The sequence below is a fragment of the Megascapheus bottae genome, unplaced genomic scaffold, assembly GCF_031878675.1.
Source record: "Megascapheus bottae isolate mThoBot1 unplaced genomic scaffold, mThoBot2.hap1 H_1, whole genome shotgun sequence".
NCBI lineage: Eukaryota > Metazoa > Chordata > Mammalia > Rodentia > Geomyidae > Megascapheus > Megascapheus bottae.
Window position 1 is genome coordinate 1,846,359 of NW_028327858.1, and position 71,200 is coordinate 1,917,558.

The 71,200-nt window shown below is 44.8% G+C and overlaps 2 protein-coding genes across 3 annotated transcripts; both read left to right on the forward strand.

The window, feature by feature from the left end:
* The first annotated feature begins 13,336 nt into the window (after positions 1 to 13,336).
* On the forward strand, positions 13,337 to 27,192 carry LOC150038984 (cyclic AMP-dependent transcription factor ATF-3). Its single transcript, XM_090328170.1, has 4 exons — positions 13,337 to 13,463; positions 20,835 to 21,078; positions 25,579 to 25,686; positions 26,738 to 27,192. The coding sequence occupies exons 2-4, from the start codon at positions 20,839 to 20,841 to the stop codon at positions 26,933 to 26,935; spliced, it is 546 nt and encodes a 181-aa protein (XP_090184296.1). The 5' UTR covers positions 13,337 to 13,463; positions 20,835 to 20,838; the 3' UTR covers positions 26,936 to 27,192.
* A 5,490-nt stretch (positions 27,193 to 32,682) lies between these two features.
* On the forward strand, positions 32,683 to 49,517 carry LOC150038985 (Golgi-associated RAB2 interactor protein 4-like). 2 transcript variants are annotated; one of them, XM_090328099.1, is made up of 3 exons: positions 32,683 to 33,942; positions 35,577 to 35,642; positions 49,343 to 49,517. In XM_090328099.1, exons 1-2 carry the CDS (start codon positions 33,067 to 33,069, stop codon positions 35,607 to 35,609), a joined length of 909 nt encoding a protein of 302 aa, XP_090184225.1. In that variant the 5' UTR covers positions 32,683 to 33,066; the 3' UTR covers positions 35,610 to 35,642; positions 49,343 to 49,517. The 2 variants fall into 2 exon arrangements, with proteins under 2 accessions (XP_090184225.1, XP_090184224.1); XM_090328098.1 differs by lacking the exons at positions 35,577 to 35,642; positions 49,343 to 49,517 and having other exon boundaries at positions 32,683 to 34,906.
* The last annotated feature ends 21,683 nt before the right edge of the window (positions 49,518 to 71,200 follow it).

The following is a 71,200-nucleotide window of genomic DNA, read 5'->3' on the forward strand; positions in this document are numbered from 1 at the left end:
GTTTATGTCCAGTGTTAAACACATCTATAATACCAGTGTTCAGGAGACTGAAGCAGGAAGCTCATGAGTTCTGGGATAGTCTAGGCTAGACTGATTTAAAGAAAAATCCAACATCAAAATATCAAAGAAAAGATAACACTATTAAGAGAAAACAAACCTCCCTGCTCAGTCACTCCCATCAGCCCTGATTTCTGCTCTCAAAGCAATGACTTTCAGTTCCTGCAGTTGTTCCTTCTCCATGTTTATAAATAATGTGAATATATTGCTGATTTTCTTGTTTTTTTAAATTTTGTTTGCTTCTACAATTTGGATCTTGTTCTCGTAACAAAATAAGATTATCCATGTAATCCTTTCGAGATCAAAGTGATGCTACATTTCAGTCACCTTCATTCACTCTTGGGCAATAGCCCCCCAACTTTTTTTTTTTGGTTGGTCATGGGACTTGAATTCTGAACTCTGAGCCTGGGTGTTGTCCTTGAGCTTTTCAGCTCAAGGCTACCACCCTACCCCTTGAGCCATAGGCCACTTCTGGTTTTCTGGTGTTTAATTGGAGATAAGAGTCTCACAGACTTGAGTGCCCTGGACTGGCTTTCAACCATGATCCTCAGATCTCAGCCTCCTGAGTAGTTAGGATTACAGGTATGAGCCACCAAGCCCAACAACCCCCACTCTTTTTTGAAATATGAGAAATATATTATGTAAGCCCTGTGAGATGGCTCACATCTATAATCTCAGCTACTCAGGGGGCTAAGATCTGAGGTTCGCAGTTCGAAGCCAGCTTGAGCACTAAAGTCCATGAGACTCATCTCCATTTAACCACTAGAAAGCTAAAAGTGGCGCTATAATGTCCAGGCCCAGAGTTCAAGCCCCATAATCAATCAACAAAAACAACATCATCAACAACAAAAACTGACCATTTTTCCAGGATTTCAGAGTTGGAAACTGAAGATGTGTTTATTTTATGCCCTCATAAATTAGCAGAGATCTAGAATTAGCAGGTTCACAGTCAGTCTACTTTATATAAACTTGAATTGTGGGGATGGAAAACGCAAGGAGCAAGGAGGAAGAAGACCAAGCAGAGACCAGAAGGCATGAGAGGCTCAGATGAGTGTGTCAGGAAAGAAGAGGAGAGCTTGAGTCCACCGGGAAACAGCGCAAGTCAGGATGCGAGGCTCTGGATCCGCCATCCCAAAGAAATAAAATGTGAGCCTCATATGTATAATATTTAGATGTGAGCCTCATATGTATATTTAGTGTTCTAGCACTTACCTCTTGCACTTCTGCTAGCAAGTATCAGAAAAACCAGTTCAAAATGGCTTCAGGGAGGGAGGAGAGTGGATCTGTGGACTCTCATAACTGAAAACACTTTGGGAAATATGGTTGCCAGCCCAGCCCTGTTCCAAACCTCTCATCTCTCTGCATTTTTTTCCCTCAAGCTACATGAGGCAATCTAGGCTTGCAGTTCCTCATGTTCAAATCCAGCAGGAAAATGTGTGAGCCCCAGACCAGAGTTGCCAGCAGTGTCCAACTCTGTGTGGAAACCAAGCTTCCTTCTGGGTCATTCACAGTGACCCCTGCCGTGACTTACACTGAGCCAATACCCAGAGATGGGAAATTGAGGAAAATTGGGAAGCCATTACTTCAATAGGAGTAAATAAGTAAAAAGCCATCGTATCAGCTAAGAATGACAGGAACACAGGGGAGCTGTGAGCTGTTTGAAATTCTCAAAACTATTTATTTTGTCATGAGCCCTGCCAAAACCATAGCTAATCCTGAACCAGACTTACTTTACATTACCTACAGGAAGAAGTGACTTTGGAATTAGAATTTGTAAGATAAAAGAAAAAAAAACACAAGAAAATGATTGGGTGTTGGGTTGGAGAAAGAAGAAAGTGCAGGACTGAGAGTTTGGCCTAGTGCTAAGAGTGCTTGCCTGGCATGCACGAAGACCTAGGTTCGATTCCTTGGCAGCATATACATAAAACAACCCAGTAGTGGTGCTGTGGCTTAAGTGGTAGAGCACTGGACCTTCAGAAAGCCCAAGTGCTTAGGCTCTGAGTTCAAGCCCCTGGACTGGCAAAAACAAAAACAAAAACATAAAAAGCAAACAACAAGTGCAAGCAGAGAAGATAGCATGGGAAAAAGCATGGGATGAGGAAGATTTAATGAGAAGCAGAAGCCAGGAGCTCCCCAGGTAGTTGTAGCTCAAAGTAATTTGTAGGGTGTAGTTACCCCCTGAGCAGAAAGGGCAGGGCTAGAGAAAGTCAATAAATATTTCTTGAAGGAATGAATAAATACACACCAAAAGGATTATAACCAAGTTAGGAAACGAGTCTATTTTTAAATCTAGATTATTCCCAACAACCATTATAAAATAACCACTTGATTTCCTTCCTCTCCACCCCACTTTTGTACTTCAGACTAAGGCTAATTCCTCACTGGGTAATATTAGCAATCAGTGATCCTTATCACCAACAAGTTAGCAAAGTTAGCATTCCACCTCTGTGATTTCACCATCCAAATATTTACGAATCAGTGTGATGTTTCTAAGAAAGTGTTTTCTCATTGTTTACTTCACCACAATAATAGGGTGCTTTAATTACAATGATGACGTCCTAAAACCTAAATAGAGCAGGGCTCAATCGTGTGGGAGTTCTTGCTTTGGTGATAAACTAGGAACACAGGCTGGTGACTCAGGTGGAACATTTGTTTCATTTTCATTTTGTGTTTCCTTTGCTTCTACATGCCAGAGCATGTCATGAAACAGAAGTGTGCCACAGGGAAGGTGAAAGTTAACTAAGGTTTGTATGTGGGAAAGAAAGCACAGGATCCTTTTTTAACCAGTCTCTCCATTTTCAAGTTTAACATAAAAGGGCAAAGTGGGGTAGGATGGTGGCCTTGAGCTGAAGAACTCAGGGACAGCACCCAGGTCCAGAGTTCAAGCCCCACAATTAACCCCCCCCCCAAAAAAAAGGGCAAAGTGAAGGAAATGGCAATTTCCCTCTAACACCATGACTAATAATCATCAATACTTTGTCTTCAAATTCTATGAAAGAATCCTGATGAGACAACTCTGGGTTTTCTAAATTGATACTCTCTTTGAATTGCCACTTCAGCCTTATTTTGGCTTAAACATAAAAGGAGAAATTAATGCCTGCTAAGTGCCAGGTGTAGATCTGCTTGTTCATTCTTGTAATCCTAGAGTCTGGAACAATGCTTGGTATGTAGCAGGTACTCCCATCATTCCTGGATGCATTTATTCTTCCCAGCAATTCTGTGTGGCTATGGTAATGTTTCAGATGAGGAAACAAAGCATTGGAAATTGAAAGAGATGATACGTTCAGGGTGGTATGTTTAACATAGACATACCATGGACCAGCCCTAGTGACTTTTATGTGACCAGGTATGTGTTTCTTGTCATTCTCTTGTTCTATAGGGAATGATGATAAGAGAAAATAGCTTCTTTTAAAAGAATTTTTTTTTTCTGGTTGTGGGACTTGAGCTCTGGGCCTGAGCTCTGGCCCTGAACTCTTCAGCTCAAGGCTACTGCCCTACCCCTTGAGCCACAGTGCCACTTAGGGTATTCTGGTGGTGAATTGGAGATAAGAGTCTCGTGTTCATGCCTGGGCTGGCTTTGAACTGTAATCCTCAGATCTTAGCCTCCTGAGTAGCTAGGGTTACAAGCATGAGCCATTGTATCCAGCTAGAAAATGGCTTTTTAAAGCAAAGCATCATATGTCATGCTACTCTTCATCATTAGCACTGACTATACATACTAAGCTTAAAATTGTAGAATTGAAGCAGTATAAAAAGTTTCAGAATTTATAAGTAACAGAAGCTATTTTATAATAATCGGTTATATTCCAAGTATTGAGCTCTTCTCAAAACATATATATATATATATATATGCCACTTTAATTTCATCATCCCTAAGAGCATTGTGTTCTGTGGAAATGTGTATTGAGTGAAGGGTTTGTGAAGGTAAGGATGTCATCGCCTTTCAGTTCACTGGCCTGTGATTGCCTCACCTGCCCAGTGTACCTCATCCACCTAACCCACAGTCCATCAATCTTCCTGAAAAACGTCTACTTGTGTACATCTACCACTGAAAGGCCCTATGACACCTTGCCCCGCCCCCCACTCCATCTCTGGGGACATAGTCTAATTGATAATCAAAACCTTCAAAGCCTACGATGGTCTCTTCCTTCCAACTACACACACACCCTTCCCCAGCTCCACCTCCTTCCCTGGCACAGTGCCCCACAACTGTGTTGCCATTCTCTACATGTACTCCATGTTTTCACAACTTCATACTTTCATTCAGTGACCACAGATTGGTTGTAGGTTTTGCACATGACAGGAACTATACAATGAAGTGAGAGTAAACACCGAGGCAAACGGGGAAAAGCATCTGACTTCTTAGAACGCATGGTCTTTGTATACACCTCTGTCTACATCTGGCCTACCAACCTGCCTCCTCTGTCTAGAAAAATGCTCAGCTCAAAAGTCATGCCCAAAAGCCTTTGCTGGCTCTCCTGGACACTACCTTTCTGTCCCATTTTAGCCACATTACATGGGGATGTCACCATCTGTTGTCAAGTCTGTCTCCCCATGAGACAAGAGTGTCTGGAAAGCTGGGATGTTTGGTCACAAAGCCAGCATATAGTAGATGTCTGGTAAAATGTTTATGAACTACTGTGTTCTGCTAGCAACAGAACCACTAGTTACAAATCCTGCCTACATAAGGGGTAGGGATGGGGAAGAATCATTGCAATGAGACTTTTCTTTTTCCCATGTTGGATAACAGTTTTTCAAATTATTACTTTCCCCAGTGAAACTGCAACTTTCATTGGTAAAAAGGATTTTGCAAAACCAACAACTTTATATAGTACAACAAAATACCTTAATAAAACAAAAAATGTTTATGAGCTAAATGGATGCTATATGTTGAAGTTGTGTGTGTTTGTGTGTGTGTGTGTGTGTGTGTTAAAAGACCTTTTATTTTTATTTTGCCAGTTCAGGGCCTGAACTCAAGGCCTGGGCACTGTCTTGAGCTTTTCCACTCAAGTACAGCCACAGCTCTACTTCCATCCTTTTAGTGGTTAATTGGAGATAAGAGTCTCATGGACTTTCCTGCATATGTGGACTTTGAATCATGATTCTTAGATCTGAGCCTCCTGAGTAACTGGGAGAAGCATCAGCCACAGGTTCTGGCCTAAAGATGTCTTAAATCCTCCTGGCCAAGGAGTGTGCCCCTGCTGTCCTTGTAAGGTATTTTGGTATGCTGCCCAGAGCAATATCTGGCAATTGGATATGCTCTGATGAACTGTTGGAGAGGTAAAAACTCACCGGAATGACTCACACCATACTCAGCCACTCCAGTTTCAAGTAAAAGTTCATCATCAGATGATTTCAGTTCATTGTATTTTGGGAAACAGAATAAAAGTCTAAAAAGCCTTACTCAGTTTACTCAGTCAATAGCGGGGCTTATGTTTGTGGTTAAAGCAAATTAGGGAATAATGGCAAATTTGGCAGAGGAGCCAATTTCACAGAAGGAACAGGAATCTGGAATTTGCCAAAAGCATGAGTCTTCTGGGACTTCAGGAGTAAGAGTTTTCTTGTAAGGTCAGTTCCAGAAGGATCCTTCCATCTACCAAGACGTGGTAAGACACAGGTACCTATTTCAACAAGAGTGACAACGTGTTAGAAAAAGAAGCCTCAGTGAGTCTCTTCCAGATCGGAAGGATAATCTAGCCCAATGAAAGTTTCACAGAAGTCAGATCTGTGTTTGAATCAATTGCTTATTTAGCAATGTTCTTAACCTTTCTGGGTGTTTATTTCCTCATCTGTAAAACTAGGAAAATCCACAAGAGGTGTCTGAGGGTGAAATAAGACCCTCAGCACTGTGCCTGGCATGTTGCAAGTCCTTCGTAAATAGTAATTACTAAATGGGACATGGCCACATATTGATTTTTTAAAAATTGTTTTCAAATCAGTAAATCAACATGAGAGATGCAAATTTCCACTAAAGTCTAGACATTTATGTTATTTCAAGAGTCTGTGTGACTAATATATGAAGAAGAGGAAAAAGAAAATGGTTTTTCTCCTGTGGAGATGCTTTCAAGGTACAGTGGTAAAATAAATATTATTGTTCTCAGCTGGGCCATGGTGGCTCATGCTTGTAATCCTAGCTACTCAGGAGGATGAGATCTGAGGATTTTGTTTCAAAGCCAGCCCAGGCAGGAAAGTTCATGAGACTCTCTTCTCCAATTAACCACCAAAAAGCTGGAAGTGGAGCTGTGGCTCAAGTGGTAAAACACTAACCTTAAGCAAAAAAGCTCAGGGACAGCACCCAGGTCCTGAGTTCAAGCCCTATGACTAGCAAAAACCAAAACCAAACAAACATAAGCCCCAGCTTTTCTTCACCCAAGTCTTGGCAAACTGAGCATCTCCCCTGGCATAGGATAAAAAGGGCTCAATAATCCAATGGCTGCTAAGGGCCTTTTAGGCATGAGAATGGAAGATTCAGAGACTTGAAGAGTGGCTTTCCTTCTCTGAGTTCAGTTTCCTTATCCATCAAATGAGGACACTTAAGTGCATTAGAATTCTCCCCCCACCATGTTTTCCCATGAGTGCTTGCCAAGAGTAATTAGAATTATGTGTAAATATCCTCACCTAGAACCAGAATGCCTGGGCTTGTTCCTGCACTGCTTCTCACTAGGTAAATAATTTCTCCTAAATTATTTACCCTTAGTGCCTCGGTTTTCTTGTCTGTAAAATGTATATGCTTGCAGCAATTACCTCCAAGGGTCCTAAGGAGGATTAAACTCAATAAGTGCATGTAAAGGACTTTGCTCATTACCTGTACCCAGTGGGTGCTAATAATGGCACTTTCTTATATTGTCTTGCACTTAATGGAAGACAAGAATTACTCTCCTCAGGGTCCTTGAAGTACAATTTTCAATGGTTCATGGGAAGATCAGCATGTATTTTATATATTCTCTCTTCCCTTAAAAATCTTTGTGTAGCAGGCATTGGTGGCTACTCAGGGAGGCTGAGATCTGAGAATTGCAGTTCAAAGCCAGCCCAGGCATGAAACTCTGTGAGACTCTTATCTCCAGTTAACCATTAGAAAACCAAAGTGCCCCTGTGGCTCAAGTGGTAGAGCTATAGCTTTGAGCTGAAGAGTTCAGGTATAGTGCCCAGGCCCAGAGTTCAAGCCCAATGACCAAAAAAAAATCTTTGTGTAACTTAAATTCACACTTAACATATATCTACTTGTTTAATATCAAACAATATATTGAACACTTATATTTAAGGCAGATGCATAAGCAAGATCTGTGTTTATTTTGTGGCTCTGGTACACACAGTAACACATCCCCTCACCCATTGGCATGCCTAATTCCAGCTTGGAAAAGATGGAAGTACACTGGTTCTAGGATTCTTTTGACTCTTATCTTAGAATTCTTGGTACAGACTGTGATGGCTACCTACCTGGAGGCACTGAAATGGCATAGACATGCCAGAGCTGGGACCTATCAGAACCAGAGTGCGCTTCTTGCCCAAAGGCCCAAGCAGAAATATCCCCCAGTGTTCCAGTCTACAAACTGGATTTCCTGTTCCACAGTGGACAAACAGGAAATAAATCAAGTAGGAAAATAGAAAAGGGAAAGCAAGCACTGATGGCTTTATGCCTGTAATCCTGGCTACTCAGGAGGCTAAGATCTGATTGCAGTTTGAAACCAGCAGGAAAGTCTGTGAGACATAGAGACAGGGGAGAGATATAAGGAATAGCCAAGAACACCTGCAGGGATTTTGTTTTGTTTTGTTTTGTTTTTTGGTTTTGGAGGAGGATAGAGTGGATATTAACAAAAACAGGAAGATTCACAGATAGTCAAAACCTCTGGGAGTCCTTCCATCCTCCACTATACCCTGTGTAACACTTGAAGACAGAAATCAAGACCTCTAACTCCATTTAAGCAATCTGACCAGTATGTGATACCTTTCTTCCATAGAAAAACATTTAAATTTGCATAGCACCCTAACAAAAATATTGGCAGCACCTTATTACTAAAAGTAGGGAACCAACTGAGTTGCAAACTATGGTAGTAAGAGTTAGAGTGGTAGTTAGCTCTGGGAGGCAGAGAGGCAGGATTGGGCGTGCATGAGTTTCTGATTACTGCAGGGCATAGTCTACTTTTTAACCTGGGTGGTAGGTTTACACTGTATGTTTTATAATTTGTAAAATATATAATGTGCTATATGCTACATAATATATATTCTATGCGGTCATTCATATGTATACTGTATCTTACAATATAATGAATATATTATTGAGAGGGAAATTGTGGTAATGAGCACATCAGTCATAAGCAGAAGAGCTATTTTAAAGTTATATGCAATCTAAAGTTGTAACTATATATTTAACCAAATGCATGAGAAAAAATGTCCAGAAGGAAATGTCAAAATGTTAGTTGTGTTGAAATGATAGTATTTTTCTTCTTGCCTGTTTCCCTGGTTTTCAAAATGATAAAACATAATTATAAAAAAAAGTTCTCCCCAAAGGGCACAGGATCTCTCTATACAGTCCTCAGGTTGTCCTCGGATTTGTAATCCTCAGATCAGCTTCCCAAATGTTGGCTGTTACATGCATGAACCACTGTGCCCAGCCAAGAATCTTTAAAAGTGCGATTAAAAAATATATATTTTCAAATCACTTGCACATCTATTATTTCATTTGAGGGGGAATTCATGTGAAGTAATTCTTTTTTGTAAACTGGAAAACCGAAACAGTATGCCTATGTCACTAAGTCACTCAATTGGCTAGAGGTCACACATCTCCTGAGTCTTATTAGTACCCTGGCTTCCAGGACATCATCACAGTTCTTGGTCTTCAGGATCTGCTCTCAGTTAAGATTTCCATTTAAGGAAATTGTTGCTATCTAGATTTGACTCTGTGGTTCAAGTTGGGTGTCTATGGCCCTTGATGACAGAGTATACCAAAGATGTCCCCAGAGATACAATCCCAGCCTTGAGTGTCCTGTTACCCTCTTCTCTGGCAAGGTATCAGGTTCTTGTGGGTAAAAATTCTTGGAAATATTGACACAGAAGGAGGGAAAGGGAAGACAAGCTATGTCTGAGAATCACATCTGTCAATATTTCTCAGCTCTAGATTTTGGAGAACTGAGTCTGTTCTTATGCCTTCAAAACTTTCCAAAACTTTTCTCCCTCTGGCTCGTTCAGAACTTACCAGGGGCTCACAGGATGACTTTGGCAAAGAGTTTTCATTCAGGACCCTCAGAGCTTAGCCCAGGACTCCTCACTTAAAAAAAAACATCAGAGCCTCAGAAAGGGCATGCCTTGCTCATGAATACCAAAGCCAGACCACATCAGAACTCAAATCCTGTTCGTCTCCCAGGTACTTTCCTCCAGCCCCAGTACTAAGGGCAGTCTTGTCATAGGGTTGCTGTAGGTTGAGAACTGGATTGTCCTCATATTTGCTCATTGGTTCCATCTCTTCTCTCTTCAAGATTGTCATTCTTGTATTGATGACTCCACCCATGTCTTGCCACTGATGATCAGGCTAGCATTGGGGGGTAGACTCAGGGGTATCTTAGAAAGCGCTCCCCTATTCTTAGCTAAGGATATTTCTCACTGAGGGTTAACTTTGTGCCTCATCCTCAATGGATGTGCATCCAGTGCTTAACTGTTAGTGTCATTTTTCAGGTGAGAACATTTAAGCCTGGAAAGTGAAATGATTTACCTAATGGAACGCAGCTAGCTATGAAGTGCTGGGTCCTAAATCCAAGTGCCTTTCACATGTCCCTGGGGAGTGCTGCCTTGGTTTCCAGAGGATAAGTACTTTGGAGACTCTTAAATTAGTAACCCCCACATTCAAACTCATTTTGTAGGCAATGTGGGCAGGAAGTGGACTAAAGAAGAAAACAATCCACCCCACTTCCTTTCTGAGGGGAAGAAGTGGGTTGAGTCAGGTAGACTGGGCTAGTGCCCTGATGCTTTCCAGACTGGTTTTTACCTTGCACTTAACTTGTGCTTTTCAGCACTGTGTGCAAATAGAATTTTGGAATCTGGAGACCAAAGTAATGAGGGACTGGGCTCTGCACTGAACTAAGAAACTGTTAAATATCTCTTGAAATTTCCTCTCTTCTCCTTCTCCTTCTTCTCCTTCTCCTTCTTCCTCTTCTTCCTCTCCTCCTCCTCCTCTTCTTCCTCCTTCTCCTCCTCCCTCTCCTCCCCTTCTCCTCCTTCTCTTTCTCCTTCTTCTTCTTTTTGGCTCCCCACAATGTTTTGTATTTAGATTTGGTTGCCACGAATGGACTGTTTTTAGATGCTTTGTTTTTTTTTCCCCTCCCTTTTTGATTTTTTTCTCTCTTCCTTATGTACATGCCGCAGCATGAAAGCTCCACTTCTTATCTCACTCAGCAAAACACACCAAAGTTGATGTAGATTTCCCCCAGACAGTTCCTGGGCCATAAAACCTCAGCACAATTCAAGTCTCTGCTTAACCCTCTTTCATTGAGGATTAACCCCTGAAGTCACCCTTTGGGGTTTCTTTCTGGGAGAGAGACATTCTTTGCCTTTGTTTAAAGAAGCACTTTTAGTGCAGGGAGTTTTCTTGCCTCCTTCTGCCTTTGTGTGTGGTGAGAGAGGGTTCTAGACACTGGTGACATTAAGTCATGAAATGAGGATGTAAGGGACTCAGATGCTGATGCCATCCTGAGACACAGACCTTGGGGGCTTTCCCCTTTTATTGCTCTTTCCAGTCTCTCCAACCCTTCAAGCATTCTCCAATTCTCCCAGGAGCCGAGGGAAGGGAGGCAGGCAGGAAGAACTTTTTGTTTTCCTTGGAAAAGAGAGTTTCATTCATGTGGGAGTGGACTTTCTTCTCAGTCAAGATTCTTATCGTGACTTCCAGAGTTTCAGTAGGAGAGTGCAGGGACAAGAGAATAAATGTCAAGCTCAGACTTTTGTAAATGCTGACAGCGTTTTCTATCCAGGTGCGACTTGGAGATTTAAAATTAAGAAATTATTGGAAGGAAACAAGATAAATTGCAGCCACAAACACATCGGACACGATAGATGTCACTGTCAACAATTCCCTTCGTTTAACACTGTTTCCGGCATGTTTATTTGGCTGCTTATTTAGTTGAATTTCCTCCACGGACCGGGCCAAACCTTCACAAATCTGCCTTGGGTGTATTAATGGAATTAGTTTTAATCTGTAAAGTGGCAAAATATTGGGGGTTAGGGAGGCGAGTGGAAATGCGCGTCTCCTTTCATTGCATAATGGTGCTATTTATTCTGGGGCAGTCTATAAGAAGGTACCATAGATAAGTGGAAGTCCCAGGTGACTTTTATTGACACGTACACTGGCTTTCTAGAGGTTGTGCTGACACGCCCGGGGTTTACCTGGCCGCGTAGGGCGGATCGGGGAGGTGTGGAGCCGGGTGTGGGCGTGGGAGATGGAGGGTGGGGCCGGGACCGCCGTTACCAGGGTGAAAAGCAAAGCAAAACACTCTCCCCGTGTTTCCCGAGAGACGCTGCCGAAATCCGGTCAGATCCAGGGCAGGATCACCGGGATCCCGTGATGGAACCACCTCCCGGGTTCCCCAGCCCAGCGGGGAGGACTGCCCCAGGCTGGAGGGGAAGGGGCTGGGTCAGGTGGGACTCTGACTTCGGGGGCGTGGAGCCCGGCTGCGGAGAACTCTGAGTCTCCCTCGCCACAGTGGCGGATGCTGTGGACCGATCGTCCCGGGGCATCTCTAATTCTCATCCCGAATGTACCTTGGATCGCCTTGCTGTCGAGGGAGGGCAGGAGTGTAGGGGTGTCTCTGCCCTCGCCCCGCTCCCCGCACCCTAGCCGCGGGCCGGCGCGCGCAGGTCCCCGGGCGCGGGGGAAAGCCTCGGGCTGCGCTCGCCTCCCCGCCGCGTCGTCCAGTCTGGAAGGACTGCCGCCGCGGTGAAACCGGGCAACGGGAACCGGGAAATCGTTCTTAAGGTTCAAACCCAGTCCCGCTGAGGCGGAAACTCCGACGCGGGACCGCACTTGGCCCGCCCGGCCCGGTTCGTTCTGTCGGGTCTCCACGCCGCCTGTGATCTAGCTGGGGGCACTCGGAGTTCCGTCCCGCTTCTGTTCGCTCCGGGCGCAGCAAAGTACGTGGAAACCCAAGATGGTTTTCTCCACATACCGCCAGAGAACCAGGCCATCCATCCTGGTTAGCCCCCTCCACACACGTCTTTCCTGGTTCTCCTTTGCAGCTGGCCTCAAGTCTCGACGTCTCAGAGGATCTCTCCTCTCCCTAAGAATGCCTCGTGGTGTCACACGTTTCAAGTGCTCTGTGGTTTGTTAAAACAACACCAACAAAGAGCGGAACTGACGGGGGGGGGGGGCTACCACGCGCCCCTCCCGGTCCCAGGCAGCCCGGCACGCGTGCGCGCGCCCGGGTGGGGTGTGCGCTCGAGTGGGGCGTGCAGTGCGGCTCAGGGGCACGATCCGGGCCAGCGCTCCCCCCACCCCACCTCCGTATTTGTGTACCCGTCCAATTTCTCTCGGTCTCCACCAAGGAGACCCCTGTGAAGTCACGGTAGGGTAACTTCGGGTCCCTCTTCCACCCGACCCCGCCCCCTCCTTGAGAAAGGGGCGGCTAATAAAAAAAAAAAGAAAAAAGAAAAAGAACCTGTGCCTGTCTGATGGTCTAGAAAATGACCACGCATTTTAGAGAAAGGTCGTGCCCGCTTCCCAGATTTCACCTAGTCTGGGCCAGGGCCAGGGATCCGCCTCTCCGCCCCCCTCCCCCGAACCTAGCGGAGGGAGAGATGCCAACGCGGTGGAGTCATGCCTCTGGCTTGGGCATCATTGGCTCATGCCTGGAACACGCAGCGGCGAGTACGCACATCTGGCGGCTCGCCCAGGCGGCTCCAGTCCTGATATGGAGAGAGAGGGCGGGCGGCCGTGCGGCCCAAACACGCCAGGCGGGGAGGAGACGCCGAGCCCCAGGCCGGCTCCTCCCGGAGCTTGCATCACCAGCCACCCCCGCCCCCCAACGCACACCCGCCATCCGCCCGCCCCTCGCCCCGCCTCCGTCCCTCCTCCACCCCGCCTCCCGGCGCTCGGGCCGGTTCTCCCGGGAAGCTATTAATAGCATTACGTCAGCCTGGGACTGATAACCCGGAGAGAGCCGGGGCCCGGCCAGACGCGGAGTTATAAAAGGGGTGATGCAACGCGCTGCCAGCCACAGCCGCACTCCGCGAGGCGCGCACCGGACGGCGCTCTCCCCGCGCCCGCCCCGCCGCCCCAGCCGCCCCAGCCGCCCCAGCCGCCCAGCCCGCCCGCGCTCCGGCTGAGAGAGTCCTCCGAGCCCGCCCGCTGCGGCCGCCGGACCCACAAACAACCCAACCCTGCCCGCCCTCTGGACCCTGGCCGCCCCGAGCGGAGACTGGAGGTGAGTGCGAGCGCGGCGGGAGCGGCTCGCCTGGTCGTAACCGGTCTCCGGGACCCCGCGCCCCGGCCCGGCCTCTCCCTGCCGGGAAACTTCGGGCCGACTTTCTCCCAGCCACTGCGGCTCCTCCGCGCGCGCGGAGAAAGTTTTCTAACAAAGTGAAAGAACATTTTCTTTGGATTTTCGGGGCGCGAACCATGCCTAGAGGCGGAGGGGACGGGGCGCCCGCTGGGTCGCGGAGCTCGGAGCGGGCCGTCCGCGGGCGGCGGGCGGGTGGGCGAGGGGTGGCCCGAGGGGGCGTCCCAGGCTGTCCGGCGCGCCGTCCCCGCGCCGCGTCCCATCCCCTCACCTCGTGTTCGGGTGTCTCCGCCAAACCACTTCCAAGGAGACCCTCCCCAAGTCGGCGGAGGGGTGCGGTGGCCCGAGGGCTCTTCGCAACGCCGCCCCGGGCACCCGGAGAAATGAATGGGGCGCCGACGGACGAGCCGGGATCCAGACGGGGGTGGGGGGGTTGAGAGGGCGGGGATCGCAGCCTCTGGAGGCCGCCTTGCGCCCCTGCTCTCCCCGGAGCCTTCCCCCGCAGGAGAAGAGGGTAGGAAGCCCCAAATGAAAGTTAGCGGGGGCCGTTCGGAGGCGGTGACGGCTGGAGTCGCGCCGCCCCGGAGCGGAGCGCTCGGCTCCGGCCCCGGCCATCCCTGCGCTCTTCTGTCTCCCGGCTCTGCGCTTCGCACCCCGGCTTCTCCCTCCCGCAGAAAGCTGCCGTTCTTACTTTGTGCCCAGGGAGACCCGCGGTGGGAGGGGGGTAGGGAGCGAAGATGCGGAGCCCGTAGCACAGGTCTGTGCGAGAGAAGAGTTCCGTGCTCCAGAGCGGACCCTGAGAGCTTAGACGGCGTTTCGCGTCCTCCAGCCTCCTCGCGGAGGGAGGCAATAGGTGGTGGTGCGCAGAGTTGGTGCAGGCAATCCTTTGGGCTGAAGATCATTTTAGACTTTGGAATAGTGTAACTTAAAAAAAAAAAAAGATCCACTGCCGGGACTTGAATGAGAGAACCTCGCCCAATGTCATTGAGGGGAGTTCTCTGTGGGGCATCTCTGTCCACTGTACCCCCACTTTGTTCTCCTTGGGCTAGTTCTACTCTATTCCCACCACATTTCCGTTTTCATCTTCCATCTACTTTATCTTCCAACTATCTTCCTTCCTTCCTCCCTTCCTTCCTGCCTCCCTCCCTGTCTCCCAGTCTCTCCCTCCTCTTCTCCTCATCCAGCTTCTCCTTACCCTTCCCCTCTTCCCCTCTCTTTCTCTTTTCTTTATTTCTTTCCCTTTTTTTTGATTTTTTTTTAAATAGGGTCTTGCTATGTAGCCCCTGGCTGATTTCAAACCTGCAATCCGCTGCCTCTGGGATTGCACATGTAGCACAGCATCCTTCTTAATTTCTCCATGTAGATGGCAGATAGTTGCTTATAAATAAAGGAGTTGCCAAATCCTTAATAGAGCTAGAAACAATTGGGGGCTAGAAAATCTGGGTGTTCTCCCAGTGTATCTGTTTCAAGTGTCGTTGGTATATGCAATCTTTTGTTTGGGACTTTTATTCCCCAGCTTAAGGGGAGGAAACATTCACTTTCTTCTCCCCTAGTTTGGCATATAGCATTTGTTATTAGAATAATGCTGAAACTGTGCAGGCTCTTGCTTTGAGAATATCCTGAATGAGTAGGGATGAGGATGCCCTTTACTGTTAATGGAGGTTTTGAGGAAACAGGAGAGCTGTCCAGGCCTACTGTTTGGAGAAGAACCTGTGATGGGTATGGCTTTAGTCATTTTAGTCATCTTCTGATTCCTTCTTCCTCATGACCTTTTCATTCTGTAACCCCTCCCTGTCTTCTGTCAAAGTCCCCTCTGTCATGGGTACCAAGGTGGAAGGTCTATTGACCTCTGTCTACCTCGTTAATAACTGGCATCCAGTTGCTTTATTGGTTGATACTACCAAGTGATGGATCTTTGTTGTGGGGCAAAAATGAACAGTGGGGTGGGTGTCAACAGCTTGGGAGTGAGACAAGTTAATGATCTTGGATAAGTCATTTACTCGTCTTGGGCCTAAATTTACATAATTGTAAAATGAGGATCTGGCTTAAGTATTTCTAGTAGTGGGTAATCCATGATTTCTACTAGACCAACTATATGATTTCCTCCTTTTTTTTTTTTTTTTTTTTTTGGTTGGTCATGGAGCTTGAACTCAGGGCCTGTCCCAAAGCTCTTCAGCTCAAGGCTAGTGCTCTACCACTTTTGAGCCAGGTTTTTTGGTGGTTAATTGGCAATGAGTCTCATGGACTTCTCTGCCCTGAGTGACTCTGAACCGCAATCATCAGATCTCAGCCTCCTAAGTAGTGAGGATTACAGGCGTGAGCCACCTTGGACATTTCCTCCTTGTTAAAATTGTTTGTGCTTGGAACAAGGTCAGTAGTTCTGAATGTTACAGAGAAGGAGTGAGAACATAGCCAGGCATAGCCAGGACACCACAGAAACTTTTTTTTTTTTTGGTGTGTGGGTTTTTGTTTGTTTGTTTGTTTTTGCCAGTCCTGGGGCTTGAACTTAGGTCCTAGGCACTATCCTTGAGTTTTCTCAAGGCTAGCGCTCTACCTATTGAGCCATAGCACCACTTCCAGCTCATTCTGTATACATGGTACCGGGAAATAAACACAGGGCTTCATGCATGCTAGGTGAGCACTCTACCACTGAGCCGTACTCCCAGTCCCCCACAGAAAGTTTTTGAGAGAGAAATGGTTTTTTATGTAACTGGTGATCTTTTAAGAATGTAGCCGTAGTGGAAAAAATGCTAGTGTCAGCAAACAGCAGGGTGGAATTTACGTAACGTCTTAGGAGCCCAGGGGTTAATCAAAGTACATAGGAGCCTGTGACTGACTGATCTGAAATTCTTGAAAGTTCTAGTTAATTCCTAAACTGGATTGACAACACATTTATCCTGAAGTGGGAAAACTGGAATCACCGTCAATGTGTATGTGTATGTGTATGTGTATGAGAGAAAGAATAGTGAATAAAGGGAATTGTACTATCATTATTCCATTTTACAGATGAGAAGACTAATGGTGCATACACAAGATGTGAATGGTAAAGATAGTTTTTTGGAGGTAGTGCTTTTATGATCATGAAGTCCAGCCTTACACTTCTAAGCTCTCTCTCAAACAGGCTGGGACAAAAGACCAAATAGATGTGGAGAGTTAGAGAAACTCAGTATTGACTTTGTAGTACTCTAGATTGGTTAGTGAGTAGTATTCAGTGGAAAGAGATGAAATTAAAAGTGAAAATTCAGTGACATTGTAACTGCTTGGAAATAAAAATCTAGGCACTGAATTTCCAGTTAAAGAAATAATGAGTGAAGTTTCACTTTCTTGAAAATGATGAAACTGCCAGTGACATGACATGATATCTGATTGGAAATGATGCAGCAGCAAAATGCAGGTTCTTTGGGTAGCAGTTCTGAACAAATTCATGATCAATGAAGAAAGTCATCTCAGATCTAAAGTGTTCTCCTTCCCCATCTTTCTTTCTGTCCAACAAAGGCTATTTCAATTGTGGGGGGGGGGCGGGGGGGGAGGTCGTGGAGCTTGAACTTTGCCTAGACGCTGTTCCTGAGTTCTTCAGCTCAAGGCTATCTCCCTACACTGGAGCCACACCCCACTTCCCATTTTCTAAAGGTTAATTGGAGATAAAGGTCTCAGGTTCTTTTGTGCCCAGGCTGGCTTTGAACCTTGATTCTCAGATCTCAGCCTCTTGAGTAGCTAGGATTACAGGTGTGAGCCACAATGCCCGGCTCTTTTTTTTTTTTTTTAATTTAAGATTGGTTTCACTATAGACACAGCTCCATGTTTAGGTTTTTGAAAATCAGTGTCATGTTTCCTTCCTGGGCTGGCTTCCAACCATGATCCTCAGATCTTAGCCTCCTGAGTAGCTAGGATTGCAAGTGTTAGTCATCCATCCATCCCTAAGAGCTCAACTTTCAAATAAATGATAATAATATACATGAATCTAATAAAAATAAATAAATAATAACAATGAAAGTTTAGTTTCATTTTCCTTGTGGGAACACAGCCTGGATCTAGGCTGAATCATATCATAGGAGATCAAGTAAAGGACAAACTAGAAAGTACCAAGAGGCTCAGCTTCAGCCTTGTACAGAGAAAGATCAAATTTCCACAGATACAATTCCTTTATTATGAAAAAGGCTCTTAACAGTGTCATGTCCCCAAGGAAGCCCATTTGATGCTTTTCATGAAAATAGTCCATACCACTGACATTCTTCATTTTCTTTTTTTCAGTTGTAGACTCTCACAGGGACTTTTTTTTTTTTTTTGGTCATGGGACTTGACCTCTGGGCATGGGCACTGTCCCTGAGCTCTTCAGCTCAAGGTTACTGCCTTACCCCTTGAGCCACAGCACTACTTTTAGTTTTCTAGTGATTAATTGGAGACAAGAGTCTTAGGTTCTTTATTGCCTGGGCTGGCTTTGAACCATGATCCTCAGATCTCAGCCTCCCGAGTAGCTAGAATTAGAGGCATGAACCTCCAATACCTGGTTCATTTTTCATTTTCTTTCATTAGGACTGATGACCTTACACTAGGAAGGAGTAAACATAAAAAGTTTCAAACAGCAGAACTCAACCCTCAAGAGCTCATTAATACACATAGCTTCATGGCAAGGATACAGTCACAATGGAATTCAAACTACAAGAAAGCTATCCAGTCCTCCAGACAAAGCCAGTCCAATTGTAGCTCCACTTCTATCCCTGAACTGTTAGATTTTTAAATAAAGCTGGAAAAGAAGGAGAAACAGTTGCCAGGGAGAATCTCAGACTTAAGGCTTCAGAAGCCTAAAGTTTATCATTTGATGCAAGTCTTTCCCTGGCATCCTACGATTACAGGATTAAGTTGAGAGAATAATTCAAGTTCTGCTTTATGAAGCGTTGGATGAGGATTCCATACATTTCCTGGGTCCTAATGTCTTGTGAAGGGCAGCATTAGTTAGCCTGGAATTCTTGCCTTCATCGGTGGATATTGGATGTCCATTGGGATGAAGAGGCCAGGGCATCCCTGGACATCCGCTTGAACCCTGCAGAGCCTCTGGGAAAGAGCCAGCCCTCCACAGGACAGGTCTTTGGGAGACCTGGTGATAATATAGGCCCTAGTTGACAAGGCTTACCACCCAGCATTCACAACTCCTCATGTGACTTCTAGGGAAATAGAAGCCCCTGGGAAGTACAGTGAAGACATGTGATTGAGTGGTCTTCAGATCTTCATTTTTCAGATCCCTGTGAGAATTTTGGGGCTAGAAAGCTCATTTAAATATACTTCCTGATTATGGGCATCAGACAGGTGTGTATCCTGAGATATATAGACCAATAGTTCATTAGTCAGAGCTCAAGATTTCTTCTGTGAGTGTTTTCTTAGTTTTTCCCCCCTTTTCATTATTTCTGTTCTCTACCTTCTACAAGCCCCCAAGCCTCAACCCTAAAGACACTACTCTGGGTTTTTGTTCGTTTTTGCAATATAGAATAATATTTTGTTTTTCAGTGGTTTTTCAACTTATAAGGGCTTAAGTTCTATAATCAAACCGAATTCTAAATTCTCACAGTGTCCCATGTTAACATGATTCTGGAGAAATGGCTTAGTTTGTCTAAGACTCAGTTAACTGGTCATAACTCACGGCCTTCTCACAAGAATTAAATGAGATAGTGTACATCTTAGAGATTTTCCAGAGGACATCCTGTTTGACTGTACTTGGCTAATGACCACAGGTCACTGAATTGAGAAGGATGATACAACTCACCATGTGCCAGATGGTGTACACACTAAGTTGTTTCATGAGAGACAACTTCAGGGATCAGAAGCTCTAGCCTTGAGAAAGTCCAAGGACAGTGCTCAGGCCCTGAGCTCAAGCCCAGGACTGGCAAAAAAAAAAAAAAAAAACCCAACAAAAAAACAAGTGAATAATAAAACTTGAGTCATTTGCTTTAACTCTTCCATCCTCATTTCATTTATTTTATTATTTTAGTGCCATATCAGGTCTTGAATTTGGGGCCTGGGCACTGTCCCATAGCTTTTTTGCTCAAGGCTATTACTGTATAGCTGGAGCCTATAACTATCACTCAGTCACTGGAGCCACAGCTCCATTCTGGCTTTTTTGCTGGTTAATTAAAGACAAGAGTCTCATAAACTTTCCTACTTGGCCTGGCTTTGAACTGTGATCCTCAGATCTCATCCTTCGGAGTAGCTAGTATCACAGATGTGAACTACCAGCACTCAGCCCCCAGTTTATTTATTAGGTTGGGCAGTGTCTGTCCAAAGGGCCAGCAGACATTGTGAACCAAATGTTGCCAGGCTTCAGGATAGAATAATGGCAGAGATTCCCTTCATGCACTGGAGGAGTTCTTGCTCATTGACCAGCTAAACACCAGGTGTCAAAGAGCTGGCAGCTAGCCCAAGTCACCTGTCCTTGCACCTTACTCTGCCCTTAGCCTAAGATTCTTCTTGTACCTTAGGGCTAATGTCCAGATCTGTGCTCCTGACTTTTCCTTACCCTGAGGTCTTCTGCTTGGCCAGCTTAAGAAGGGGCTCTATGTTCCCCACATGACCTGAATCCCTGCCATTGCCATCCTCTGCCAAGGACTGGGCAACAAAGCACACCCAGCTACTGTTACCTTCCTCATCCCCATTACTTGCAAACAACTTCCTGGACGAGAAGCCTCAGAGATTTAGTTGCTAAAGTCAAGGCTGAGCAAGGGTCTCTGTCTTTTGCTTTTATGTCTACTCACTGATTCTTGATTCCAAGTACCTTGTAGACTTCTTTTTGAGAAAGAGACTGAAAATGGGATTGCACAATGATCAGATTTTTTTTTGAAGCAACTTAATTTTTTTATTGTAATTAGTAAAAGGGTTACATGATATTTGCCAGATAGAAGGTGCATTAATTCACATACATTGATACCCTTTCACATGTCTTGGTACCCATTTCCCTCCCCCCCCACACCCCCCACCTGATCAGATTTTTTTTTAAATAAAAACATTCTTCCTCTTTGAGATTGACATAACATTTGCATATCTGCCCAATGGCTAAAACTAACAGCTCTTTATACAAGAGTTCAGAATAACCTGAAATGTCAACGCTTATAAACTTTCTGCATCACTGAGCTGTGTATTTTAAGCCTGTTTTACTTAAGATGAGGATGGAATGCCATGAAAACAAGTCAGGAGCCCAGGGACTGATGGGACTGTCCTCTGGGTTGGGTAGTGCTCAAGCACGGGGAGGTGACTTAACCCCATGCCCCAGAACCCCTGAAGCAGTTTGGGTTTCAATATGTCTTTCAGCAAAATGATGCTTCAGCACCCAGGCCAGGTCTCTGCCTCGGAAGTCAGTGCCTCTGCCATCGTCCCTTGCCTGTCCCCTCCTGGGTCACTGGTGTTTGAGGATTTTGCTAACCTGACACCCTTTGTCAAGGAAGAACTGAGGTTTGCCATCCAGAACAAGCACCTCTGTCATCGGATGTCCTCTGCACTGGAGTCAGTAACCGTCAGCAACAGACCCCTGGAGATGACAGTCACAAAAGCAGAGGTGGGTTCCACCACATATTTTCATTACTTGAACATATTTTTTAAAAATCACACTTACCACATAGGCACATGTGTTTTTGTTTGTTGTCTTGGAGCTTGAACTCAGGGCCTGGGCACTGTCCCTGAACTTCTGCTCAAGACTTGTGCTCTACTACTTCAGCCACAATGCCACTTCCAGCCTTTTCTGAGTCATTTATTAGAGTCTCATGGACTTTTCTGTCTGGGTTGGCCTCGAACTCTGATCCTCAGATCTCAGGCTCCTGAGTAGCTAGCATTATAGGAATGAGTCACCAACCTCTGGCTGGAAGCTTGTTTTATAGGAATCAACCGACAAAAGAACTGCCCTCAGGAGGTTTATCTTCTACCTTGGTGCTTACCTCTATTGTCTATAAAGACAATATATAGAATAAGTAAGTGAGCAGGCCAGATGATGCCTGTCACCCTAGCACTCAGGAGACAAAGGCAGCAGGATCTCAAGTTCAAGGCTAGCCTGGGCTATGTTGTGAGGCTGGGTCTTAGAACAACAAAAAGGGGCTAAGAGGGTAGCCTAGAGGTAAAATGCTTGCCTAGCATGCATGAAGCCCTGGGTTTGATTCCCCAGTACTACGTACACAGAAAAAGCCAGAAATGGTGCTGTGGCTCAAGTGGCAGAGCATTAGCCTTGAGCAAAAAAATGTGTTCAAGGACAGTGCCCAGGACTTGAGTTCAAGTCCCAGATCTGGCAAACAACAGAAACAAAAAGAATCAGTGAAGGGCTAGCATGAGAGACAAGTTCAAGGAGAAAAGCAAGAAAGGGAACAGCGAGAGAGGAAAAGGCTGGGGCTGCTTGAGGTCAAGGAAGGCTTTACTGATAGGGAATTGTGAAGAGGGACTTGAAAGAACAGGTAGAAGCCATGTGGAAAACTGGCAAGAGAGGATTAGAGTGCCAAGGGAGGAGCATGGTTGGTGTAAAGTGGGGTGTGGGTAGGGTGGATTGTAGGGGTGGGAGTGAACGAGGGACAGAGAACACAGGGTCTTATGAACAATTTTATAAATATAACCATTTTATATCTATATGTATATATATATACACACAGGTGTATGTATATATGTATGTATATAACTATGGGAAACCATTGGGGGGGTCTCTGAGCAGATCAGTGCCATGCTCTGACATACTTGTATATGATTATTCTGGCCAGGAATGAGCAATAAGGGCATGACAGTGTGTGTAGAAATGAGATTATGGAACCATCCAGGTAAGCGAAAGAGGGTCTGGCTCAGTGCAGGTGCAGAGAAGTAGCTGGCTCTGGATGTGACTTGAAGGGAAAGCTGCTTGGCTGATGGAATGTGGGTGTGGAAGAAGAGCTCAGGGTGACATTAAATATTCAGACTGACACAGCTGGGAGATGGGAGTATTCATTTGCTGCTGGAGTTGGAGCTGCAGAAGATTGAGTGGCACAAGAGCTAGGGAGTCCATAAACATGTCTAACAGACATATACCAAGAGTCCAGAAGAGAATCTACTAGAAATATAGAGATAGATAGAAGTCAGGGATGTATTGATGGTATTTAAAACCATGATGAATTGGGGTGAGGTCACCTTTCATGTTGAGTCTTTCTGAGGAAGCAAGGAGTGTGATAATTATCTTCATCATCTCCAGAACACAATTGCTTAGACAGGACAGCGAGGACCAGGCAGCCATTGCTTATGGTGATGCTCACAGACTTGGTACCACATGTCTGCTCCAAGTACACTTCTGGCCGAGACACTTGCTGTGATTTGCACTTTCATAAGACACCTGGAGTAATAGGTATGGTGGTACATTTGAGACATGGTTGATGGTGATGGCTCAAGAACATCAGAGCCAAGATCTTGTCATGTTCTTGGCCTTGCTGTCATAGTTGCAAGATGGGAGCATTTCAGAATTACCTAACTGGCTGGTGATTGCAGTTCTGGCTCGGAAGGACTGGTTCCAGAGGAGGCTGAGGATTGGGGTTGTGGAGTAGTGATACAGAGCACTTGCCTGGAACGTGTAAGGGTTTGGGTTTGATCCCCATCACTGTCAATATAAAATCACCATCAACATCACTCTTATATTCTGTCCTTACCCCTGCCTAATTTGATCGAAGGGTTAAGACATTTGCAAAAACTCTAGAAGAGGGCTTGTCTCATAGCCTTCAATGGAGAGTTGCCGGGCCTGTGCTGCTATGCCATTAGGCATGATGACAGGCATTATCTGGGCTCCCCTCAGAGGAGAGCACAGAGGGAACAGCAGAACGTTTGCTGTTGTTCCAATGTTGTCCAGTGTGAGATTTTTTTTTTTTCCAGATAACAAAATGCAATGAGAGAGAAAGGGAAGGATGTAGAGACATAGAGGAAGGAGGTAGAAGAGGGAGGGAGAGAGAGAAGGAGGGAAAGGAAGGAAAGGAGGGAGGGAAGGATGGAGAGAGGGAGCAAGGGAGGGAGGGGGGGAGGGAGGGAGGGAGGGAGGAAGGAAGAAAGGAAGGAAGGAAGGAAGGAAGGAAGGAAGGAAGGAAGGAAGGAAGGAAGACTTTGAAAAGATAGCTGGACGATTCTCCAGAGGAAGAAATCAGCAGTCTCCCTCATGGGAACACTCTTGAAAGTCATACAAGTCATCTTTTTTTTGTATTCACCGAATTGACTGACCTCCTAATCATCAGTCAGGGCAACAAGTAGTTTTACCTGTGTTCTGAAAGAGGAAGCACCAGTAGATCTAGTTGAATAACTGGTCCTTTGGGTAGTTAGAATTTTGATCTTTAGATAAGATACTGAACCTGTGAAAATCAGCATTATCCTGTGGGTCTGGACAGCATGAACCTGTTGCTTAGATCTCTGTCCCCTCTGGGAAGGTGACATAGTTGAACAAGGCAGCTAAGGTCAGGAGATGATGCAGGAAGGCAACAAAATCCCTGGGTTTACATCTAGGTTTCGTAGCCTATGGGGTGGATTCCTGGGACCTTCCTGAGAACGTTTTGACTGACTTTCCTGTGCTTCCATTTCTTTATCAGTAAAACAAGAGAGCTGAACAAAATGATCTTTTAGAAAGCCTTTCCTCTCCAGGACAGTGGGGAACTCAGGATTTACTCTGTTCTTCCTCATATGAGCAAATCTGAGTCTTCTGCCACATATCCAAAACATCTATAGGGTTGCAAAGGAAGTATCTGTAGAGATGCAGTGTCTTGAGGAAAGGATTTATCTTGATGATGAGGGCAATAATAAAAAGATAAAACTTAGTAACCGAAGTTTATATAGCACTTACTAGATAATAAGCAAAGCATTTCCCATGTATTAGTTTCCTTAATCTTCATAATGATGATACTAAGGCAAGTGATGCTATTGCTTCCAGTTTCCAATAAGGAAACTGAGGCTCAGGAGAGCCTCAGTGCCTATAGTCTCACCACTGATAAATGGGGATACTGAGATTCCAAACTACATTAGCTTAAAGCCCATTTGTATGCCTATGTGGTTCTAGAATCTAAGAGGAAAAGATGAAGTGGAAATTCCTCTTACCATATTTCTCCTTGGACTCTGTTTCTCTGGACTGCAGTGTCTTCCATCTGTGACACAGCAGACTCAGAGCCATCTAGTTCAAAATAATAGAGAAATGTTGGACGGGAGGAGGAGATTAATGGCATGCCAGGAGCTATGAGAGTACACATGTGAGTTCCCACACCTTTTCTGACATTGGCAGCCTAAATTGCCACTCTCTCAGTTCACCAAATTGCTTCATCCCAGATGGACTGTAGTTTCTTTATGCCAAGTTCAGTGGCAAGATGCTGCTAATTCCTTATCATCTCACAAAGTGAGGTCTGGGTGAATTCCCATGGAGGACCACCTCTCAAAGCAGGGCAACACCATTTTGTTCTGCACTGAGTTCGAGGGCTGGCTCAGGGGTATGGGAGATGATTTATTAGCTCAGTGGATAAAGGTTCATTCTCTTTTTTAAAACATATTTTTATTATTTAAGTAGTTGTTCAAAGGGGGTTACCATTCAACTTACCATCTTCTGAGTACAATGCATCATGGACCTTTTCATCAAAAGGTTCTTTCTTTTTTCATTTTCTTTTTGCTCCTCCTTCAGTGCCAGTCTTAGAGCTTGAACTGGGGCCTGGGCACTGTCCCTGAGTTTTTTGGCTCAAAGCTAATGCTCTATCACTCTGAATTGCAGCTCAGCTTCCAGCCTATTAGTGGCTAATTGGAGATAAGTCTTGCTGCCTTGGCTTGTTTCAAATGATGAGCCTCAGATCCCAGCCTCCTAAATAGCTAGGATTACAGGTGTGAGCCACTGGTGCCAAGCCAAGCCAAAAGTTCATTCTTAAGTATGTATGTGGGGAGGAGGGGAGAGGAGTGAAATGGTTTTGCACTGAAGTGCTTTTTTTTTTTTTTTCTGAGTCAGTTTAGCATTAGGCTAGCCCTGGTTGCTTTTGTAGGTCACTGACCACAGTATATCGAGTATATTTTGTGGTGATGATAAATATATGCCCCTTTGATTTCATAGGTAGCCCCGGAAGAAGATGAAAGAAAAAAGAGGAGGCGGGAAAGAAATAAGATTGCTGCTGCCAAGTGTCGAAACAAGAAGAAGGAGAAGACAGAGTGTCTGCAGAAAGTGAGTGCCTTCCAGCCTGCTCCACCTCTTTTCTGCTCACACCTGTCTCCCAGTAGCCTCTTCTTGTTATTAGATGCAGAGTCTACAAGTCATTTGGTCATGTTTTCCTAAGAAGGGACTTGTTGTTGGCCGCAGATATGCTAGTGTGTAGAATGGCATAGATTCTTCATGGGTGGAACTCTGAGTACTGAAAAGGCAGGTATATGGATTTAAACATGTGAGACACACAGACTTCCAGCAACCTCGGTTAAGTCTGTGCTTATCCACTTATCCCGAAGCTTCCAGGCTGCAGATGACACCAGACCAGTTAAAGAGGTTTCACTTACCCAATTTCCCCAAAAAGAAATTGCTAGCTGTTGTTGGATTCATTATGAAAAGCCTCTAATTCATCTCTTCAAACAAGTGATTTCCTTATCTGCAAGCAGTGCTTATAGTTTCTTTGCTTTCCTGTCTGGATCTGAGCTCTGCCTCCATTCTTTGGGCTCTCGGTTCCTGGCTGCATTGGGCTAGTACCGCTTGAGAATAACCAGGAAGACAGCATGCCTGGGCAGGCCACAGTGCTTGCAGCCTTTCCAATGGCTATGTCTGCTCCCCATGCAGAGTTTTAAGCCAGGTAACCACAGTCTCTGAGGCCTCTTGATGATTGCTTTAAGGGTCAGTGGGAATTAGGGTGTTTTGTGTTTTGACAGGCAGCTTTTTCCCCTATGAAGAGAGGTAGGCAGACATCAGGACACTAAAGACTAAGCAACATGAATGCCTGGATTTCCTTCCAGTTTCCTAAGATCCATTCCAGTCCCAACACCCTACGTATGGGCCACTGGACTGAAGGAGAGGTTATCCCTGAACTGTGAGTTCACTTGCAACTTTAGCTTAGCCACGTCACCATCTATCTTGGTTCTCCCTTTGTAGAACTGTTCTCCCATCTCTGTGCGAGAGTGATTGCCCCAATAACTCTCTCTCAGACAAGCCCCACGGTGTGACTGCCCTTGATGTATCCTTCTCCCTAGCCTCCATTCCCTTCTTAACCATGCCTCTGTTGCCTGGCCTCTAGGAATCAGAGAAGCTGGAGAGTGTAAATGCTGAACTGAAGGCCCAAATTGAGGAGCTGAAGAATGAGAAACAGCATTTGATATACATGCTTAACCTGCATCGGCCCACGTGTATTGTCCGGGCTCAGAATGGGAGGACTCCAGAAGATGAGAGAAACCTCTTTATCCAACAGATAAAAGAAGGAACACTGCAGAGCTAAACACCCATGGCCTGGGGACAACTGAAGCCATTGGAAAGCCAACTTCCTGTGCACACCTAGCATCCCAGAAGCTAAGAGCCATTGAGGCAGGAGGGCTCTCAGTCACTCACTCTGCTGGGTCCTCCCACTCTGCCACAGAATGAACTTTGGACCAGGGCGACCTTTGTGGCCACTTGTGCCACATCTTCAGGATTTGGTCCTTCATACACTGGCTATTCATAGATGTTCCGGGTGTCCCCTGGCTAGGGTCCTGCCCACTTTTCATCTGGGCTCCTTCAGAACCAAGATGCCTACCAATGGGAATCATTACAGAAGCGTCTGTATTTTGGATGGGTGGGTAGGCTGGGATCACCTCTGCTGCAGCTGCCACCATCACTCATAAGGGACTTGGAGTGAATACATTTCTTGAATTTGTGCAATGGCCAGGGTTGGGCTTTTCTAGCAAATATGCTGTTATGTCCTGGAATTACTGTGTGCAAGGCATTCGTTTCAAAATTAGGCACTGTGCTGTTTTCATGTTTGTTTCACACATTGCCAATGTGACTTCCCTCTCTGTGACTTTCTTCAGATTTGGTTTCTGAGAGTTTGGGGGTGTGGAGGTCCTCTCACCACAGGCAGAGTTTCACGAAAGAAGAATAAAAATCATCTTTCTTGATAGCAGATGCTAACAGATTATCAACAGAGGACACCACTCTCTCATTACCCAAGAGTTAATGAAGAGTCTGTAGGCAGGATAGTAGATCTTCTGTTGTAAACTCAGTTACAGTGTCGCAGAAAAGAAAGCAGAAAGAAAGTCCAACTTCCAAAGGGTTAGGACTCTCCACTCAGTGACTCAGGTCAACAGTTATGTTGAGGCCAGCAGAGCCAAAGAAGATTCCGTTTTCCTTTCCTGTGGTCACAACATGTGTCCATGGAGACATATGTTCGAAGCCAGGTGATGCCCAGGGCATGCCATTATATTGGTGTCAGATAGTATTGTTTTTGTCAGGTAGCTGTTTTAAGAAATCTGGCCCAGAGCATGAGTAGCTGTGAGAAATCCCTCACATTGGCCACAGGACTCTGGCTACTACTGTCTGTTAAAATTCTGATGTTTCTGTGAAATCCTCAGAGTGTTTAATCCTACTCAATAGTATCATTACAATTTTCTGTAAGAGAAGGTATTATTTATCCCAGTATTCATGTCAATATAAATAAATATTGGAACCAAGATATGATAAATGTAAGAGTTGTGCTGGTTTCTCTTCTTTTAAATCCATTGGCTGTTGAAATCTAGTGACTCTTACTTCCCTATTATGGGGTATGAGAGAAACTGCCTTTTCTACCAAAGTGTGTTGCTTAAAAGTTCCTCCTTTGACCTGGTGCCTAGGCTCTGGTTAAGGAAAAGGGGAAGTGCTTTGGAATAAGGGAGGATTTTTGAAATGTAAGGTTTTGTCTTAAACTGGTTTCTTTTCTAGATGGAATGAAGACAAACCTCTGATGGTTCAAGAAATAGCAGAGGGTGCAGAGGTATATTTTGAGATTACATGTAGGCTGTTAATCTTATTTCAGAGTCTCCTTATGTAAACACATTTTAGTCTATTCAGACTAGCCAGTCATCAGCAGACCGTGAACCTGCACTCAACCAATCTGAGACGAGGCTCAGGGCCTGCTGCATTAGGGATAATAGAGCTGCCTGCCTGTCCTGTGTGCTTGCTTGCCAGATGTTTGACTGATGGCCCACCATTCTGCCTTTCTGAGACAATTATTTTTCTTTCTCTCATTATGACTCCAGTGGTTCTTGGGGGTTCTTATAACATGGGGAGAGAGTGATTAGTCTTGAATATTCTGTTCATGGTAGGAATTATTTTTTGTGAGTGCTGGAACTGGGGCTTGAATTCAGGATCTGGGTGCTGTCCCTAAACTTTTTTTTACTCAAGGCTACCACTCTACCAGTTGGGCCATTTATGTTGTTTTTGGTGCTTCATTGGAGATAAGTGTCACATAGACTTTCCTGCTTAAACTGATTTTAAACTGAGGGCCTCAGATCTCAGCCTCCTGACTAGCTGGAATTACAGGTGTAAACTACTAGTATCTGGCAGGGAGAGTTGTCCAGTTGCCTATTGGTGCTAAGATAGAATTTTGATAGTAAATCTAAATTGCAGACTATCTTCATGTACATATGCCTAAATTGCACTTCTATTCTTAACTTTTCCTTCATACCTTAAAGGATTATGCATTTTAATTACAGCTGTTGTAGCATGTTAATTTGTACCTCAGTATTACAAGAATGTATTCCAGCTATCAGGAAAGAATGAGAAAAGGAGAGGAAGAAAGAAAATAGTTTTGGACAAATTGTGTATAATGAAGTATACAGATTCCATACTTCAGAGACAAGTATTCCTAATTTTCTGGAATTTCCAGGGACTGTGATTTTTTTTTTTTTTTGTGGGTCCTGGGGCTTGAACTCATCCTGGGCGCTATCCCTGAGCTCTTCAGCTCAAGACTACCTCCTTACCCTTGAGCCAAGCCCCACTTCCCATTTTTTAGAGGCTCATTGGTGATAAGAATCTCAGGTCCTTTGGTGCCTGGGCTACCTTTGAACCTTGATCCTTAGATCTCAGCCTCCTGAGTAGCTAGGAATACAGGCATGAAGCCACCGTGCCAGGCTCAGGACCTGTGATTCTTTAGGCCTGGAATAGAATCAAGCTTTCTCTACTGGTATATACATGTGACACTCACAGGCTAGAGACAAAAACTGATCCCTCTGCCATTTTCATTAAATGTATTAAATGTTACTATTGTGCACATGAATGGTGGGCCTGCCTCTTTGATCTCACCTGTGGTGCTGCCTTTAAACTATCACTTAGGATCCAGGCATCAATTTTGCTTTAATTGCACCTCTGGTGGTTCCTAATCAGTATGTAGACATTATCACTGGAGTATGTGTTCTGTAGCTCAGTGAATGGATGTAAATTTCCTGCATCTACCCTCTGGTTGGAAGTAGAGGTGTCATCCCATCATAACAGAACTGCTATGGACAGAAAAGAGCTACAGAGGAAGGGAGAAGGGATGCCTATGGCCAGGAAAACTGATCTGAGAAAAGCACTGGATGTGGTTAGTGTGACTATGAAGTCCTTTCAACAAAGGCATGAAAGATAGTTCTGTTTCCTATAACCAAGTTTGTTTTGATAGTTTCATAAAGAAAAGGGTGAGTGTGTATTTACCTCAGGTCATTTGGTTCATCTTGTTTCAAATTTGAAGAGAAAGGAAATTTGGGGGCATGAAAGAATAATGTTAACAACAGGCTGTCTTCACAATAATCAAACACTTGGTGACAGCTCAGGCCCCCTAAGCTGCCTTCTGAAGGCATCGTAGAAGTGAACTCATACAGTCCATGTCTGGCTTCTTTTCCTTAGCATAATGTCATGCATTGAAACAAGGGTATTTATTGCTAGAAAAAAATTTCATTGTATGGATAGTCTGTGTTTTATGTATCAATCCATCTGTTGATCTATGATAAATAATTTTAAAATGAGAAAGCAAGCTGCGTGCTGGTGGCTCAGGCCTGGAATCTTAGATACTTAGGATGCTGAAATCTGAGGATCATGGTTCAAAGCTAGCCCATGTAGGAAAGTCCATGTGACTTTATGCCAGTTAAACACACACACACACACACACACACACACACACACACACACACACACACACACGGGAAATGGAGCTGTGGCTGAAGTGTTAGAGCACTAGCCTTGAGCAAAAAAAAAAAAGCTCAGGATAGCACCTGGGGTTTAGAGTTTAAGCACTAAGATCAGCACCAAAAAAAAGTATAAGCAGTTTTAGCAGAAATAGGAACAGGGGACTAATTTGGAAATTAGTCCGTGCCTATATCTGAACAGGAACAAGGCAGGTGAATAGGTGCTCCCCAAAACATGGTGTTTTACTGAGGAGATGAGAGAGACAGGAACAAAATTGGGAGCCTTAAAAGCATACTTGGAAGCCAAGAGTATGGCCTAGTGGTAAGAGTGCTTGCCTAGCATGCACAAAGACCACATACATAGAAAAAGCTGGAAGTGGTATTGTGGCTCAAATAGAGCTCTCACCTTGAGAAAGCCCAAGGACAGCACTTAGGCCCTGAGTTCAAGCCCCACGACTGGCAAAAAAGAAAAAAAAAAAAAGCATAATTGGATTCCCTATACAAGGTGTTTGTACAAGCTAAACAGAGGAAAGAAACTATAGCCCACTGCAAAATGTAATTCCTGCTAATCCACCCACCCACTATAGTTGTCCTGTGTTTCTTTTTCTTTCTCTTGTGCATGTATAAATACACACACCACAATTCATTGTGTAACTTCCCATAATATACCATGTTTGTGGTCTGGAAGGCAAATATGCTAGTCTAATTTGAAAATAGACTAGCTCAAGCTTTTTTTTTGTGGCGGGGGGAGGGTAAGGCAATAGCTGTAGTGATTTAGAATAAAGATTTGGGACCAGCTAGACCTGGATTCAAATAATATTATGAAACTGTAAATGTAGGCAAAAGATATGCCCTCATTGTCTTTCCATTTAAAATGAGAATACTTGGCCAGGAGTTTGCCCTAGTGGTTAAAGTGCTTGCCTAGCATGCACGAAGACCCGGGTTCAATTCCTTGGTACCACATACTTAGAAAAAGCCGGAAGTGGTGCTGAGGCTCAAGTGGTAGAGCTCTAGCCTTGAGAAAAATCCAAGGACAGTGCTCAGGCCCTGAGCCTAAGTCAAGGACTGGCAAAAAAAAAAAAAAATAATAATAATAGTTACAATAGTCCCAAGCTCAAGGAGTTTTTACAACGATCCGCAAAATACAGCTCACCAATGGCTCATCCTTGTAACCTAGCTCCTTAGGAGGCTGAAATTTCCTGAAATGGTTCAAAGCCGGAAAAAATCCCAATCGATCAGCAAAAAGCCAGAAGAGGATGAGTCCTGGCGGCTCATGTCTGTAATCCTAGCTACCCAGGAGGCTGAGATCTAAGGATCGAGGTTCAAAGCCAGCCTGGGTACTAAAGTCTGTGAGATTCTTATCTCCAATTAACCATCAGAAAACTGGAAGTGGTGCTGTGGCTCAAGTGATGGAGTTCTAGCCTTGAGCTGAGCTGAAATGTTCAGGGTCAGAGCTCAGATCCAGAGTTCTAGCCCCATGACCCACTACAGCCCCCCCCCCAAAAAAAGCCAGAAGTAGAGGTATAGCATAAGCTGTAGAGTGCCAAGCTTTGAGCTAAAGAGCTAAGCAAGAGTACAAGGCTCAAGTTCAAGCTCCAATTCCCATACTCACTCGCACACACACATGCAAAACATATAGAACAATGCCTAGAAGATGCAACTTGTTACATTAAACTAATTATTGAAGATCAGAATTTTGTGAAAGATCATTGTGTTAACATTTACTGAGATTTGATGAAAGGATGTGCTGAGGACCAAGGCTAGCAATTATAGATGACTCAATAAAATTAAACCATAATATGGTTCAAGTATATTCTGTCATCTTGTGCTTCTACAGACTGCCAAGAATTGTCGAATCTTTTCAATTTGCATGAGGGAGGGAAGCATTCCTTTAAAAACTTCCCATGTGAATGTTTTGTTACCTACCTGAATCCCTGGCTGGGGGGGCGGGGGAAGGTGGGAAGGAGGGTCCTGTCCTCTGTGGGGACAGCTGAAGTATGAGAACAAAGGGGTATGTGACAGTGATAGGTCACAAAGGACAGCAAGGTTAAATATGGCTGTGTAGAGGCTTGAGGCCAAAAGGGTGGCCACTTCTCCCACTAGGACTGCAGTTTATAGACTCTCACAGAGATTTAAAAAATATATATATCACAAGGTGGAGGTGAAGGGGTTAGACCCAGAAGAAAACTTCGCCGGAACCCACCTGCATCTCTACACCTTTGATGGGATTCAGTGTGGGGACCAAGCATCCTACAGTGCCCCCTTGTCAATCATCTGTGCTCCTGACCGCAGCCCGGCCTCTGGGGGGCCCTGAGGCAACCTGGGGGCCCTGCGGGGTGGGGTGGGGCTGAGAGACCAGCTGTAGTGCAATCTCTGTGACCCAGGAACACAGCTCTGCCAACAAGACCAAGAAAGACCACAGGGATTTGCCTTGCCAGAGTTCCTGTCCTGGGACAAGATGTCCGTGAAAAGTGAGTGTGTGTTGCCCTATTACACCGCCCAAAGTGCCTCGGGCGTGGGCCTGTTCAATACTGCCATGGGAAAACTACAGAAGCAACTGTATAAGGGAGAGTATGATATTTTCAAGTATGCACCAATATTCGAGAGTGACTTTATCCAGATCACCAAAAGGGGAGAAGTGATCGACGTGCACAACCGTGTCCGGATGGTGACGGTGGGGATTGCAAGCACTAGCCCCATTCTCCCACTCCCAGATGTCATGCTCCTGGCTCGACCAGCCACGGGCACTGAAGACCAGGCTGGACGAGGCCTCAACCGGGGAAGAAAGCGCAGGGCTGCAAGGCCGTTGGAGCTCACCAGGCTCCTTCCACTGAAGTTTGTAAGGATCTCTGTTCATGATCGTGGGAAACAACAGCTTCGCCTAAAGTTTGCCACCGGCCGTTCTTGCTACCTGCAGCTGTGTCCCCCTCTGGAGGCACGGGAAGATCTCTTTGCCTACTGGGAAAAACTAATTTACCTCCTGCGACCACCCGTGGACAGTAACAGCAGTACCTACGCCATCCCAGCGGAGGACACCATCTGCATGCCCTCGTTTGAGGAGGACGACAGGACCAGTCTGACAGCTGCTGAGTTCCAAGGGAAAGGAGATCAGGACCAAGTCAGCATCAGAAGCCTCCACTTGGTCCACGAGGTGCACGGGGTCACCTCTGCCGCCTATGCTGGTGGGGAGAGAACCAAGTACGACTCCCACAAACCCACCGCCTTGCCTGATGCATCGACCCCCAAAAGAAAACCTACCATCCCTGACAAGGAGTCGGCAGCTAGAGCAGGGGCAGTAGCCATGGCAGCAACCAAGTCTGCAAGCTCGGGGCAGGTAAGCGCAGCCAATCCAGGAGGGGTAGCCATGGGTGCAAGAGGAAGCAAAAGCCACCTGGCTATCTCAGGCACTGTCAAGACATCCCCAAAGAGTTTTAGGGTTGCCATGGCAGGGGCAGCAAGCAAATCCATAGAGCACAGTTCCAAAACAGCCATCAGCCACAGCCCAGAAGGCAGCGTGGGAATAACGAGAGTAGATATGACTCATAAGAAGGTTGACCTAGAGGAGGACCTAGCAATCGAGTTGCTCAGCTCTCCCTTGCTGAATGAAAGCCACAGGGGCAGACAGGCTGGCCAGCAGAGAACCTCTCCAAACACGGCCCGCAAAGAAAGGAGGGAAAGAAGGGAGCAGAGAGTAAAGGCCAGAGGAGGACATCATCAAACCAGGACCGGGGAAGGTCTTCGCAAGACAGGGGGGGACAAGATAACCCGCAAACCATTAAGTCACAGAGCCACTAGAGATGATAAGAAGGAAAAAGGCCCAGATGGCACCTGGGAAAATAGGCACAGCATTTCCCACAAGGGCAGTAGCCATATCCCCATCTCAAAAGAGTCAAGGACCTCCCACAAGTCCGGGAGGAGCTTTTCCACTGCAAGTTCAGCTTCTACAAACAAGAGACTTGGCCGGATCAGCTCTTTCTTGAGGAACATCAGATCCAACCTTGCTACAAAAGCCTTAGCCTCACCGCGAGGCCTCGCCTCATCACGTGACGACGACATCGTGGCTAAGACAGTAGAGAGGACCAACATGGAGGCCATCATGGAGACAACAGAGCAAGGCCAGGGACTGGAGATCATTACTTCTGTGACATCTGATATCGAGACAATGGCCTTTGAAAGCATTAAATAGAAGCCAGTCCCTTAAGCTACAAAGGGGTCCCTGGCTCCAGGGAGTACCCAGAGAGAAGCCTATTCCATCTTCCTTGACTGCAGTTTAAATAAAGAACAATTCAACCTGGGAATGGCTTGCCGCATGCTGTTTGAAATGTCCCATAGCTCAGGGGTGATGTTACAGTGCCTTTTGTGATGTCAACTGTGCCTGGGATTGTGCCCGAGGCTCAGCTCAACAGAGCCAGTGTGAGGACTCAGCCCCTTCTTGACTTTTGAGATTCAAAGTCTGAGTGCTGAGTTTTACCTCTACTTTGCCCTGAGCTTTTCCTCCACTAAAGGCCCATAGTCCATACAGAAGGAGAGGCAGCACTGTTTGCTGGCAATTTGAGGAGGGGGGCGTCCTTATCTAGCCTTAGGAAGTCTAGAGGGATACACTACAACCCAGATGTTCTAGGAGATGGTTATGAGAATAGGTGACAGTTATGAGAATATTGACCAAAACACTGGAAACAGTCAACATTTCCACCAACAGAAGAAGTGCTATTATAGTGAGGCATGGAGTGAGATATTCAAAGCAGTCAGCAATTACATAGATGTATTTCACTCATATACCATTCCACATATAGAGAGTTCATAAACAAGATGAAGCCAGACAAAAACAAGGGAAAATTTCAGGGAAAAGCTGGAGATGAGAACAATAGATGGTCCCAAGATTTTCAGAGGTATTTTGGGGGGGAGAGTGGGAAATACTCAGGGTACACCTCCAGCTCTTTTTTTTGCTCTGGTTATTTTTTATGATAGGCTCTCCTGAACCATCTGATCTCTGCCTCCTGAATAGAAATTACAGGCGTCAGCAACCTGTGTCTGGTAAGAATTGTGTTTATTAAGCAAGGGAGTATATGGGTGTTAGTGATTTGTGTTAGTTTATCCATGTTAAGTTCTATGAAATCAGGATGGTTTGTGATTGTGATGGCACAGATTGTCACAGACTTAAGTCAGTGTATTCCTTTTAAATATTATGTATGTACAAGAATCTATGGTTGACTATTAACAAGAATGCTATCCCCTTGTACAGATGTGGACACTGAGGCTCAAAAAGTACCTGCCCTGTTACCATAACTTTATGCAGTCCTAAGTTTACCCTAAGTTTACCCATGAGGATATAGGCTCAGAAAGTACTTACCCCAGTTACCATAGCTTCATGCACTCCTAGCTAAGATATGTAGAGGCCTCTCCAGGGCATAGGACGAGGCATTACAAAAACCCACAACCAGAGCTCTATAGAGATGCACACTAAATCTACAGGATTAGGAGAAGACAGGGATTGGGGGTTGGAGAGACTCCTGGGAGCCCTCATGGGATGGTTTTTGAACTCCAGTGAGCTCAGAATCCTGGCCTTATCTGGAGATTGCTCAGATCGTCCCTTAATCTGTGCCTGGCTCCTGGGCTTTTCTCCTCAGCCTTGGCTTGCTTACACTATAGTTATAAACAGACCTTGGAATTCCAGGCTTTTCTCACTCCTCCCCACAGCCACTGACTAAACTTTTGAAAGATAGGACCCAGAACTCTTTCTCCATCCCAAAGCTATAAGAAATTTTTTCTGGAATCCTCTAAGCCAGTCCTCAAACCTCACATGAAGGAGGTGATAACTTGGGTCACAGTGTCTTTGTGCTTGGACCTCTGCAGTTAATTCCTAAATCTGTTTTGGGGGACTTGGACATCCTCTGGTGAATGGAGAGAGCATGGTAGATATGGGGGAGGGAGGACCTGTTGAGAAAGCCAGACCAAGATCTACCCACACCCACCATTTTCACCAGCCAGACCAGGTTCCTGATCCCAGGATAAGGAGTTACTGGAGTGAGTCAAGTATCCTGAAGAAAGGAGGAAACATGTCCAAGATTAGATACCAATGAGACCAGTGAAGAAAACAACCTCAGAATCATTAACTTAGAACTGCAGATGAAAGCTGGGAGGGATCTCCTGGGAGACAAATTAATGGTTTATTTCTGACTAGCCTTTCCTTTGACTGGAAAAGTGGGGAAATCACAAAAAGATCACATCTTTCATGTGAGGATTTCTACACAGACAAGGAGAAGTAGAACATTTGCACAGCACACAGGTCTCTTTGGATTCTTACATCTTTCCACTTGGCACATCGACAAACTGAGGTTGGAAGCATTTAAAGGATTTGCTCTAGGTGTAGACCTGAGCACTGGAGCGCCTCACGTGATCCCAGTCCAGCAGAGCAGACCAGGCAGGCATGTGAGCCAGTGCAACTGTTCAGGGCAACCTTTCTAGGAGAGATGCGTGTTCAGGAACTGGACAGGTTCCGAGGTGGGATTCTGGAGCACAGCAAGGAGAGGGTCAGAAAAGTCTTCAGAGATGCTGACATTTTTGGAAGAATGAATGAGGGCCCTGCCAGGTAAGTACCCCGGAGCAAGGCTGAGGGCAGGAGAGGTGATGAAGGAGGGGTAGGGAGTAAGAAATATGTGCAAAGCACAAAGGCTTGAAACATCACAGTGCATTGAGCAGTTACAAGTATTTCAGTTTTGCTAGGTGGCTGGCAAGAGGAGAGGAGGGCAGGAAGCCAGCAATCAGGAAACTGAATAGGAACAAAATGGGCTGTGGCAGTAGCTCAGTGGAGTCACTGAAGGCTGGTGCCTGGTATGGGAGGGGTGATGGGCTGGGGGCTCCCTGGAGGCAGGGGGATCCTTCAGGAGTTCTGACCAGAAACAGGGAGCCCAGGGCCCAGTTGATCATGGGGGACAAAAAAGAGTCCTCAGGAGATGTCAAAGATATGAGACAGGACGGTTTCCGGAGATCTTGGTCTATGAAGGCAACAGCAAGAACTTAAAATACATCAGAAGGCAAAGAGAAATGTATTAAAGTACTAAAGTTCCGTACAGGCAAGAAGAGTCATATGGCAGGCTCAGCATACCAAACCTTTTAAGAAAATCTGAAAGACCCCTCTCCCCCCACTGCTTCCATGGTTTTCTTGTTAATGTGCCTGGAACAGGGAGGGAAGTTCCAGTTCTCTGCCTGACTGGACTGGACTGGCCCCGACCCAGACGAGCCCCATGTTGGCCACATACTGCTACTACAGTTTTGCACTGGCTTGACTGAGATGAGTCAGGACTGAGTCACAGTCACTTTTCCCTTTGTCACACCACTGATAATCACCCCCCTCCCCCATTTAGTGGGTGCAACAGGTAGAAGCCAGAGATGGGAGGTGGCAAAAAGGACATGAACTTATCTGAGCTGTTGTATGGCTAGTAGATGGTGAAGTGTGGAAAAACCACCAGACAGATCCCCTGAGAAGCCAGAGTCCATCACAAGCGAGAAATGAGTAGCCATGGAAACCAGGATATTGGGTTCTTGTTAGAGTTTATCTATAGCCTAGAAGCCTGGAAGTCACTAAAATAATTGTTGAGCACATACTATGGGCAAGACAGAAAATCAGGGACTACAGAAAAGAGACTCTTTCTCTCTCACACACACAGTAGTAGTACAAACCTATCTTGGTTTGTGGTAGAGTGCTTAGCATAATCAAGACATTGATAGTTATCCCCAACACACACACACCCCCCCCCCACACACACACTACCCAAAACACAAAGGACAGTGGTAGCTCTCTCAGAATATGTATAGAAGAAGACAGTTGTTTTTTTTTTTTTGTCAGTCGTGGGGCTTGAACTCTGTGCCTAAGCACTGTCTCTGAGCTCTTCAGCTGAAGGCTATACCGCCCTACCCTTGAGCCAAGCCCCACTTCCCATTTTCTAGAGGTTAATTGGAGATAAGAGTCTCAGGTCCTTTTGTGTCCAGGCTGGCTTTGAACTTTGATCCTCAGATCTCAGCCTCCTGAGTAGCAAGGATTACAGGTGTGAGCCACCACACCTGACGCATTTATAAGAGAGGAAAGATTGAGCAGGAGTGACCAGCTTGACCCTCTTTGTAGAGACAGTGACATAGCACAGAGAAAGGCGGCCTGGGCATGTTCACAGATGATAGACAAGCCCAGAAGGTCCAGCACAATGCATATGACACTCAGAGTACATGCTGTGGGGAGAGGAATGAGAGGAATGAGATCTGATGGAAAACTAGGCTAGAAGAAGTAAGGCCATGATACTGAGAGGCCCAGAACACCACACATCTCCCTAAAACTTCCCCATCTTCATGAGTCCAGAGGGGATCCGCACGCGAGCTGTCTACACAGCTGGATTCTCCAGGAACCAAAGGGCAAAGTAAGCATGGGCTCTTCCACCTTGCCAACTTAGAGAATTTGAAAAGTATAATGGAGGTCCATGTCTTTCCACATAGGAGTGCGGAGGTATCGATACCTTTCATCCTTAGCATTGTTTGTGGACAAGGCTGCTAGCTGCCAGGAACCTCAGGTGGTACCAGTGTGTCATTCTGAGGCTAGCTTGTTCCATATGGGCCATGGATTGCTAAAGTCTAGGCACACACACAGGGATGTTTGTCACTGATCCTATCGCCCAATTTTCTTTTCCTATAGGCATTGTCACATTGCCACACTGCAAATGACATTGGCCCAAAAAGGACTGCAAGAAAGAGCACATGTAGTAACTTTTTCATAAAACTTTTAGTAAGATTAAATGTTAATATTTTTATTTTGTAGCATAGTTTATGCACAGAAAAGTGGGCAGATCACAAGTATCTCATCAAATGGCACTTTACCAAGTGAGCAATCCCATACAACAAGCACCTACAGAAAGAACCAAACATCAGAACTGCCTTCAGAAACAGCCCTCGAGTTCTTTTATAGCTGACATGTGTTTTTTTTTTAAGTTCTAACACTATTAGTTAAGATTGCTTCCTTCCCAACTTTAAGTAATTGAAATTGCAAAGCAAATACACTTTTTTTGCCAGTCCTGGGGCTTGAACTCAAGGCTTGAGCACTGTCCTTGGAATTTCTCAAGGCTAGGGCTCTATCACTTGAACCACAGCACCACTTCTGGCTTTTTCTATGTATGTGGTACCAAGAATGGAACTCAGGTCTTCGTATATGCTACGCAAGCCCTCTACCACTAGGCCAAACTCCCAACCCAAAGCAAATGCACTTTTGTCTTGGCTTTCTTTCCCTCAACACCATGTTGATGAGATGGATCCACAATTCTTCTGGCTGTAGTTCACTCATGTTCATCCCTACACAGTATTTGATTGTGTGAACACACTACAATTCATTCTGCTTTTGACGGGAACTTGGATCATTTCCAATTTGGGGTTATTAGACTAATACTGCTCTGAAAATGTTTTATAAAATGTTAAAGATGTTGTAACTTTCCTTCTTGCATATACTTAGGAATGGAATTAAATATATGCATTCTATTTTTAGATTTAGTAGATACTGATAAGCTGGTTTCCAAAGTGTTTGTACTGTTTTACACCAGAATGTATGAGATAGTAGAATGATAGTAGGGAGAAGTTTGTTCTAGATAAAGGAATTAAACCCACTTAAAAAAAAGATTTATGAGAGTTCTGAATGTCCATATCCTTTCCAAAGTTAGGTGTCGTTCATCTCTTTCATTTTAGCTGTTATGGTGGAAGGCAGTGACCTCTTTCTCTCTCTTTCTCTCTCTCTTCCTGTCTCTCTCTCTCTTTCTCTCTCTCTCTGCCATATGTGCTTTGCATATAGACCTACAACTAGCAGAAGTACTGACTTTTTATCCATTTTGTCAAAAGGACCACATGTTTAGGATGTTGGGTTTAGTTTTAAACACCAGTATGTATAAATGTAGATAAATAATACATATTTAATATAGTAATCTATAGAAGAAGAAGGTGACTTTGTTATATTTTTATTGGAAAAATTAGAAGTTGGTTTGCATTTTTTTTTCCTTTTTTTGGTACTGGTGCTTAGGGCTTGAACTCAGGGTCTCATGTTCTTGCTTGGCTTTTTTGCTTAAGGCTGGCACTCTAACATTAGAACCACAGTTCTACTGCTGGCTTTTTGCTGGTTAATTGGAAATAAGTATCTTATAGAACCTGCCCTAGGCTGGGTTCAAACTGCATTTCTCAGATCTCAGCTTCCTGAGTAGCTAGAATTATAAGCATGAGTCACTAATCCCTGGCTTTAAAATTGTTTTGGAAAGTACATTCTAAGGAATTTTCTTTACTATTTGAGACAAAGGATTTAAGAAACCGTGCCTTTTATTTTATTTAAATATGTCCCCAAACCTTTATAACTTTAAACAACAATGATTCTCTTATATCAGCTATTTAGGCAGGGTTCAGCTATTGTCTGGAGTGGAGTGCAAGATTGGCGAGTAGTATCTAGCAGATAATAGTAGTTGCTGCTCCGTGCTTCCTGTCTGCTAGCCACTTCTCTAAGCAATCTACAGAGATAATGGTGTTTAGTTCTTTCACCACCGCTCTGTGAAGTAAGTATTAAGGCTCCTATTTCATAAATGAGGAAAGAAAGGCACAAGAGAGTTAGAAGGATTTACCCAAGGCCTTGGTGTGCTGGGGCCAGGAATCAATACCAAGGGGCTGACACTGAATCTCACACTCCTGGCCCCACCATGGGCTGACTCCATTGAAGGCGTTGGTCTTCAGAGGTATCTGACCTACACCGTAGTAAGAGGCCCATCTACCCCCTGTCTGGTGGGTCCAAGAGAGTTTCATGTACACCTGATACCTTGAAAGAAATGTGTAGAAGGGAGCTCAGCTAGGACTGTCACTGGAAATGTCCCCATGTGGTCTCTCCAGCACGCTGGTCTTGGTGGTCAGTCTGGCTTCTCTCCAGACATGTGTCTCAAGGTGTAATGAAGAGGAGCCGCTTCTGACCAAGACAGAATCATGTGGAATAGGTTGGTTATTCAAGTCATAAGGCTGCGTCCAATATACAGGGAGAGAGGCTGGACTGGGCCCTTCTCATAGGCCACACTGAAGAAGAGACAGGGATTGGCGAAGATTGTGACTCTGGAAAACTTACCATACCTCCAGTTACGGATGCTATCCCAAGAAAAAAAATCCCTAACAAAACCAGGACAGGATGTACCCGAAGAATGCGGAGCCCATTATGAGGACTATATCTTTTGTACTTTCCCTGTCCCTATCTCCTTTGCTTGTACTTTTTTTTTCTGGTCCTGAGGCTTGAATTCCAGACATGGGCACTATCCCTGAGCCTCCTTGCCACAGCACCACTTCTGGAGATGAGTCTTACAGACACTCTTGCCCGGGCTGGCTTCCAACCAGGATCCTCAGATTCTCAGATCCTCAGATCTCCTGAATAGCGGGGATTGCAGATGTGAGCCACCGGCATGCAGCCCCTTTCTTGTATTTATCTTTTCACTGTATCTCATCACTCCGCTCTCTTTCCTTTACCCCTCCAGGTATCTTAAACTCACAAGAACTCCCACAGGAAATTTCTTTCTTTTCTTTTTCTTTTTTTGGCCAGTCCTGGGACTTGGGTTTTCTCAAGGCTAGAGCTCTAGCACTTGAGCCATAGTACCACTTCCAGCTTTTTTACTTGTATGTGGTACCTAGGAATCAAACCCAGGTCTTCGTGCATGCTAGGCAAGCACTCTACCACTAGGCCAAATTCCCAGCCCCAAGAATGAATTTATTTCTTTCTTTCTTTCTTTCTTTCTTTCTTTCTTTCTTTCTTTCTTTCTTTCTTTCTTTCTTTCTTTCTTTCTTTTTTTTTTGGTGAGTCATGGGGTTTGAACTCAGCCTGGGCACTGTCCCTGAGCTTTTCAGCTCAAGGCTACTGCTCTACCCTTGAGCCAGGCCCCACTTCCTGTTTTCTAAAGGTCCTTTTGTGTCCGGGCTGGCTTTGAACTTTGATCCTCAGATCTCAGCCTCCTGAGTAGCTAGGATTACAGGAGTGAGCCACCTCCCCCTGTTGGGAATTTCTTTGATCTACGTTTATAAATGTTTTTCTAGCCTTGAGTTAAAAAGCTCAGGGACATTTCCCAGGTCCTATGCTCAAGGCCCAGGACCCACACATACACTAAAATTTTAATGAGTAAAATCATTCAAGCAAATTTGCTCACTTAGTCTTGGTGGACCTCTCTGTGTCTCATGTACTCAAAAGGTGCTGACAGCCAGGGAAACTCCTAGAAATTTCATAGTCCCTTTCTCTTCATCTCCTTTTCCTTCTTGGTCCCCTCCCTGCTTGTCCCTGGTGTTAGATTACATGGATACCTAGACCATAGCATGTCATGCCCGAAAGAGCCTCAAGTAATCCCAAATGCACTTTTACATATGAGGAAGCTGAGGCTAGAGAAGGGACTTTCCCGGAGTCCTACTGCAAGTAAGTAGCAGAGTTTTGGCTAACAAAGCATAAGAAAATAGCCAATCGTGTATTGCAAAGAACATTCACAGCTTCCTTTCCATTTCTGACTGCCTGGAACTAAACCCACTTGTTTCAGTTTCATAGTCATTGCCTCACCATTTCAGTATCCTTAACCTCTTGGTCAAGGAGTGGTACCGAGGCCAGCTGGAATTTCTGCCCAGCAGGCCTGTCCCACTCTCCTTCCCTGTCCTGGTTTCCAGAAATAGATGCAGTGGGTAGTGCTTGTGGATGGGGTGGGTGGTGCTTGTGGATGGGGTGGGTGGTGATTGTGGATGGGGTGGGTGGTGATTGTGGATGGATGGATAGTGATTGTAGACGGAGTGGGTGAGGAACCAGTCCTCGAGGCACCCATGGTCCCCAGTGAAGCTATTGTTTTTGTTGTGATTCTAGTGTCCAAAGAGTCTCTGAACTCTTCAGTTTTAATTAGCAGTCTACAGAGCAGATATTGAACATTTCTAGATATCCAGGAATGGCAAATTTTGTTCATAATGAGTGAAGCTGGCTGAGGAAAAATCTGGGATGAGGACCTAATTCTGTGTCTTAGCCAAGAGACGGGAATTCTGTTACGCTAGTCTGTCTCCTGTGACAATCCCCGCAAACAGGGACAAGGTAGGCCCACAGTGGGGAGTGGGACTCTACCACTTGAACCACAGCACCACTTCAAACTTTTTCTATGTATGCGGTACTGAGGAATTGAACCTAGGTCTTCGTGCATGCTAGGCAAGCACTCTAACACTAGGCCAAACTCCTAGTTCTCATCAGCTCTTTGCTTCCAGCCACAGACCAAAAAGCAGCTCGGAGAATTAGTTTTAGCTGAGACTCAGTGCATAAGAAATGCTGCTGTCAACTCCTAGAGTGCCATGTCTTCTTGTTTCTGGGGCCCCTCCAGTCTAAGTCAGACTTTGGCACACATTACATATTAGGGGTCCTATAAACGTGTGTTGCGAAAACCTACTTGAGGGAATCTAAGCTCTGCTATGGTCCATTCTTCCATGCACCCTCTCTACCATTTCTAACCAGTGAGGAGGCCCAGAACATGCAGAGATACTGCTAAGAATTTTTCATTCTCCCATCCCCAGATGCCCTCTATAGAGAGGTGGAAATTCAGTCATGGAGAGCCCTATGTCTTTTACTAGGGTCCTTCCTTGCAGCCTTTCCTGTCAGTTTCCTTCTCTTCCTAAGAGAGAGAGGAAGGGGAGGGGGAAAGGGAAGGGAGAAGCCAAGAGGGGGAGGGAGAGAGAGAGAGAGGAAAAATTTTCTAAAGGGAAGAAAAACCATTACATTAGAAAAAATATCATCAGTGCATACTGTCATTTCCCAATCTGTGGTTGACCAGAGCCTGTGCCTGGCCCCATCCACACTAACTGCCGCTGTGGCTTCAGCAACATAAGCTGAAATGGTAAGAACAGCTGCCGTACTGGGCCCAGGGCCAAGAAATGGGGATCCCCATCTGTGTTTCTCTTCAAGCTCTGTAAGTTTTTCATCACATCGTATTCGGGACTGCTGAGTGTAATAACTGGAGCATCTGTTGAATTCTTCCCCTTGGTCAGCCACTCCTCTACCAATTCCATCAAGATAACTCTGTGAAGTAGGCGTTATTATTCCCCCCTTTCCAGATGAGAAAGCAAAGGCATTAAAGAGTTTTAAAACATTCCCCAACATCACCAGTGGTAAAGCCAGCATGAAGTCTCAAAGGACTGCCCAAGACATGACTGATTTTATAGAGAGGAGTCAGAGTCCTTCTTGGGGCCAGGTGGCTGGCCTAGCCATGGATAAATGCCCTAGCTCTGAGCCCTGGATGCCATACTAGACCACTTTCTTCCTTGGCTAGGAGAGTCACTCAACTTTTGCCATAGGCTCTGTCCTGCATTTAAGCATGTACATGGAATGTACTGAAAGGTGAGTTGCATTTGTGGATGGAACAGTGTGTTCCTTCTGGAAAGCCCACCACAGTCTCATCTGCTGTCTTCTGCTACTTCTAAACAACCACAGATGGTCTCAGAACCCAGTAGTTGACTTTCCAGGCCCCAGTAAGAAATCCCAAACACTATTTTGGCAAGAGAGGATGAGAATAGCCAGTGGGGAAAACAGCTTGCCACACACACTCTAACTTTATTAGCTTCCTAGACAATTATTCTCAAGCAGTCATGCAATGCTTTCCCATCTGATCTTGCCTCTAATACCCCCACACATGCATCGTTTTGCCTCTCTAGTCTCCTAGTTCAGAGCTCCTCTCCTAACATCAAACATTTTTTCTCCCTCTTTGCACATCTGTTCTCACCTCTGTCGCCAGCTCTTTCCCTTTCTTCCACACTGTTTGTATTCTACTTTCTTTTCGTCTTTTTATTTTTCTTTTGGTCGTTCATGGGGCTTGGACTCTGGGCCTGGATGCTGCCCCTGAGCTCTTCAGTTCAAGGCTACTGTCCTACTCCTGGAGCCATAGCCCCACTTCCCCATTTTCTAGTGGTTAATTGGAGATAAGAGTCTCACGGTCTTTAGTGCCCAGGCTGGCTTTGAACCACGATCCTCAAATCTCAGCCTCCTGAGTAGCTAGGGTTACAGGCGTGAGCTACTGCACTCAGCTTCTTTATTGCACTTTCTTGATCTTTTCTTTTCCCATGACTTCAGATCAGATCTGAAGATTCTTCTTCCTACCAACTCCTGTCCCACCAAACACAGCTTATACCCACCCACCACGTGAGTCCCTCTGTTAAGGTTGAAACACCTTGGGGTTGAAGCCTCAGAGCCCAGATAACAGATCCTCCCTAGCTGGCTTCCTAGCAGACCCCTGGAGAGAACCCACAGGCCAAAGGGATGAAGAAACTCTTGTTGACAAGTCAAGGGCTATAGCTGTCTCTGAGGCTGCTTCCTGGGCCACTTCTCAGGGCCACAGAGCTTGAGCTTATTTGCATTCATTCCCTGCCTTGTCTTGACTCAGACTCTAGGACTTAGTGGCATGCTAATTTATGCAAATGAACAGAGAAATCTATGTGACCCGGAATTTACTGGAAATCAGAGGTTCCCATGCCAGGAAGATTTAGGGAAATTTTGGAATCTACTTCCCAAGAAAAATTTAAAATAGAGTAGCTTTCAGCTGGGAGGCTGAATATTAGAGGAAGGCCCACACACTTGAGTTCCATGTCTGTCTCTAAACTATCCAACAAAAAACAGAAGAGGAAAAAGCCTTTGGTTGCTAAGCCTTACCTTCTCGTCTCCTGATTCTGGTTCTGGCTTCAGCTGCAAAGCCTTTCACATCTACCCAATAGTGCTCATGAAGAAGTAGAGCAACCAACATTCCTGTCTCCTTGAAAATAGGGTGTTACAGTTACATCCTAGCTCCCATGATGACACTCAGGTACTCCCTTTTCCCTTTCATTGCCTACACTAACCCTCTTGTACTTGGCCCTCACTGGGTGTGGGTGACCAAGTGAACAGAAGGTTCTGGAACCAGGACTGTGAATGCTCTGGATGTATCTATAAAGAAGTTCTCAGAAACCATTTCTGAGCAGATCAACTTAGTTGCAAACGGTTAAGCACTTAAGTTCTTGAAGCCGGAAGTGAAGGATTGGTTGCAAGAAAGGACAGGAGAAAGTCAGGTGATCCCAGAAGTCACACACCATTCTTCTGACCCTAATAACAGAGAGATGCTGAATTAACCACAAAAGGTAGAAACTGAGCTTTTGTTAAAGATCTCAAGGGAAGAGCAGATTCTTCCAGAATGTTTTCAACAGCCTGTTGGTTCCATCAGAAAGTTTTTGCTTATATTAACACAAATGTGTGGTGCTACCATGGCAATCATTTTATTCTGATACTTCCTTTCCAGTAACTAGAAAACAGCTGCTCCTATTAAGACAATATGTAAACAAACTTTTAATGTGTGCAGTGGAAGGACCTTATGTCAAATTTCCAACACTTAGGGATTACCTGCCAACTTCCTTGAAAGATAGCTCAAACCTTCCTCTCAAAAGCAATGGAGGTGGTGTGGGTGCTGGTCTGTTCTTCTGACCTAAAGGAAAGGTTGTCAAGCACCAACGTTAAGCACTCAGTATTTGAGGCTGTCTGGAGGTAGGAAGCAGTACTCTTTTGTATATTTAAATGGGAAGGGCATACAGTGTATGAAGCATGTTGTGTATGTCTGCTCCATTAAGTTCCACAGTGGTCCCATTACATGTATATAATTGTGAGGAATGAAGGCTACGTAAGAGCTATAAAGTCATTTGTTCAAGATCCCACAGCTGCCATCCTACCAGCTGTAAGCTAAGATTAGCCTGGAGTTAGGGCATGATAGAATCAGGTGACTTGTCAAAGAGAATACAAGAATTATCTATAGGAAGGGAAAAGAAGCACATGTATTTGCTTAGTCCAGAAAGTATAGAAACTACAGATAGGAGCTGTCAGTTGGAGTCTTTAACTTCCTTTTCTTGCATGGGGAGCAGGAAATGATTTTTTTCACCCCATATCTCCTTACTTTCTCCTGTCATACTAAAAGGAATTCTTGCTCTGACTTGCAGAAAAGAAAGAAAGGGGATGGAGAATTATATAATTTTTTGTTGAGCTGGGAGATCTTGCAAGATTAATTTTCAGTGTCTCCAAGCCAGGAATGTAATACACACCTGTACTACCAGCCAGGACTCAGGAAATTGTAGTGAGCACATCTTGAGTCTGAAGTCAGCCTGGGCTACATTAATGTAATCCTGTCCAAAAATGAAGGGGGGGAAATAAAAGAGGAAATAAAAAAGAAAAAGGGAAAGGTAAAATGGTATCTCCAGCCCCATGTATAAATTCACCACAGATAAAAAGCCTGTCCAAATAGAGAATGCACTAATTTCCTGCTTGGGTGGATTTGGTGCTCACTCTGCAGTGCTCTCTCTCCCTGGAGCATCTGGAGCGGCTGGGATGAAGCTTGTTGCCTTACTGTGCTGAGACCTAGGGGAGCCAAATGAGGGTGAGTGTGTTGCTCTGGCAACACCTTGGCCTGTCCTAAATCTTTATGACTGGCAGGAGAAGGATTCAGGCAAGACACAAAGTGATAGGCAATCTTATTTGGAAAGGAATATGGTAGAGAAAGGAGATTGTATGATGTGATATCGTGGGAAGATGGCACTTGAGCTACTCTCTGACCATCCTCACAGTACAGGGATGAGTATAAGGTTTGATTAGAGGAAGAATTAGGGAAAGGGGACAGAGTTATGCCTGATTTAAGATTCCTAGTCACAGGTGTGTTCTGGCTGGTGGTCGTCTCAGTTTAGGTTCTCCGGAATCGTGGAGCCGTTGGCATCTCTATCACTAGAGGAAAGCTATCTGGCTCCCATGACATGGTTCCCCCAGCTCGAAGGTGCAGCTTGGTCATTGTTGGTGATTATCTTCATTTGGGGGTGACCTATCCTGCAAGGCTCTGCTTTTCCTTAAGGGGTAGTCCTTTATCATAAAGGTATTATTGATCAGTCCTGTCTTTCCAAGCACCCAAGGAAATTGCAAAGTGACTATGGAGAGAATGGCTTAGAATGCTAACAAACCCAAAATGAAGGCAGAGATGCCAGGCAAAACCAGTTTAAGTCCCTGTTGCAAATATGTTTTCAGTAGTCAGCATTTGCTTGTGGGATTTCAATGCTTATTGAGGTGGCCAGTAAGAAATTCCTATTCCTAGGTCCAGTCCACAGGTCACCTGCGAGCTGGGAAGTTTAATTACACTAGTTTTTTTTTTGTTTGTTTTTGTTTTTTCTCAGAGACCTCAATCTCATCCTTCATTTTTGATTCCTTTTGCACTTCCTCATACCCATGACGCTATAGCTTGTGTTTTCATTGTCCTTGGAAAGTCCTTGTCCCTGGAGGGCTATGAGAAGCTGGTAGAAATGTTAGGAGGTAAGGCCTAGAGAGAGGTCTTTAGATCACTGGGACATTCCCCTTGATGGAGGTTATAGGACCACTGCTTCTCTTCTTCCCTTTTTGCTCCCTAGCCATGAGAGAACATTTTTGCCATACTGCATACTTCCACCCTGACGTACTGTTGCTATGGAGCCAGCTCATGGACTTGAACTTCCCAAGTTGTGGGCTAAAATAACTCTTTTCTGTTTATAAGTTACATACCTTATGTTTGTTATAGTAACAGAAAGCTGACTCACAGGCTTTCCTGATTGTAAAATAGTGTGGAAAATGACTTCAGGTGTGCACTCTCTGGGAAGACTCTTTCAAAGGGATGTAGTGAGCTAATCTCTTCTCTCTATCCTCATTGCTGCTGGCGGGAATGCAGACGTGATGGCTGGACACTGTGCATCTAGTCTACTTGGGATCATGGAGGTGAGAAACACATCCTGGAGAGAATGAATCAGAAAAGGTGAAAGGATGTTGGCTCTTCATAACTCCCTGAGTGGTTTAGCCTCTGGCTTTTTTTTTTTTACATGACAGATTAAATCTTGTCACTTCAAGTCATGAGCACTTGTATTTTTCTTTCACTCTCAAAAGAATTTGTATTTGCCATTTTCTCTCACTGTGCAGCTTAAAGAAAAAAAAACATTCTAAGTTCTCAAAGGACATTGTATTTACCTCTGGGGGGGCTTCACGTGGGCTGGGCATGGCTCTGCTTCAGATTGCGGGTCATGTTCCTGTCTGTCCGATAGATCCCTTTATTCTGGGACATGCTCTCCTCCTCCTTAGGATATAGCTCAGGAGACTGAGCCAAGTCCAAGAAGCACATTTAAAGCTCCTTCTCCTGTCACTCTCACATTCCATTGGTCCAAACAAAGCCACAAGGGAGGTCCACATCAAGGGGAGAAGAAACAAACTCACCCCACAGAGGGAAGGATAAACCAAACAATTGTTGATGATACACAGACCTGACACGTCTCACCCAGCCCTATAGCTGCACAGATTTCCAGCAGCTTCTGAGCGTGCCAGGCCCCAAGCTTGAAATGCTACAAGGTGTTCCCACCCCCAACCCAATGGGCACTGCCAAATAGGTGGCTCTTCCATGCTGTCCCTCTTTCAAACTTCCTTCTAGAGTCCAGTCACTGTGGGAAACCCAAGGTTTCCAAGAGACCAAGAGACCCAAGGTGCTTTCCCGAGTGCTCTGATGGGAAAGGAAGTCTATTTCCTAGAGGCCCTCAATAAACTTCTCCTTGGGCTGAAATAGCTAATCGTCACAACCCACCCAAAGATGAATTATGAGGTTTAGCCAGGCACTGGTAACTTTCGCCTATAGTCCTAGCTAATTCAGAAGGTTGAGATCTAGGGATTAAGGTTCAAAGTCCTGGCAGGAGCCACTACATTGCTTGCTCAGGAAATTGCTTTAGGAAATTATTCAGTGGACTTGATGATCTGGGGGGAAATACTATTGTTTGCTTACTTATTTTTTTAAAAAATGATGAATATTGTACACAAGAAACCTTTTGCTTTGTTTTGGCGGAGAATCTCCACTATATACTTCATGTTAGCCTGCAACGGCTCAGCTGTCTTCCACTCACAGCCCTCATTCCTCAGCCTCTTGTGTGCTGGAGTTACAGACTTGTGTCACCACACGTGGCTAATAGTAAACTTTCCTTTTAGGTGAAACTTGGCCACAGTTAGGTCCTTTGTCAAGACTGAGTGTACTCCAAAGAGAACATAAACATCTGAAGTGTCTGAATTACGCTGGTTGCATGTGAGGACATTTGATGCTCCTCCCAGCTTCCTGGTGGAAGTCTTGCCTGTCACTAAGGCTTAGGCTGTGCCCTTCAACTTCCACTGATGACATCACCTTGCACCAATTAAAACCCAGGCTGTTATTCCAACAGACTTAGTGGCCTTGTCCTTGGATAGGCAGGAGCAGCTGGCTTAGAAGAGCTCACGAGCCTGGCATCAGGCCTGGGTGTCCTCTCACTTCCCATCCCCAGCTGTCATTCAGGAAGTGAGCACTCTGCACACACAACTTGTTTGGGCCATGTGCAGGTGTGTGAATGTGTGAGCACGTGCTGCGTTACTGGCCAAGAACTGTCCTGTCATTACATCCTCTAGTCCTGCCCCTCCTTAGTCCTCTGACACCAAGATGGTGGAAATATGGTGGAATTACGAGCAAGTGCTGAGCTCGTCTTAACTAGAGATATGTGGACCACCAAAAGTTTTGCCTCAACCCAACTGAGGCTCAAAATCCAAGACAAGCTGGATGCCATGGTGCTCATGCCTATAATCCTAGCTACTCAGGAGGCTGAGCCCTGAGGATTGTGGTTTAGTCATCCTGGGCAGGAAGAGTCAGTGAGACTCATATCCCTATCCACAGAAAGCTGTATGCAGAGCTGTGACTCAAAATGGTAGAGTGCTAACCTTGAGCTGAAGCGGTCAGGTCTTGAGTTCAAGCCCCAGTACCAACATGAAAGAGAGAGGGGGAAGGAAGGAAGAGACAGGGGGAGGAAGGGAGGGAAGGAAGGATCCAAGACAATCTACTTTTCTTGCTTCACCAATTCAACTTATGCCCAGATCACTGGAGATGTCGTCAGTGCTTTTAGGCGCCTCTGCTCCTGTCCCAGACTTCCCTGGAGGCCTCCCTTGGGGATAGGAGTCTGAGGATGGGCTCCTCTACCTAGCTTCCTGAAGGCAATATTCCCTCCAATTCACCCCCTTTTTTCCTTTCTCTCTTTTTAATCTCTATCCTTACAATTTCTTGACATTGTAAATAGCTTAACCATGCAATAAACTTGGCTGGCAAAAACAAGTTCATGTTGTAATCACCTTGCACTTACTCAGTGCTTAATGAGTCTTACACGCTGAGAGGAAGCACACAGTCATTGCTTTGCTATTGCTTCCTGATAATTCATTATGGTGGCAACAGACAAGCCCAACCCCAGCTTTCTCAAGGACTGCTTTTTCTATGCCATGGGCTCAACACAAGTTTCCCCAATTCCTGGATAATAGCGGAGGTGCCTGGCCTAGTCTTATCTCTGTCTGCAGCATCCTATAAGAAATGAAGCAATTACTGTAGAGCTGTATAAGATTTGAACTCGGGCATCAAAGCATGAGCCATGTCCCCAGTCCTGTGTAAGATCTTAAGGGCGATTTGGAGACTAAAATGGCCAAGTCCTGTCTGGACCCAGGCATCCAGGTCATAGGCCTGGATGAGCCAGGACTGCATAGAATTAAATCTGGAAGCCTAGAGGGGCTGGAATTTGTCCCAGTGATGAGAAATCCAATCAGGCTGTTCTGGTTAAAAGGCATTCATCATGCTTCCTTCCTGTTTCCTCCAGACTCACCCCATTCCTTCCTTTCAAAAGATTTGCTTCCTGTAACGAGGCACAGTCTGGCTTTCTGATTCTGAAAGCATTCTTCCTGACACCCTCTTCCTTTTCTTCCTAACACCCCTAAGTTTTCATTTGTTTATTCATCTACCCTGGACCAGTAGACAGATCATAAGTGGACAGATCCATCCTCTTGTCTAGTAATCCATCCAATGGCCAGAGACCCAAGGGGAAGCTACTGGACCTTCTAGAAAAGATTGCCCTGAAAAATTGGCTCTGGCCCTTATTCCCTGTGCTTGAGAAACTGTCACAGGAAGAGGGAAGGTGGGTGTCACTGCAGCCATTTTGCTACAGTGAGAGATGTGAATGGTAGCCTTGAAAAAGGCAGAGAGACAATGGAAGAGCCTGGATCTCTTGACTCTCTCTTCATCTCCTAAATGGAAGGAAATACTCAAGAAAAACCCTTAAACTGAAATCAACTTATTCTCCTGACCCAGTCACCCCACCGCCCCCCTCCCAGGTCAACTCAGTGGCACCCCTTTCTGGTCTCCCAAGGTTGGTACTTCTCCCTCTTCATGTATTCAGAAGTCACTTTCAACACAGCGCAGCCAACCGAATTCACCTTTCCTTCTACCCCAGGCAAAGAGCAGGAGTCTTGGAGACTTGTTGGAGAGCTCCAAATCCCTACTCTGAACGAGGGAGGGCCTAGGGTGGAAGGTAGGAATTCTGCCTTCAGTTCTTCCTCACTCTGGGCATTATTTCCCAGAGCCTGGCATACCCCGGGTTCCTGGGAAATGTTTATGGACTGAATGAATTAATAGTCCTCTAACAAAATGTGGCCCAAGAATGAAGGCTACAGGATGGAGGAGCCTGTGTCTCCTTCCACACGAAGAGGAGACGAGGCTGGTTCATCAGTGTGCTCAGAGCTCTCCACACCTCCAAGGCAAAGCTTAATCCCAGCCTGTGTGGAATCAGTTTCCTCTGGGACCAGTGGGGATCCTGGATCCTGTTTGGGTGGATGCAGCCTCAGGCCTTCCTCTATGGTCCAAATACTGCAAGGGGAAGCGTAGACACTTTCAGGAGGTGGAACTTTAGTCCATCCAACTGCACACCTCCAGGGACAGGTTCCTATTCTAGTATCGGAGGAAAATGAAGTTATTAATAATGTGATCTGAAGACTGGTGTTCCACACCCCATTCGTTGAAATATTTCCCCAAGATGACATATTAGTAGGTTTGGCTTTGGAGAAATTAAGGGTGAGACCTCTTAAATGAGATTAGTACTTTTTAAAAGGCATTAATCCAAGCAATGGGTCTTAAAATGTGTGGTCCTATACTAAATTCACTAGCACAATAATGTTCATTGCAGCACTACTTAGCATAGCAAAGATATTGAAGCAACTCAGATGCCCCTCAGTTGATGAGTGGATCAACAAGATGTGGTATTTATACACAATGGAATTCTGTGCTGCTGTCAGAAAAAACAACATCGCCCCATTTGTTAGGAAATGGAAAGACTTAGAAAAGATCATATTAAATGAAGCAAGCCAGACTCAAAGGAACATAGGCTCAATGGTTTTCCTCATTTGTCATAATCAGTAGAATCCTTGGGCTCTCCTAGCAGAGATTTACAATAGAGCAAAACCTAGATACATAAGGCCATATAGTATGAAGCTAAATGAAAGGACCTCCAGGATATTGAAACAAAAAGCCATATAATGAGTGATTGTTGTCTTTAATGTACTGTTATCTCTCATCTCTTTTGCTGTCCCTTGGTTATCTCATATTGTTACAGTATTTCACCTTGTTATCTGATATATTGTACATATGTGTTTTGGGTTATTTTAAATACGATAGGGAAGAGGGAAAACAAGATGAGGGGTGGGGTTGGGGAGAGGGAAATGGGGACCAAGACATAAGAAAGCCTATCAATGTGTGTGAAGTAATGCACCTTCTAGCTGGTGAACATAATGTAACCCTTCTATCAATTACAATTACAATAAAAAATACATGGAAAAAATGTGTGGTCCTTATCTGACTCCAAATTTTCTGACACTGTGATCTTAGGCTTTCCATCCTCTAGAACTACAGGAATAAAATCTCTTGCTTGTAAGTGACCAGTCTCAGTCTCTGGTATTTTATTATAGCAGCTGGAATGGACAAAGACATTGTTCCCAAGATAGTACTGTCTCTAAAATGCAGATGTCGCTCAAGTCAAATAGCAATCTGGGGTGCAGATCCTCCTCTGCAGATTTTTCCAAATATGTAAAAGACTTCCTAAGGTCATGCAACGTTTCAGTAGCAGAGACCTGATGTTAGTTGAAATTAGATTTTCTTGCTCTGAAGGCCACGTTTGTTCACCAGCTATAGAATCCCACACCCATCTGGGTTCTGGAGAGGGAAAGCTGGCCTTCCTGAGCCCATGTAGAGTTAGTGTCACTCCTTCCCCGCAGAGAGGCACTGGGAGGCTCTGGGTGGAGCAAGAGATAGCTCCCTTCAGGCTTCCTGGTAACTCACTATCCAGGCATGGCCAAAGCTCTCTCTCTCTGTGTGTGTGTGTGTGTGTGTGTGTGTGTGTGTGTGTGTGTCCTCTTGCAGTCAAGATAGGGAAGATGAACACTGCTCTGAGACCTGCAGGGTCTGAATAGGGCTTGGTTACTGATTATGAATCCTGTTACTCCAGACCCTGAGGATCTCATCTTTGCTGGGAGATTTGAGCCCTACAAAAGCATTACTTACTCCCAGGTCCTGTGCACGCAATGAACCACAACCAAGTTTGTGGAGGATAAGGCACCCCGCCCTCACAGGCCTGCACTCCTCTACACACCTGGCTCGGGAGCATCACCACTCAAGGGAAGAGAGAAATCGAATAGGTGGACCCACACTCTTGTGTGGTCTGGGACAGGGTCTTTCCAATTAGCAAAGATGGCACAGGCTCAAAGGTGGTGAGCGGGACTGGCTGGACAACCACTGCTACAGAGCGCCCAGTGCCTGCCCTTCAGAGGTCAGGACACAGCCATGCTCAGCAAGGCCCAGGTCTCCAATGGATGAGAAGAGATACACTGGTAGTGGCCATGGCAAGGAGAGACTAGTCCACACAGGACCCCAGGCCTGCCTGGTGAGCTGGTGAAGAAGCTGTGTTTGGGCAGGGAATGAAGTCACGATGGAAGCCCCACAGAGGGCAAGGCTTGAGGCAGTGTCACAGTGGACCTTCAGCCCCAAGGCATGCTGGGATGGTCTGGAGACCATCAGTAAGGTCATTTTAGAGGTAGCTGATTGCAGGCAGGGCTGAGGCCTGTGGTTTTCAGAAAATCACTTGCTTTCCTGAACACTCCCTTCTCAGTTGTTAAATATAGGGATCACTCTTTATTACAGGATGTTTATAATCAAGAAATGATATCAATGATTGCCTCACAACTCAAAGCAGTAGATGGAAGAAATGGAAAGAAGACATTTGATCAACATTTATGAATTGAATTTGTCCTTTGACAGGCTTGATGCTGGGGTGGCAGCTTTCACGTCACTGAATTTGGTCCATCTTCCCTTGCAACTTCTCATTCTTCCTTTTGACTTGGTTTGCTAGGGAAGGATATTTGTTGAAGATTTAGTGTTTGTTTGATTCGTTCATTTGAAAGTTAGGTCCCTACACAGATTATATTTACATCTCCCAACGGGCAAATTAGACATGAAATACTTCAGCCCCACTTTAGATGCAGTATCTCAGGATTTCAGCTAAGGGCCTAGCAGCTCGTATTTGAATGAGTTCATGCTGATGCTCTACCAGAAAAACCTCATTCATTCCACAAAGGCCTAAGGTGGTGGGAATATAAGGTGTAAAGTCGGTGGCTGGCCCTATAGTTTCACAAGACACACACACTCCGTGACCCCACTCTACTGCCCTTTCCTGCTCACTGCGGCCATGCTCTGATAACTGAATGGTTTTGCTCCTAAGTAGCTATGTTGACAGGTGTGAACCACCAGTGCCTGGCTGTTATCTACCTTTAACATTTGAGACCCGTTGTAAACCAACCATGGATTGAGCTCCGATCATCTGAAGGGTCTGTTCTAAACTAGGCTTGGAAGTAGGTCCCCCACTGGGTGTCCTGCTCGCAGAATCTCATCAGTTGGAGGCCTACTGGGGCCTATTCCAAAAGTATATGGTTCCGTTTTGTAGGAGGGTGTGGGAGAGCTGAATCTTCTAAGCCACACCAATGCAGCCCTGGCCTTGAGCCGAGTACCGGTGTCTACTTCCCGGCTGGGTCCCTGGAGCCCACGGAGAAAGCCGACTGGACCCCACCGCAGGCAGACGCGCCCAGCGCTCAGAGCCGCGGGGCCCCGACGTGCTCGCCCGCGGCCGCCAGGTGGCGCCGTAACCCAGGAGACTCCGAGTCCCGCGAGGACCGAGGACCCAGGCCCGGGGACCCACGAGGACCCTGACGCCTAGTGAAGGGCCAGCCGGGGACAGGCAAAGACGGAATCCCTTTTTTCCTTTCCCCGGCCTCGGGGCCCAGTGGATGGGAGGCCAGGGCGCGCGCCAGGACGGACGTGGAGGCCCTGGGCCCGCCGGGGAGCCGGACCTCGCCTCTCGGCCCCGCCCCTTCCCCCTGCCCCCGGGCTCCTCCCCGGCCTGTCGGTCGGCCAGGCCCAGCCCACCGCGCGCTCCACCCACCTCGGTGCAGTTTGCACAGTTACACAGCTAAGAAGGCATGCCTGCCGCTTGGAAACACGTGCCTCGGAATTACCTGCCTTCGATCACGAAGAACGGACAGTTAGAGCCGGGCTGCCCCCACCCCCTCCACCCATCCCTCACAGTGCGCGTGCGCACAAGTGACTCGGCGCCAGGAGGTGGGTTTCAAACCGCAGCTGTGCCCGTAAAACCACGACCGCTGGGTCATTCGACCTCCTGGTTTGCACCTTACTTTTCCCATTCACAAAGTGAGCGCCATACTCAAGCGTGCCACGTGAGTCGTGGAGAGAACGGAGCGCACACTTAGGGTTTGGAAGAACGCTCCACGAGTGTTTCCAGGGTCCTTTGGGCGCCGTGAAGGGGGTCGTTTGTTTGTGGTCCCCACGCGGCCACCCCTCGTGCATGGGAATGAGAGTGGAGCCCTAGCGGCTGCACCCCAAACTCTGCCACAGTGCTGCCTGCTTCTTGGGCTGGCTCCAGGGCAGAGATCTGCAAGTACAGTGTGTCTGCATTTCCCTTCTGTGCCCCGGCAGAGGCGGCAGCTTTGAACCAGGTGATAGGTCACTCTGCAGATATCTGTGTTTCCAAACTACTTTCGTGTGTGTGCCTCTGCTGGGACCCGAGCCAGGCACTGTCGCTTAGCTTTTTTATTTTTTGCTCAAGGCTGGTGCTCTACCACTTGTGCCACACCCCCACTTCTGGTTTTTTGTTTTTGTTTTTTGTTTTTTTTGTTTTGTTTTGTTTTTTTGCCAGTCCTGGGCTTGAGCTCAGGGCCTGAGCACTGTCCTTGGATTTTGTCAAGGCTAGAGCCTTGAGCCTCAGCACCACTTCTGGCTTTTTTCTATGTATGTGGTACCGAGGAATCGAACCCGGGTCTTCATGCATGCTAGGCAAGCACTTTAACCACTAGGCCAAACTCCCAACCCTTGTTTTTTGTTTTTTGTTTTTTTGAGGCTGAAAAAAAAAAATCCCAGGGACTTTTCTGCCCAGGCTGACCTTAAACCTCGCTCTTCAGATCTCAGCTAGGAGAGAGTAGCTAGGCGCAGGTATGATTCGGTTCCTGGCTTTGGATCCAGACTTCTTAGGGGAGTTATTTATGCCTTTCCTGCCTTCACCTCACAGCCCGGGGTCTCTCCTCAGCATACTCTCCATCTTGAGGCTTCCAGGACCCGGCCAAAGGTTTTGTTCACAGTGCATGATAAAGCCACGTGTGGGAATTTACTACAGAGCAGTCCTCCTGGCCCTCAGACTTTATCAAGTCGAATCTCAATCAGATCTTTAAAGAAGGGGCGGTGCAACCCATGCCATTCTTCAAAGGGCCCTGATGAAGCTGTACACAGATCACTGGCTGTCATTAAAAAGCTAACCACATATGCAAATGAGCGTTGGAGGTGTGAGGCCGATGCAGGGTAGACCGTGCTTCTGGTTTCACCCAGGAAGGCTTCCTGGCGGTGGTGAGAGGGGCCAATGCCTTCCGACACTTGGAGGAGGGGTGACTTTAAACCATAGCTCACCCTTTCCTGCTTCTGGCTCTCACTTGAGTCCTTCCGAAGTTCCCCCGCCGGTCACTGAGAGCATTCCAGGGTGTGATATCTCTCAGGAAACAAGCTGAGTTCCTGGAAAACATCGTCCACAGAGAGTAGAACCACCCCCATCTTTCTTAGAAATCCGACTTTCATGCAGCTGGGAATGAGGGGACTGGAGGTCAAGGAGTAAACAGTAATGAAATATGAGACAGGAGAGTCCTGATTACTATCTGCCTTCCAGTCTGGGCCCCCTGGTGGCATCTGCTCTCTGAGGGAAGACGCAATCAAAGGATGTGAGCAGAGGCCAGATGGTGGGAGATGGTGGGAGACGGTGGTGGGACGGTGGGAGATAGCTGTGGGATGACCTCGCCTCTGCTCCACTGCACACTGGCACTGCCTCCCTGTTTTCCCTCTAGGGACTCGGAGAAGGGAATCTAAAGCACATGTCTCTGACTCATTTACTCTGTGCTTACCAAATTGATGTTTGGCCAGAGTCCTCCTATGTCTTGGAAGAGCTCTTGGTTTACTTTCATTTGTTTCTTGTAGTCCTTTTCCTCTGAACTAGAATGTCTGTTTTGGGATCAGACTTGAAGAAGAAATCAACAAGAATTTATCCTTTGTGTTTGTTTGTTTTGACAATACTGTATCTGCCTCCCCAGGTAGCTAGAATTATAATGGTGAGCCACCATGCTCTTTTTTTCTTTTTTTTTCTTTTCTTTTCTTTCTGTTGTGGGGCTTGAACTCAGGGCTGAGGTGCTGTACTTGGGTGCTTTTGCTCAACTAGTAGTGCTCTACCACTTGAACCTAGCTCTGCTTCTGGTTTTTGAGTGGCTAATTGGAGATAAGAGTATCATGGGGACTTTTCTGCCTCAGTTGGCTTCAAACTGAAATTCTCAGATCTCAACCTCTTGAGTAGCTATAATTACAGGCATCAACTACCAGCAACAGGCTCTATTTTTCTTTTATAATTAGCAGAAAACATGAATTTGGGGAGAGGAAACTTGGGAGCAAAAAATGGGAGGGGGTAACAACGTTCAACAATAAATTTACTCACTATCTTAACGTGTGTAACTTTAACCCATCTGTACATCACCCTGACAATAAAATTAAATTGAAAAGAAAATAGGAATTTTATGTCAAAAGGAATTCTTCTATTATGTAACACTAATAAATTTATCTTTCTCATAATACACCACCATAACATAATTTTTAATTTCTATTTTTAAATTGTCTTTAAGTAGTTACACAATGGGGATTTCAATTCCACTAGTCAATTTATGAATACAATGTGTCTCAATCGCTGTCACCTTTCCTGTCATTCTCTCCCCACCCCATCTATACCAAGCCTACTTATGTCTTCATAAATTACAATTCTTGAGAAGCAGGCACTGTGTTAGAGAACAGAGGAAATTACAAAGACTATAGCAGTGGCAGGCATTGGGTACCCACCGCCCTTGGGGAGACTGAACACTGACTGCAATGGTGACTCAGATTCCCAGCGGCCCCATCATCAAGGAGCCAGGCCCTCACACTGCTACTGAGCAACCTGTGCTTAACAAAGTGTGTCAGGGTCTGGACCAGGTAGATCAGAAGAGGCTTCGAGGAGAAAGAGGGTTAAATATGAAGAGAGAGATCATAATATGGAAACAAAATCATGGAGAATTATGGAGAATTATGAATTCACTGATTGGGGGAAGATAGTTAGAACTCAAAACTACTTGTATACTTTATTTCACATCAAAGACTCACATTGAATTAATTTTGTTTCCGTCCCATCAGGAGCAATTCATGTCCACTGGTTGCTTCAACTCACATGTGCTTATCTTATATAATAAATAGAAGAGTGGACAGGACTTTCATTTGTTCATTTATCTTTTCTGCCGGCAATTAATACTCATTCATTAGTGGTTTATGTTTAAGAAAATAATAAAAATGTCCAAAAGGTCAAAGGAAACCATCTCACTTCCCTATTTTCACCTCAAAACAATACACCAAGCAATGCAATGCCATTTCCATGGAATGGACTGTTAGTACACAAACAGGGCTCCTAGAGTTGGGGCCCACAAAAGATGTCTCAAGAAGCAAAGAAAAGGGACCCTCTGGTAGCAGGGGAAAGATGAGGATAACACAGTTATAGTTTTTGTCATTAAAAACATCAAGAAACAAAGGATACTCTAGGGACCGGGAGTTTGGCCTAGTGGTTAAAGTGCTTGCCTAGCATGCATGAAGACCCGGGTTCGATTCCTCGGTACCACATACATAGAAAAAAGCCGAAAGTGGTGCTGAGGCTCAAGTGGTAGAGCTCTAGCCTTGAGAAAGTCCAAGGACAGTGCTCAGGCCCTGAGCTCAAGCCCAGGACTGGCAAAAAAAAAAAAAAAGAAACAAAGGATACTCTAAGAACACAAAGGCACGATGCCATTGTGCATCTAATCATACGAAATAATATTTATTGAAATAAACTCCAGGAAATGAAAACAAGATTATTCTTTCCCTTTTTCCTGCCTTTGTTGTTATTGCTCATTTCTATGTCTTTGGGAGTGTACGGGGAGGCACAGAAATGGAGGGAACGAGGATGAATTAGTGCAGTAATGTTAATCACTGGACCTTATGTTGAAAAGGAACTATTCAATTTGAGGGTGGGGGTGGGAGGGAAAAATTGGGAGAAAACAAGGGAAGGCATGGGACATTTTCAACCAAACTATGTATTTTTTGCCTGACTTATACAACTGTAACCCCTCTGTACATCACCTTTATAATAACAATAAAAATAGGGCTGGGAGTTTGGCCTAGTGGTAGAGTGCTTGCCTAGCATGCATGAAGACCGGGTTCGATTCCTTGGTACCCCATACATACAAAAAAAGCTGGAAGTGGTGCTGAGGCTCAAGTGGTAGAAAGTCCAGGGACAGTGCCCAGGCCCTGAGCTCAAGCCCAGGACTGGCAAAAAAAAAATTATCAGAGTGACAAGCCAAAATTTCACTCTCTAAGATTTCAACTATTTAGAATGGTTTACATAGACGTTGTGTTTACTCTGTATCAGACACTGTTATAAGTATATGCGTTAGCTCCTTTGATTCTCACAATGACTCTATGAAACAAGTACTACTTGTTTCAAGTACTTCTATTTGGCAAATCCAGACCCAGAAGCTCAGAGTTGTTAAATAATTTGTTCAAGGTTCTACCACTGGTTGCATGGCTGACATTTAAACTGAGTTTGACTCTGGTCTCCTACTCTGTCATTCAACCTCTTAATCTGCCACCTCCTGATAGCCTTCTGGCTAGTGGTTGTGGGAAGAATTCCACTCAGTCATGCAGAAGACTAACAAGGTAGCACCTTGAGCTCTGTAGAGCTGTGTCCAAGACAGGTCTTCCTTACAGTGGGAAATGTAGCTAGAAAGCTGAATATACTGGAGAAGAACTTGGTTTGTCCATACTTTCATTTGATTAATGATAATAATTACTCTGCTTTCTTCCCAAACCACAGCATCCCTCTCCTGAGAAGCCCCATCCCTTCCCTGACCTTGTGGGAGCTGAAAAAGGTGATCATGAACAGCTGTGGCCAGCTCTGCTTACTCAGGAGAGCACACTTGTCCAGCCTGGGAAAATCTTAGGCATGAAAGGCCTCAGGATACCAGTGCCAAGACTGCCTTAGGTCTGAAGAAATGTCATTAGTTGGGACAATGCTAAGCCTTTGTGACAAATTAGGGCTCTAATTTAGTGGGGGTGTTGTTGCTGTTTTCATTTTGATTCGTGTTTTTTTTCTCCTTGAGCAAGGTAGCCATAAACTCTCCATCTTTCTGCTTTAGACTTGTGAGTACTGGGATTACAGGTGTCTGTCACTTAAGCTCAATACTAGAGGCCTAATTTACGAGCGAATGAATTCAGATAATTTAAATCGGTAAAAAAAAAAAAAAGTGAAGCCTCTGTGCTTAGGCCCTCATATTGGCACAAAAAGAAGGAATGCGTGAATGTGAGAGGCTATGTTGTCTTCCGTGAAAAGGGAGGTATCTACTATATGTATAGAGATGGAAAAGGACAGATCTTTACGTGCATTCCATATTGCTGCCTACATGTTCTGAAAATGGGACTATCTATGGCTTCTAAGTAAGAGATCTGAAGTGCTGGAGTTGGGTGGGAGACTTAATTTTATAATCTACCGTTTGATAAGAATCAAACTCAGATTTCAACTATGTAAAGATAACTAAGTAAAAGAGGACTGGCGGGAGGGGGAGGGGGAGCAGGTTGAGACTCTAGCACTCACAAGTCTGAGGCAGGCAGATAATGAGTTGGAGAAGAAGAAGAAGATGGAGAGGATGAGAAAGAAGAGCAACAGCAGCGTGGAAGAAAATGAATAAGGTTTAAGCATTTTATTACAGTATTGCAATTTCCATAAGTACAAAAATGAACTTGATTGGACATATAGTTTAAAACATAAAACTAAGCCCATTTGAGGTGCATATTTGAAAGACAAATTTGACAAACTTGTTCTTCCATAGAACTTATCACAATCAAAATACAGAACCTTTCCATTATCCCCCAAACTTCCCCTGTATGCCACCCTGTTACATCCTGACCCACAATTGATGAGGTCTTTCTGTCATTATGAATTAGATTAGCTTTTCCTAGAGTTTCTCATATAAATAGAACCATGCTGAATGTATTTGCCTGAGGACTTGTTTCATTTGTTCAATAGTACGTTTATATTCATTCTCTTCTTCTTCTTTGGTAACCAGATCTAGAGTACTATACATAACTAAAAATAGGATAGTGCCCCACCTTCTGAGCAAGTAGTTGTGATCACAGGATAAAATGATGAATGAAAGCTGGGCATGTTGCCTCACACCTGTAATCCTAGCTACCCAGGAGGCTGGGATCTGAGGATCATGGTTCAAAGCTAGCTCAGGCACTAAGACAGAGTGACTTTTATCTCCAGTTAACCACTAGAGAACTGGAAGTAGTACTGTGGCTCAAAGGTAGGGCAATAGCCTTGAGCTGAAGAACTCAGGGACAGTGCCCAGGCCTAGAGTCCAAACCCCATGACAGACAAAAAAAAAATATGATGAATGAAACATAAGTCAACAGATCACTCCTGTGGCTCTTCTGGAAGTCTCTGTAAAAGTGAGGAGAGGAGCAGGCAATCTCTTTCCTTTCTCTCTTCTAGCTGTTGACCTGGATTGTAGACTTCATGGACAGATTTCCAGTAGCCATCTTGGAATATGGCTTGGTATATGGAAGTGACTTTGTGGATACAAAAAAAAAAAGGAATGAGCCTGGATTTCTAATGACATAACGGAGCTATCCTAGCAGCTTAACTCTATTTTTTTGGCCAGTCCTGGGACTTGAACTCAGGGCCTGAGCCAGTGCTAGAGCTCTACCACTTGAGCCACAGGACCACTTTCGTTTTTTTATGTGGTATCGAGGAATTGAAGCTGGGTCTTCATGCATACTAAGCAAGCTCTCTACCATTAGGCCAAACTCCAGGCCCAGCTAAACAGGTCCAGGTCCTTTTGTGCCTGGGCTGGCTTTGAATCTTGATCCTTAGATCTCAGCTTCCTGAGTAGCTAGGATTACGGGCGTGAGCCACTATGCCCTGCCCTCTCTCTTTCTCTCTGAGTTTTAAGCCAAATCTTTTTGATTTTTTTCTGTTATTTCTAGCTGAAATAAATTTTGTTTCATAAGGTCATAAGTCTTGTAGAACTATTGGTTTTTAATTGCATAAATGCTTGAGTTAGAATTAATTACATTGGATTAAGAAGACTTTATGCTGAAATTTGCTCCCCCAAAATTCAAGAAAAATATTCTTGTGCACAGATACACACACATTTTTAGCATATTGACAAATTGGGTCCAAAATAGAAAAAGCATAAGGTATGACTGAATGGAGTATATTATAGTCATCAAAAGTTGATTCAGGGGCTGGGAGTTTGGCTTAGTGGTAGAGTGCTTGCCTAGCATGCACGAAGACCCAGGTTCCATTCCTCAATACCACATACATAGAAATAGAAAAAGTCAGAAGTGGTGCTTTGGCTCAAGTGGTAGAGCATTAGCCTTGAGAAAGCCCAAGGACAGTGCTCAAGCCCTGAGTTTAAGGCCCAGGACTGGCCAAAAAAAAAGTTGATTCAGGATTCAAAGAAAATCTATGTAATTTATCAGATTAACAATACAGAATAGGACAAAATCAAATAATCTCCATGGATATGGAGAAAGCATTTGACAAAATTCAACATTTCTTTTTGGTAAAAACTCTGAACAAACTAATAAGAGAAAAAAAAACTTCAGTTAATCAAGGATGATACTGAGAGCAAAAAAACAGCAGCAGCAACAACAAAAACCTTTGGCTAACAACATCCTTCATAGAGAAAGACTGTTTCCTCTAAGATAAGGAACAATGAAAAGATAACTGCATTTTGAAGGATGGGGGAAGGAATACTTGAATTTGAACTCAAGATTAATATTGAAATTTTATAAATTCCATTTACAACAGCATTAAGACACAGATACTTAGGGGTACACGTATATGTACTTAGGGGTAGATGGATATGCCACATTCCTGCACCAGAAGACTAATACCAACCTGTAATTTGTCCTCATTTTGATCTACAGTCAAGGCAATCCTATTTGAAAATAGCTAGTTTTTAGACACTGACAAATCGATGTTCAATTTTATATAGAATTTTTAAAGTACAATAAATCTGAAATTGAATACACTAAGACAAGTACTGTGACATAGATAGGTTCAAGATTTTACAACAGCACAGAGGAAAAGAGAACTGTTCTGATTGGGTGACTCAAGGGAGATTCCTTGAGTCAAAGGAGATAACCTTTTGGGCTTAGAGTTGAAAGATGACTAAGAATCTACCAGGTAAAGCTATTTAGGTTTGGAAAGCCAGTGGCATACTTAGGTTTAGCTAATCTCAAAGACTCAAAACTCATCTTGAAATAGTTAGGGACCACTCAAAGGGACAGAAGGCAAGTAAAGTCTGGGCCTTTTTAATCTGTCACCCATTTAGAGCCAGATGTATGCTTTTGTTGTTGTTGTTGTTGTTGTAGGACTTAAACTCTGGGCCTAGGCGCTGTCCCTGAGCTCTTCAGCTCACGGCTACCACCCTACCCCTTGAGCCACAGCACCATTTCTGTTTCCTAATGGTTAATTGGAAATAAGAGTCTCTCAGTCTTTAGTGTCCAGGTTGGTTTTGAACCGATTACATCTGGCTTATATTTTCTTTTACCTCTATTCCTGTACTCCCTTAGCATCTTTGTCATAAAACATCAGAGTAGGCCACCAGGCCAGACTGTAAGCAGACTCAGAATCTCATATGATTAAACCAAGTTAGTAGACTCACAATGTCTGCACAAGTGATGGATGCAGGCAAGAGGGAAATATTATAGAAGAAAATCTTATCCTATGAAAATTCCTCAGTAATACCCCAGCATCCACTCAGATGTCAGCTAGCCTGTCAAAGCCAAATCATGATCTGATGTAAAATACCACCTCTGACGTGTAGATGATGATAAAAGTTGCCTAGGTTAATTAGCACAAACCTGAAGATCACTTTTACTAAAAACCTTGACTCCTCACTGGAACCTATAGCTATCTGATGGCTGACTGAAATGGAATAAAAGGGCTGACATCTCTGTCTTCATATTTTTCATTCCCTTTGCATCTCAGCCTTTGAGCCATTTTCTACTAATCTTTGCATGTCGATGTGCAGATCATTTGAGAAATATTTTGTCCAAGACTGTAACACAGGGTTAATTTGGCCAATTGCCCTTTGGAGGGGATATGTGTTTGTTATACAATGTCCTTGTGCTTTCTGGGAAACTCTATCACAAGGTCAGAATATTTATGCAAGATAATGACACCAGTTCTAACTCAAAAGTTCCTGAATGGAGTTGATTGTCCACTTGCCCATCAAGTCCAGGATGCTTGCAGAAAAAAAAAAAGAAAAGGAAAACAGCTTTTTGAAACTGTGCCTGTGACAATTTTTTTTAAAACTTCAGTTTCTCCTCTACACACTCTGAATTGATTTAAAAAAAAAAGCTATCGCACTCTATTCAAGTGAGTGTCTTGGTCATCCCTGGTCATCCCTTCTAGCTTGAGCTGGCCAGTTCAAGTTGAGGTCTCAATAAGGGAGCATTTCCTCTCTTATTCATAGTATGTGGCTTGGTCTGCTTTCAACTGTTTCCATAGTCAGTATCAGATCCCATAGACAGAATTGGTCCCATTTAGTGAAATAGGAAGTTGCCTGTGGATCTGTTTAGGAGTTAAAGTTTTAAGGAAACTCTAAGTTGATCTTAATAGATTTGGACCAAAGAGGGCGATTTTAAATCTTACACTCCTTTCCTGGCTTCAACACTCAGAATGTCTAAATCCTTAAATACCCATTTCCCATCCTCCCATCCTTTCTTGTCTCCTCTTACATTATTCTATCTACACTACTGGAGAAGCAGCTAAAAGCATAGGTTAGGTTAGAACCAGATTGTGAAGAACTTTGATTTTTTTTTAAATCATTGTAGCCACTGCAAAATTTTAACCAGGAAAAAGAAATGATCAGATTTGACTTCTAAGTAGACAATTCTGGTGGTGAGTGAAGAGAACAGAGAGTATTCCAAGTAAGATATATTAGAAAGGCCCATATCAGAGGGGTTCAGTGAGTACTGGAATGCTGTAAGTTTTTAACAAAGGGTCGAGGTTCAGGATGTGGACCAGTTAGGGGACCAAAAAGATAGTAAAGCCTAGGAGCTATTACCAGAGGAGAGCGGCTACACTAGCTGGGCCTGAAGGAGCAGCAGAAGATGGTATTATGAGGGCTGATGGAAACTGAAGGAAATTCCTCCCCAGTTTGGGAAGAACTGGGCTCCAAGAGAAGCTGGAAGAACACTGCCACTGCCACCCCAGAGACTCCCAGTCAAGGGAAGAGAAACAAGGAAGGCCCTGCCAACCACGCTCTCCTTCCACTTTCCAGCCTTCTTTGTGCCACTTGAAAGTCAGCCACGCGCGGAGCAAGTGCAGATGGGGTTGGGTAGATTTAGTGCGCAGATTTAGAGGCCAGCAAGATGAATCAGAGTGACCAAATGTGACACACCCTGAGAAAGGCAGTGGCATGGGTCATCTGGACATGGCAGAATAAGAAAAGAAAAACACCAAGCAGGCCATCAAGACTTTCACACCTGGATCTCTCACCTGGCTTCACCCTGCCAGCCCTGAGGGACACATCTCTGCCAACCTGGACCTCAACTAGCTCAGTTCTAAAATGGGTAGATGGATCACATGGCCTTTGAAGATGTTTGTTTTTCAACTGAAGATGCTTTGGTAAGCTTTTCCTCACTTAGCACGGGCTGGACTCAGTCTTATGCAGACAGGGGTCCTGTCTGTCAAGGGAAGGTGGGGAACCCCCAAACTCCTGGATGGGCCATCATCTGGGACTAGATGTAGTGCTCCCCTCTTCTAGTGAACCCATGGGACGTGCAGAGTCAACCAGGGACTTTCTTAAACGTACTTTTCACTGTGGTGAGCACATTCAAAAGGAAAGAAGAGCGTATTCATCTCCAGAGAACAGCAGCTTGGCAGTCCTGCGTAACTGCAGCTCCAAGTCCTGGTGCCTCTTGCTCAGTTCCTGATAACTGAAGATGAAACTTGAACAGCAAAAGGGAAGTCTCCTGTCTCCTACAGGGTATCAAATCCTGTTTCTAGATGGTTTCAGTTCTTAAAGACACAGGATTCCATATTTTCTCACCCAATGAGCTGAAGGCAAAGAGGCTTCACTGACCACCAACCACATTTGCACAGTTCTGGGGTGAAATGGAGGTACACCACAGAGTCTAAAATCCAGGTTTGGAAGGGGTCCCAATATTTATGAACTATTTTGCCTTTCTTCTTACTAATGTAAAGAAGTTGTCCAGGCAGGTGCGCAGATTCACTCAGTCTACTCTGGCCCTAAGAGCACTTCCCTCCATACTTTTACTTTCCTAATTTTCTATGGGACTCAGATGACTCAGCAAAGTACAGAAAGCTGTTTTCACAGAGTGAGAAGTCACTCACAGGGGTGTCCTCGGTGGCCTTACAGGGTAGTATCTCCCCTCCTGTGATCAGGAAGCATTTCTAACCATTGTGGGAAGAGCCAGAGGTTCTTCAAAGAATTTGCTCATGCATACAAGTTCAGTTATTGATTCAACAGGATGGGGTAGAGGAGGGAAACAAGAAAGACAAAGAGAAAAATAAGGAAAAGATAAGGTACATACTAGGCATCAAGTTGTATAGCCTGGACAAGGCTTAATAAAGGTTTCCAAGCACATAAAAATATACAGCCAGGGGCCCGGGAGTTTGGCCTAGTGGTAAAAGTGCTTGCCTAGCATGCATGAAGACCCAGTTCGATTCCTCCATACCACATACCTAGAAAAAAGATGGAAGTGATGCTGAGGCTCAAGTGGTAGAGTTCTAGCCTTGAGAAAGTCCAAGGACAGTGCTCAGGCCCTGAGCTTAAGCCCAGGACTGGCAAAAAAAACCATATATATATATATATATATATATATATATATATATAGAGAGAGAGAGAGAGAGAGAGAGAGAGAGAGAGAGAGAGAGAGAGAGAGAGGGCTCCAAGAATGCATAGCTCTCTCCTATAATCATAGCTACTCAGGAGGTTGAGATCTTAAAATCATGGTTTAGAGTCAGATCAGGGAGACAAAGCCTCCAATTAACTAGCAAAAAGCCAGAAGTAAAGATATGGCCTATAGCACCAACCACAGAAGGCCCTAAAGCTGTCTTTGAAAACCAGCACGGTGGGGCACCAGCCTACAAAGCCAATGTAATCAAAGAAAGCAGGAAAATATTGGGAGATTTCACTAAAGTCAAGCTCCTGCCTTAGGTTAAGCTTTTTAAATCAGACTGTGTAGAAATTTGCAGGCACCTCAGCAGAAGGTATACAATTAGTCTGAGCTGTTGGAAGACACCGTCTCTGTACCTGGAAATAACTTTTTCGTCTTTCAACAATTTAAAACTCATCTGATACTATCTAAACTACTTTTATTTATGTATTTTTAGAGATTATTAATCAATGAAGAAGCCAATCATTTGTAACCAGCTAAAAGAGAATCTGCAGAACAGGCATCTTTACAAATCTGGAGTATTGAAATGAATGTACAAATGGAGACAAACTGGTTATTCTGAGGGGAAGGGAGGGAGGAAAGTAAATTGACCCCTCTCTAAGTAGGATATAATTTGCATTTATTTTGCATTGCTATCAATTAACTAAATTTACATAAATTTACTCAAATAGCTCAAAGACTACAATCAGATAACCTGAGGAATGTTCTCTAGACCTTGCATAATTTTCCTTTGAACTTTTTCTCCAGAAGGCCAACCTGTGAAATTCTGTTTTGCTTCGTTTTGTGTTTTTATCCCCTGGCCTGGTCTACCAGAAATGTGAATACTCAGCTCTTCTGTGAATACATGACAAAATAACCCAGAACAAATATTAAAGACGTAAGCAATCACGGTAGAACAAAATGAAGATGTGCTAGCTGCACTGACAACATTAAAATGGAATTGAAGATAACAACCAAAGAGTTCTGGTATTCATTGTGTGGTTGTCCTATCCTTTCCCCTTCCCCATCACTATGAGCTATGGCTGCTTTCATAATAATTATTAGAAGGTCTCCCTTAACCTCTCTACTAATTTATCGTAATTCCTAAATGAAAACATGACAAATTATAGGAGCAAAAGAATAGGTAAATCACTAAAAGGAAATCATTAAATTTTTTTTGTTCAGATTAAGTCTGGAGGTTAGATTTCAGAAGTTTTAGGATAGAGGACCATTTCAGGTATGAGAAAAGATAGGGGTGTCACTCTCTTGCTAATCTTGCTCCCTACCAGAAGTACTTAACCATGAATTGTTTGAACAATGATTCATTCATAAACTATCGAAATAATTTAATGGCATTTTAGCATTTTTATCAAAAAGTCATTATTGCAAGAGCTGAATTGTTAGAAAGACTAATTGCTAGCTGGATGCTAATCATTCACTCCTATTATCCTAGCTATTCAAAAGGATCTGAGAATTGAGGTTCAAAGCCAGTCCAGGCAGGAAAATCTAACAGACTCTTATCTTAATTAACCATCAAAAACCTGAAACTGGAGGCATGGCCCAAATGGCAAAGTGTCAGCCTTGAGTGAAAAAGCCTAGTGAGAATTCAAGACCTTGAGTTCAAGTTCCAGTACTGGCACAAAATAAGAGAGAGAGAGAAAAAAAAAAGAATAAATAATTGCTAATAAGGATTAGAATTAACTAAGAAATAACTGTTGAAGCAGTTTAGTGATAGACCAGTTGCCTATCATCCACAGGTCCTGAATCTATTTGCTCTTGTCATTCTTTTTGGTTTTGTTTTTATTTTTGTTTTTTTCCAATCCTGGGGGCTTGAACTCAGGGTCTGGGCATTATCCTTGGACACTTTTTGCTCAGGGCTAGCTCTCTGCCACTTGAGCCATGGCGCCACTTCCAGCTTTTCCTTTGTATATGGTACCAAGGAATTGAACCCAGGGCTCTGCATGCTAGGCAAGCACTTTACCACTAAGCTATGCTCCCAATCCTTATTCTATTCACTGTTAAGCTTCACAACAGCCACAACCAGTATTTCTCAAACTTGCCTCCTTTCTCAATTTCAAAAAGTACTGCCTGGTGAACTGAACCATTTGT

Bases quoted from the DNA above. Each gene is read 5' to 3' on its own strand.
- LOC150038985 (XM_090328098.1), top strand. From the start codon at position 33,067: ATGTCCGTGAAAAGTGAGTGTGTGTTGCCCTATTACACCGCCCAAAGT.
- LOC150038984 (XM_090328170.1), top strand. From the start codon at position 20,839: ATGATGCTTCAGCACCCAGGCCAGGTCTCTGCCTCGGAAGTCAGTGCC. The intron at 21,079-25,578 runs GTGGGTTCCACC...TTGATTTCATAG, and splicing joins TGACAGTCACAAAAGCAGAG to GTAGCCCCGGAAGAAGATGA. The intron at 25,687-26,737 runs GTGAGTGCCTTC...CCTGGCCTCTAG, and splicing joins AGACAGAGTGTCTGCAGAAA to GAATCAGAGAAGCTGGAGAG.